Source organism: Chlorocebus sabaeus, chromosome 7 (assembly GCF_047675955.1).
Source record: "Chlorocebus sabaeus isolate Y175 chromosome 7, mChlSab1.0.hap1, whole genome shotgun sequence".
Taxonomy (NCBI): Eukaryota; Metazoa; Chordata; class Mammalia; order Primates; family Cercopithecidae; genus Chlorocebus; species Chlorocebus sabaeus.
The window spans coordinates 24,628,466-24,700,554 of record NC_132910.1 but is presented as its reverse complement, the minus strand read 5'-3'; the positions used below and the strand labels follow the sequence as shown (position 1 = coordinate 24,700,554).

General features: G+C 36.4%; 3 protein-coding genes across 3 annotated transcripts in view; all 3 read right to left on the bottom strand.

Annotated features, from left to right (window-relative positions):
* AFM (afamin) overlaps positions 1-3,422 on the bottom strand; it is a 22,002-nt gene extending 18,580 nt beyond the window's left edge. The window contains exon 1 of the mRNA XM_073017800.1: positions 3,290-3,422. Within this exon, the coding sequence (XP_072873901.1) occupies positions 3,290-3,422 (133 nt within the window). The remainder of the gene's footprint in view (positions 1-3,289) is intronic.
* Positions 3,423-25,424: 22,002 nt separating this feature from the next.
* AFP (alpha fetoprotein) lies at positions 25,425-44,808 on the bottom strand. The gene is made up of 15 exons (XM_007998863.3): positions 44,682-44,808; positions 43,812-43,863; positions 42,714-42,846; positions 40,207-40,418; positions 38,908-39,040; positions 37,885-37,982; positions 36,205-36,334; positions 34,018-34,232; positions 32,231-32,363; positions 31,558-31,655; positions 30,829-30,967; positions 28,964-29,187; positions 27,695-27,827; positions 26,306-26,360; positions 25,425-25,965 (listed from the first exon to the last, which is right to left on the bottom strand). Exons 1-14 carry the CDS (start codon positions 44,764-44,766, stop codon positions 26,316-26,318), a joined length of 1,830 nt encoding a protein of 609 aa, XP_007997054.3. The 5' UTR covers positions 44,767-44,808; the 3' UTR covers positions 25,425-25,965; positions 26,306-26,315.
* Positions 44,809-59,824: 15,016 nt separating this feature from the next.
* The window catches only part of ALB (albumin), an 18,064-nt gene continuing 5,799 nt past the window's right edge, over positions 59,825-72,089 (bottom strand). The window contains exons 6-15 of the mRNA XM_007998862.3: positions 72,033-72,089; positions 70,315-70,444; positions 68,810-69,024; positions 67,256-67,388; positions 66,066-66,163; positions 64,738-64,876; positions 63,752-63,975; positions 62,422-62,554; positions 61,740-61,807; positions 59,825-59,990 (exon numbers count right to left, since the gene is read on the bottom strand). The exon at positions 72,033-72,089 is cut by the window's right edge and continues 41 nt beyond it. Of these exons, the coding sequence (XP_007997053.1) occupies positions 61,766-61,807; positions 62,422-62,554; positions 63,752-63,975; positions 64,738-64,876; positions 66,066-66,163; positions 67,256-67,388; positions 68,810-69,024; positions 70,315-70,444; positions 72,033-72,089 (1,171 nt within the window). The 3' untranslated portion in view covers positions 59,825-59,990; positions 61,740-61,765. The remainder of the gene's footprint in view (positions 59,991-61,739; positions 61,808-62,421; positions 62,555-63,751; positions 63,976-64,737; positions 64,877-66,065; positions 66,164-67,255; positions 67,389-68,809; positions 69,025-70,314; positions 70,445-72,032) is intronic.

Below are 72,089 nucleotides of genomic sequence, written 5' to 3'. Positions count from 1 at the left end.
TGAGGCCAGGAGTTCAAGACCAAACTGGACCAACAAAGCAAAACTCGTCTCTACAAAAATTAGCTGGGAGTGGTGGCATGCACCTGTAATCCCAGCCACTCAGGTGGCTGAGGCACAAGAATCACTTAAACATGGGAGGCAGAGGTTGCAGTGAGCCAAGGTCGCACACTGCACTCCAGCCTGGAGGACAGAGCAAGACTCTATCTCAAAAATAAATAAATAAATAAAGTATGTCAAAAGATGGATATGTTGATTAGTTTGGCTGTAGTACTCAAGTCACTATGTATATATATTCGAAACATCATGTTGCATGCCTTAAATATACATTTTTTTTTTTTACTTTTTTTTTTTTTGAGACAGAGTCTCACTCTGTCACCCAGGCTGGAGTGCAGTGGTGTGATTGTGTCTCACTGCAACCTCTGCCTCCCAGGTCCAAGAGATTCTCCTACTTCAGCCTCCTGAGTAGCTGGGATTACAGGTGTGCACCACCACGCCAGGCTATTTTTTGTATTTTTAGTACAGATGGGGTTTGACCATGTCAGCCAGGATGGTCTTGATCTCCTGACCTTGTGATCCACCCACCTGGGCCTCCCAAAGTGCTGGGATTACAGCCATGAGCCACCACGCCCAGCCTTTAAAGTAAAAAGAGTTTTTTAAAAGCAATGGAAGCTTATGGGAACTTGATAATTAAAATAAATAATTACTGGAATATATTATAACACATTAATTTTTTTAAATTCATGAACTTATACCAATACAAAATTAAAATAAAAATGGGGAAAGGAAAGCTCTTCTCCACAGAAGAACACCAACTAATAAATGTAGTTAGAAACAACTCATAAACGTTTGTAACCCCCATAGTAATAGCTGATTTAGGCCAGTTTCATGAATGCATGATAAAGTCATAGGTGAAAAATTAATGAGGAATAGCATATTTATACTTTCAAAATATCACTTCACAGGTCACTTATTAATTTCAAAGTGCAAAAAACACCTTTGCAGGTGAATACATAAACAATGATATAGTCACTGTATGGATTATTATTTGTCTTTAAAACTAATGAATATTAAAAGTACGTAATATCAGAGGAAATATTTACTAAATGACTTTTGGTAAAACAGTAGAATATAAAATTTTATATGTTATGTGTAGAAAATGGCAGGGTGAACAGACTCACTAAACCAAAGAAATGGAGGGAGAGAGATAAGAGAGAGACAGGGAGATTGAGAGATAGATTTTGTTTCTAAACAGAATTATGCAACTATATGGTCAGCATCTTTGCTTGCGGGTGGTGAATAGTCCTAATTGTGCTGACCTCTCATTGTTGCCTCTGTTCTAATTGGCCTTTTGTCAGATGATTTAAAAGACCAAAACTGTTGCTAAGTATATTGAATTATTAGTCAGAGATTCATTCACATTTTATTTTCTTCTCAGATATGTTACTTTTTATTTCCAATTACTGGTTGACATCTGGCAAGTAGAAAATAGCTCTAATTCATCCATTCACAAATTTAGTCCTCCGTACCATTAATAAGCATGGGATATTTTTATGCCGTATGAAGTGAAATAGCAGTCTGTGCCTACTTAGAAACTTGATGTATCTAAGCTAATTTTCTTCCTGGTTATTTTGTATTTGTCTCAAATGATCTAATTACTGACTCCTTCATTAATGAGTAATATATTTTTAAATTTTCTTCAGTAAATATGTCAAATAAATTTTGCTTCAACAATATAGATATATACATATATATCCAGACACTGAAGAAAAAAAGAGAGGAAGCTAGCAGTATATGAAAAGCTTGAGAAAATCCTGGAAACTATAAAACAGATAGGATCGAATTAATGGAGAAAATAGATAAGAGGGAGCTTCAACTCAAATCTTGGGAGATGACATCCATTCTTCTCAAGAGCATTCCAGAACTATTTCAAGTCTAAAGAATATAAAGAACAGATACGGGCCATGGGGCAATAATCAGGAAACGAAGCTAAAACCTTATATTCTGAACAGCTAAATTAGGACAGGACATTACTTTCTCCTCTCTTTCTCAACCTCCACACACAAATATATAACATACTTGGGTAACAATGTTTGATATCTTTTACATCTAGGTCAAAATCCAAAAATGACTCTTTCTTAGTTTGGATTTCCCAAAAGCAGACCTCTAGGGAAAGATTTGTACTTTATTTGGAAGGCAACTGTAGGAGGCACAGTGAGGAAGTAGGACCAAAAAGGGAGAAAAGCAGCCAATAATTCAGGTGTTAATGAGAACAATAATAGCGTAGGCAACTGGGATGTAAGCCTGTTCAGAACTATCTGGGAAGTGGAAGATGCCCTAGAATCATCCTGACAGAGGACTGAGAGGCTGGGCCGTTATTCCATTAACTACAGACTACATGAGCAAGAATAATAATCAAGACTAATCAGATATACATGAGCGAGAAAAATAATAATTCATAATTATTCATACTTCAGGAAAAAAGAAAGCTATTGAGGTACACATTCTAAAAACATCATAATAGTTAAAACAGTGTGATGATATTGGTAATATGCAGATACAACAAAATGAAAGTCTAAAATTTGATCCAAATTTTAGCCTATCTGTACAGTAATATACTTCTAAAAAGATCAGAGATCCAAATGTAGAAAATTTTTTAAAAAAGAGAAATGATGAAAGTACTAGAAGAAACACAAGTGATGAGGGAAAAACTTTCCTAATTATAATGCAAAATAAATTCAACTACATAAACAAATTTTTAAAGACTGTGCATGAAGACTTCTCTGGGCAAGACATCCTACTAGACACAGCCAGGTGGAACAGCCTTCACTGCGGGACTGAGATGACCGGCACACTCCTAACAGATCTTCAGGGGGAAGGTACTGAGAGTGGACAGAAGAAAGACACAGAAGCCGGGCTGAAGTGGGAGGAAGCTGAGAACCCTGCACGGGATTGTCATGCACTGGGACTCACTCCCAGACCCCAACAACTCTGGGGTAATGGGTGAGTTGAACTGGCAAGGAGCAACCCGCTTTCACCATGGGCCTCAGGAATTCTGACAGAGGAGACCCCTCAACCACCATGGACACTCAAGTTGGCAGAAAGAGCTGCTTAGAGAAGTGGTAGGGGCCAGCACAACAGCTGATGTGTAGGCCAAAGGGATTGGTACGGAAGCATCTGTAACAGAACACAGCCAAGGACGCCCATTCCCCTAGGCTCGACTTGTTCCTACAGGAGATTTTAGCCCTAGGGGAACTATAGGACCTAAACTCTACAGGGTGGTCTTGCCCACCAAACAGAACTGGTCTGACTTGAGCACTCCTTGGTCTGCTGGGGAACCTCAGGTGCCCTGGGTCCCACATCATAGCTCCTGCACTGGCAAACTGTGCGTAACCGGCAGAAAGCCCCAGCGAGGCAGCCGCCATGGTCATGCACCAGCTGGCCTGCTCCCTCTTCACACTGCAGCATCCCTCAGATACACAGCAATCCCCCACCTCCCACCTGCATCACTTTGCAGGCACATGTCTGCACACGCAGGTTTTGCCTTCTTAGCCTCGCAAGTGTGCCTGTGCATGCGCCCTGCCTTGCCACTGCTTCAGTGGGGAAGTGCACTTTGTACCCCCTCCTCTCACTAGACGGGCATTGCAGTTGGAACCTTGGTGGGCACAGAGCCATACAACACTGCACCCTCCAGCACCCTTCCCCCGCACAAACACAGCCACAGGAGTGAAACTAGGCACGGAGAAGAGCAGACCCTCCTCTATGCTGAGCAACCGCCCCTGCCTGTGACTCACAGCACAAACAGACCTGCACCTACCAGTGCCCTGTCTCCCTACCAACATGGCCACCTGTGGGACCATGTGCACAGTAAGCATCCTCACCCTTCACCCTCCCCAAGCCATGCTGCCTCTGTCACTGTGGTGAATGCCACACCCTGCTACAGCCAACAAGTGTGCACCCCACCGTGCTGGCTTGCTGCTGCAGCCACATGTAAATTAAGACAGGCACAGTGGCTCATGCCTGTAATCCCAGCACTTTGGGAGGCCGAAGTGGGCAGATCACCTGAAGTCAGGAGTTCAAGATCAGCCTGACCAACATGACAAAATCCCATCTCTACTAAAAGCACAAAAATAGCCAGGTGTGGTGGTCCATGCCTATAATCACAGCTACTTGGAAGGGCAGGAGAATTGCTTGAACATGGGGGATGGAGTTTGCAGTGAGCCAAGATCATTCCATTACAATTACACTCCAGCCTGGGCAACAGAGAGAGACTCTGCCAAAAAAAAAAGAAAAAAAAAAACCTGACGCCACCACACTACAAAACAATTTATGCTACTGGCACATGTGAATTAAGACAGATGTTGATGCCACTACACTACGAAATGCTTTGGCTGACACCATTTGATCACTTGATATGGTTTGGTTCTGTGTCCCCACCCAAACCTTATCTAGAATTGTAATCCCCATAATCCTCACGTGTCAACAGGGTGAAGTATAGGGGACCAGGTGGAGGTAATTGGATCATGGGGGTGGTTTGCCCACGCTGTTATGATAATGAGTGAGTCTCTCACGAGATCCGAAGATTTTATAAACGTTTGGCATTTCACCTGCTTGCGCTCACCCTGTTCTGCTGCCCTGTGAAGAAGGTACCTGCTACTCCTTTGCCTTCCACCATGATTGTAAGATTCCTCCCCAGCCATGTGGAATCGTGAGTAAATTTAACCTCCTTCCTTTATTTACCCAGTCTCGGGTATTTCTTCATAGCAATGTGAGAATGGACTAATACAGTAAATTGTTACTGCAGAGAGTGGGGTGCTGCTATAAAGATACCCAAAAATGTGGAAGTGACTTTGGAACTCAGTAACAGGTAGTGGTTGGAACAGTTTGAAGGGCTCAGAAGAAGACAGGAAATGTGGGAGAGTTTGGAACTTCATTGAGACTTGTTGAATGGCTTTCACCAAAATGCTGATAGTGACGTGGAAAATGAAGTCTAGGCTGAGATAGTCTCAGAGGCAGATGAGAAACTTCCTGGGAACATAAACAAAAGTGACTCTTGTTATGCTTTAGCAAAGAGACTGGTGGCATTTTGCCCCTGCCTTAGAGATCTATGGAACTTTGAACCTGAGAGAGATAATTTAGGGTGTCTGGAAGAAGAAATTTCTAAGCAGCAAAGCATTCAAGAGGTGACAGAGCATAAAAGTTTGGAAATTTTGCAGCCTGATGATGTGGTAGAAAAGAAAAACCCATTTTCTGAGAAGAAATTTAAGCCAGCTGCAGAAATTTGCATAAGTAATGAAGGGATGAATGTTAATTGCCAAAAAAATGGGGGAAATGTCTCCAGGGCATGTCACAGACCTTCCTAGCAGTCCCTCCCATCACAGACCCAGAGGCCTAGGAAGGAAAAACGGTTTCATGGGCTGGGTCCAGGGTTCCCTTGCTGTGTGAAACCTCAGTATTTGGTACCCCACTTCCCAGTTACTCCAGCACTGGCTAAAGGGGGCCAAGGTACAGTGCATGCCATTGCTTCAGATGGTGTAAGTCCCAGGCCTCAGCACCTTCCATGTGGTGTTGGTCTTTGAGTGCACAGAAGACAAGAATTGAGGTTTGGGAACCTCCACCTAGATTTCAGAGGAGTATGAAATGCCTGGATGTCCAAGCAAAAGTTTGCTGCAGGGGTGGCACCCACATGAAGAATCTCTGTTAGGACAGCGCAGAAGGAAAATGTGGAGCGGGAGCTACCACACAGAGTCCCCACTGGGGCACTGTCTAGTGGAGCTGTGAGAAGAGGGCCACTGACCTCCAGATCCCAGAATGGTAGATCCACCAACAACTTGCACTGTGCACCTGGAAAAGCCACAGACACTCAATGCCAGCCCATGAAAGCAGCCAGGAGGGGTGCTATACCCTGCAAAGCCACAGAGGTGGAGCTTCTCAAGGCCATGGGAGCCCACCTCTTGCATCAGCATAACTTGGATGTGAGACATGGAGTCAAAGGAGATCATTTTGGAACTTTAGGGTTTAATGATTGCCCTATTGGATTTCAGACGCATGGGGCTTGTAGCCCCTTTGCTTTTGATTGCCCTATTGGATTTTGGATTTGCATGGGGGCTTGTAGCCCCTTTGTTTTGGCCAATTTCTCCCATTTGGAATGGCTGTATTTACAAAATGCCTGTACCCCCATTGTATCTAAGAAGTAATTAACTTGCTTTTGATTTTACAGGCTCATAAGTGGAAGGAACTTGCCTTGTCTCAGATGAGACTTTGGACTTGGACTTTTGCATTAATGCTGGAATGAGTTAAGACTTTGAGAGGCTGTTGGAAGGACATGGTTGTGTTTTAAAATATGAGGACATGAGATTTGGGAGGACACTGGGACAGAATTATATAGTTTGGCTTGGTGTTCCCACCCAAATTTCACTTTGAATTGTAATCCCCATAATCCCCACATGTCAAGGGCGGGAATAGAGGGAGGTCATTGAATCTTGGGGGCAGTTTTCTCCATACTGTTCTGGTGATAATGAGTGAGTCTTACAAAATCTGATGGTTTTATGTAAGCATCTGGCATTTCCCCTGCTTGCACTCACTCCATCCTGCCACCCTGTGAAGAAAGTGCTGCTTTTCCTTTGCCTCCTGCCATGACTGTGAGTTTCCTGAGGCCTCCACAGACATGCAGAACTGTGAATCAATTAAACCTCTTTCCTTTATAAATTACTCAGTCTTGGGTGTTTCTTCATAGCAGTGTGAGAATGGACTAAGACACCACCCATCTGAGTGTAGTGAACAGCGGTCCAGAAGCACCTCAGCCCTCCACAGTACAGTTAGATTCCTAACCTTGAGGAGCCAGAGAATGAAGTCAGAGCCTGATACAAATCCTCCAGAATTAGAGCACATAGTCCAGGAGTTGAGAGCTGCGTGTTGGTCCCCTAAAATCTTCCATAAATGAAGCAAGTCAGCTGAACCTACTTTATACCACAATCAAACCCTTTAGGTCATCAAACAGGATAGGAAAATGAAATCCAACCAATGGTCAGAATTTCAAAGACTGAAGAAACATCAGCCCACAAAGATAAGAAAGAACCTGCACAAGAACTCTAATAACTCAAAAAGCCAGAGTTCCTTCTTTCCTCAAAATGACTGCTCTACCTCTCTACTAAGTGTTCTGAACTGGGCAGAGATGGCAAAAATAACAGAAATAGAATTCAGAATATGAATAGAAAGAAAGATCATTGAGATGCAAGAGATGTTGAAACCCAATCCGAGAAAACTAAGAATCACAATAAAATGATACTGGAACCGACAGACAAAATAGCCAGTATAGAAAAGAATAACTCGCACAATAAACCTGAAAAACACACTACAAGAACTTCATAATGCATTCACAAGTATTAATAGCAGAAAAAAACAGCCACAGGAAAAAATTTCAGAGCTTAAAGACTGACTTCCTGAAATAAGACCGTCAGACAAGAAAAGAGAAAGAAGAATAAAAGGTAATGAACAAACCCCTAAGAAACATTGGATCATGTAAAAAGACCACATCTACAACTCATTAGTGTTCCTGAAAGAGATGGGGAGAGTATAAGCAACTTGGAAAACAAATTTCTGGATATCACCCAAGAGAACTTCCCCGCCCTAGCTAGAGAAGCCAGCCTTCAATTCAGGAAATGCAAAGAACCCCAGTAAGACACTCCCCAAAAAGATAATCCCCAAAACTAATAATCATCAGATTCTCTAAGATTGAAATGAAAGAAAAAATGTTAAAGGCAGCTAGAGAGAATGGGCAGGTCAACTACAAAGGGAAACTCATCAGACTAGTAGCTGATCTTTCAGCAGAAACTCTAAGCCAGAAAAGATTGGGAGCCAATATTCAGCATTCTTAAATAAAAGAAATTCCAACCCCAAATTTTATATCCAGCCAAATTAAGCTTCATAAGCAAAAGAGATATAAGATCCTTTTCAGACAAGCAAATGCTGTGAAAATTTGTTACCACCAAGTGCTTTACAAGAGCTCTTGAAGAAAGCACTAAATATGGAAAGGAAAGACCATTACCAGCCACTACAAAAAAACACACTTAAATACACAGACCAGTAACACTATAAAGCAATCACACAAACAAGTCTGCAAAATATCCAGCTAACATCATGATTACAGGATCAAATCTGCACATAGCAACACTTACCTTGAATGTAAACAGGCTACATGCCTCAATTAAAAGATACAGGGTGTCAAGCTGGATAAAGAACCAAGAATATTGGTATGCTGTCTTCAAGAAATCTACCTCACATGCAATGACACACATGGGCTCAAAAGAAAAGGATAAAGAAAAATGTACCAAGCAAATGGAAAACAGAAAATAAAAAAGCATAGGTTGCAATCCTAGTTTCAGACAAAATAGACTTTAAACCAACAAAGATGTTAAAAAGAGAGAGAGAAAGAAGGGCATTCCATAATGGCAAAGGTTCAGTTCAAGGAGAATACCCAACCATCCTAAATATATATAGGCACCCAACACAGGAGCACTTAGATTCATAAAGCAAGTTCTTAGAACCTTAAAAGAGACTCAGACTCCCACACAATGATAGTGGGACACTTTACCACCTCTCCAATGGCAATATTAGACAGATCATCAAGGCAGAAAACTAACAAAGATATTCAGGACCTGAAATCGGTCCTGGATCAAATGAACCTGATAGACATCTACAGAGCTCTCCACCATAAAAGAACAGAATATACATTCTTATCACCACATGGGACACGTACTCTAAAATCAGTCACATAATCTAACACAAAATACTGCTCAGCAACTGCAGAGAACTGAAATCATAACAACCACTCTCTCCGACCATGGCACTTACAAATTAGAAATCAAGACTAAGAAATTCAGCTAAAAACATACAGTTACACAGAAATTGAATAACCTGCTCCTGAATGACTTTTGGGTAAATAAAGAAATTAAAACAGAAATCAAGAAGTTATTTGAAACAAATGAGAACAAAAATACAACATACCTGAATCTCTGGAACAGAGCTAAGGTAGTATTAAGAAGAAAATTTATAGCACTAAGTGTCCACATTAAAAAGTTAGAAAGATCTCAATTTAACAACCTAACAGCACAACTAAAAGAACTAAAGAATCTAGAGCAAACCAACCCCAAAGCTAGCGAAGACAAGAAATAACCAAATTAAAGCCAAACTGAAGGAGATTGAAACATGAAAAACTGTTTAGAAGATCAATGATCCCATGAGTTTGTTTTATGAAAACTGTAATAAAATAGACCCCTAGCTAGACTAATAAAGGGAAAAAAGCAGAGAAGCTCCAAATAAACACAGTTAGAAAGGACAAAGGGGAGATTATCACTGACTCCACAGAAATATAAATAAATCTCAGAGAATATTATGAACACCTCTATGCACACAAACTAGGAAATCTAGAAAAAATGGATAAACTCCTGGAAGCACACAGCCTCCAAAGACTGAGTCAGGAAGAAATGGAATCCCTGAACAGAACAATAATGAGCTTCAAAATTGAATCAGTAATAAATAGCATACCAACCAAAAAGAGCCCAGGACCAGACAGACTCACAGCCAATTTCTACCAGATGTACAAAGAAGAGCTGTTACTCTTCCTACTGAAACTATTCCAAAAAATTAAGGAGGAGGGACTCCTACCTAACTCATTCTATGAGGTCAGCATCATCCTGCTACCAAAACCTGGCAGAGACACAACAACAACAACAACAACAAAAATTTCAGGCCAGTATCCTTGATGAACATCGATGCAAAATCCTCAACGAAGTACTGGCAAACTGAATCCAGTAGCATGTCAAAAAGCTTATTCAGCACAATCAAGTAGGATTTATCCCTGGGATGAAAGGTAAGTTCAACATACACAAATCAAAAAATGTGATTCATCATATAAACAGAACTAAAGACAAAAACGAAATAATTATCTCAATAGATGCAGAAAAGGCTTCTGATAAAAGTTAACACTACTTTATGTTAAAAACTCTCAATAAACTAGGTGTCAAAGGAACACACCTCAAGACAATAAGAGTCATCTGTGACAAACCCACAGTCAACATCATACTGAATGCACAACAGTTGGGCACATTCTCCTTGAAAACCTGCACAAGACAAGGATGCCCTCTTTCACCACTCCTATTCAACATACTCTTGGAAGTCCTGGCCAGAGCAATCAGGCAAGAGAAAGAAATAAATGTCATCTAAATAGAAAGAGAGGAAGTCAAACTATCCCTCTTTACAGATGACATGGCCCTCAATCTAGGAAACCCTGTAGTGTCAGCCCAAAATCTTCTTCAGTTGATAAACTAAGTTCAGCAAAGTCTCAGGATACAAAATCAACATGCAAAAGTCACTAGTATTTCTATACACCAACAACAGTCGAGCTGACAGACAAATCAGGAATGCAATCCCATTCACAAGTGCCAAAAATAAAGTAAAATACTTGAAAATACAGCTAACCAGAGATGTAAAAGATCTCTACTGAAAGTGTGGCCTGCCCCTCCACACCTGTGGGCGTTTCTCGTTAGGTGGAACGAGAGACTTGAGAAAAGAAATGAGACACAGAGACAAAGTATAGAGAAAGAAAAAGTGGGCCCAGGGGACCTGCGCTCAGCATACAGAGGACCCACGCCAGCACTGGTCTGAGTTCCTTTAGTATTTATTGATAATTATCTTTACCATCTTAAAGAAAAGGAAGTGGTAAGATAATAGGATCATTGTAGGGAGAAAGTCAGCAGTAAGACATATGAATAAAGATCTCTGTGACATGAATAAGTTTAAGGAAAAGTGCTGTGCCTTGATACGCATACGTAAACATCTCCATAAACCTTTTTAGTGCATAAAGAGCAGCATTGCGCTATCAAGTCTCGCCTTTCGCCCTAAGGCGGTTTTCTCCTTTCTCAGTAAACAGAACATACAATCGGGTTTTATGCCGAGATGTTCCATTGCCCAGGGACGGGCAGGAGACAGATGCTTTTCTCTATCTCAACTGCCAACAACCGCCAAGAGGCCTTCTTTCCTCTTGTACTAGTCCTCCTCAGCACAGACCCTTCACAGGTGTCAGGCTGGGGGACGATCAGGTCTTTCCCATCCCACGAGGCCATATTTCAGACTATCACATGGGGAGAAACCTTGGACAATACCTAGCTTTCCTAGGCAGAGGTCCCTGTGACCTTTGGCAGTGTGCATATCCCTGGGTACTTGAGATTAAGAGAATGGTGATGACTTTTAACCAGCAAACTGCCTTCAGGCACTTGTTTAACAAAGCACACCCTGCACAGCCCAAAATCCTTTAAACCTTGAGTCACCATAGCACATGTCTCTTGCAAGGACAAGGTTGGGGGTAGGGTCACAGATTAACAGCATCTCAAATACAGAACAAAATGGAGTCTCTTATGTCTACTTCTTTCTATATAGACACGGTAACAGTCTGATCTTTCTTTCTTTTCCCCACACTCTACAAGGAGAACTACAAAGCACTGCTCAAAGAAATTAGAGATGACACAAATAGAAAAACATCCCATGCTCATGGATAGGAAGAATCAATATTATTAAAATGGCTATCCTGTCCAAAGCAATTTATAGTTTCAATGCTATTTCTATCAAACTACCATTGAAATTCTTCATGGAACTAGAAAAAAACTCTTTTAAAATTAATGTGGAAACAAAAAGATCACAAATAGCCAAGGTAATCTTAAGCTAAAAGAACAAAGCTGGAATCGTCATGCCATCAGACTCCCAAATATACCACAGAGCAACAGTCACCAAAACATCATGGTACTGGTACAAAAACAGACACATAGACCAGTGGAACAAAGTAGAGAGCCAAGAAATAAGGCTGCACACCTACAACTATCTGATCTTTGACAAGGCTGACAAAAATAGGCAATGGAGAAAGGACTCTCTATTCAGTAAATGTTGCTGGGATAACTGGCTAGCCATATGCAGAAGATTGAAACTGGACCCCTTCCTTACAAAATACACAAAAATCAACTCAAAATAGATATAAAGACTTAAATGTAAAACCCAACACTATAAAAACCCTGAAAGACAATCTAGGCAGTACCATTTTGGACACAGGAATGGGTAAAGATTTTATGATGAAGACACCGAAAAGCAATGTCAACAAAAGAAAAGAATCGATAAATAGAATCTAATTAAACTAAAGAATTTCTGCATGAAAAAAGATTATCAACAGAGTAAATAGACAACCTACAGAATGGGACAAAAATATTTGCAAACTATGCATCTGACAAAGTTCTAATATCCAGCATCTGTAAGGAACTTAGGTAAATCTACGAGAAAAGAAACAAACCTATTCAAAAGTGGGCAAAGGACATGAACAAACACTTTTCAAAAGAAGACATACATGCAGCCGAAAAGCATATGAAAAAAAACTCAACATCACTGACTGAGCTCAACATCACTGATAACATCATCAGAGAAATGCAAATCAAAACCACAATGGGATACCATCTAACACTAGTCAGAGTAGCTATTATTAAAAATTTAAAAATAACAAGTGCTGACAAGGTTGCTGAGAAAAAGTAAAACTTATACACTGTTGGTGGGAGTGTAAATTAGTTCAATCATTGTGGAAAACAGTGCTGTGATTCCTCAAAGACCTAAAAACAAAACTACCATTTAACCCAGCAATGCCATTACTGGGTATATACTCAAAGAAATAGAATTGTTCTATCACCAAGACACATGCACGTGTATGTCTATTTCAGCACTATTCACAATAGCAAAGACATGGAATCAACCTAAATGCCCATTAGTGGTAGTCTGGATAAAGAAAATGTGCTACATATACCACACAATACTATGCAGCCATAAAAAACAACAAGATCATGTTCTTTGCAAAAATACAGATGGAGCTGGAGGCCATTATCCCTAGCAAATTCAGGAAAAGAAAATCAAATACCTCATGTCCTCACTTATAAGTGGAAGCTAAATGATGAGAACACATGGACACATGGAGGGGAACAACATACACTGGGGCCTGTCAGAGAAGGGAGGGTAGGAGAAGGGAGATCAGGAAAAATAACTAGTGGGTACTAGGTTTAATATCTGGGTGATGAAATAATCTGTACAACAAACCCTCATGACACAAGTTTACCTATATAGCAAACCTGTACACGTACCCCTGAATTTAAAATCATATATTTTACAAATATGAAAAATCAAATAAATCTAAAAAAACAAAGAAAGCAATCTGAAAACAAATCAAAACAAATGAAGCTAGGTAGCTATAAATTTAATTTGTGGCATAAGCACAAACAAAAAAAATTATTTTAAATTATTTTAGGGCACAGTGTTTTCACCGTAAATTCTTAGTTGCATATGCTCTCAGAGAAAACAGCTGCAAATAAATTTTGACCAATAATAATTATATATATTTATGGGATGCAATGTGATGTTTTGATGCATGTATACATTATGAAATGATTAAATCAAGCTAATTAAATCCATCCCCTTGCATACTTATCTATTTTTCTAGTGAGAACATTTGAAATTTACTATTAGAAATTTTGAAATAAACAATACATTATTATTAACTATAGTCACCATGCTGTGCAATAGACCTCAAAAACATTTCTCCCACCCCTAACCTCTGGTAACTACCATTCTACTCTCCACTTCTGTGGGTTCAGCTTATTTCAGATTTCACCTATGAGTGATATCACACAGTATTTGTCTCTTTGTACCTGGCTTACTTAGCATAATGCCTTTTAGATTTCTTCATGTTGTCTCAAATGAAAAATTTCCTTCTTTTTTTAAGGCTGATAGTATCCCATCCCACAATTTCTTTATTAATTTGTATATTGGCCAGCAGTAAGGTTGCTTCCATATCTTAGTTATTGTGAATAATGCTTCAGTGAATATAGGAGGGCAGACAACTCTTCAACATACTGATTTCATTTCCTTTGTATGTATAGCTAGAAGAGGGATCACTAGATCATATAGTAATTCTATTTTTGCTTTTCTGAGAAACCTCCATGCTATTCTTCATATCTCCATATCCTTTTGTCCCCAACCTTGCCAACACTTACTGTCTTTTGTCTTTTTGATAATCGTCATCCTAACAGTTGTGAGGTAATATCTCTCATTGTGATTTTAATTTTTGTTTTCCTGATGATTAGAGGTCTTGATCATTTTTAATATATCTGTTGGTCATATGTATATGCTGTTTTGAGAAATTCCTATTCAGGTATTTTGTCCATTTTAATTGGGTTATTTGGTTTTTTTTTCTATTGAGTGATTTGAGTTCCTTATGTATTTTGGATATTAACCCTTTATCAGATATATGGTTTACAAATATTTCCTCCTAAGTCCATAGGTTGTCTCTTCACTCTGTTAATTGTTCCTTTGCTGTGCAGATGTATAGTTTGATATAACCCCATTTATCTATTTTTGCTTTTATTGCCTGCGCTTTTTGGGAATCAAATCCAAAAAATCATTGCCCAAAGCAATATTATGAAGACTTTTCACTATGTATTTTTCCAGTAATTTTATAGTTTTACATCTCACATACAGTATTTAACCATTTTAAGTTTATTTTTGTGTGTTGTGTAAAGTAAGGGTCTAATTTCATTCTTTTCTGTGTGAACGAAGAGACTGTCCGTTTGCCATTGTGTGTTTCCAACATCTTTGTCAAATATCAACAGAGCATAATGCATGGGTTCATTTCTAAGTTCTCTATTCTGTTTCATTGGTTGATGTGTCTGTTTTATTGTTTTGATTTTGTTTTGGACAGTATCAAATGTTTTGATTACTATGGCCTTGAAATAAATTTTGTAGTCAGATAGTGCAATTCCTGCAGCTTTGTCCTTTGTATTTAACATTGTTTAAGCTATTCAGGTTCTTTTATAGTTTTATATAAATTGTAGGGAGTTCTTTTTCTATTTTTGTGAAAAAGATCATTTTAATATGGATCACATTTAATCTGTAGATTACTTTGTGAAGTATGAACATCTTAACGATATTAATTCTTCCAATTAATGAATGTGAAATATCTTCCCATTATCTGTGTTTTCTTCATGAATATTTTGTAGTTTTCAGTAAATATTGATTATATACGATTACATGTGACAATATAATCTTACATATAGAAATCCCCCAAACACTCCACTGAAAAATTGTTAGAAATAATAAATGAATTTGGTAAAGTGGCAGGATAGAAAAACAATTTCACTTATTTTCTACTTGAATGCATTTTATTTCTCTTTCTTGCCTAATTTCTACGTTAAATAGAAATGGTGAGAGTGGGCTTTCTTGTCTTGTTCCTGATATTACAGACAAAGCTTTCCATTTTTCACTATTAAGGTGATAGTATCTGTGGACTTTTCATATGTGGTCTTTATTGTTTTGAGGTACATTACTTCTATACCTATTTTGTTGGTTGAGAGTTTATATTATGAAGGATGTTAAATTTTATCAAATGCTTTTTCTGTATCTATTAAGATGGTAATATGGGTTTTGTCCTTTATTCTGTACTGTGTGGTGTATCACATTTAGTAATTTGCATATGTTGAAATATTCTTTCCTTCCAGAGATAAATTCTACTTGATCATAATGAATTATTCTTTTATTGTACTTTTGAATATGGTTCATTAGTGTTTTGTTGAGGATTTTTGCATCTATATTTATCAGGGATATTGAACTATAATTTTATTTTCTTGTAGTATCCTTATCTGGCTGTAGTATCTTTGTCTGGCTGTAGTATCAGGGTAATTCTGGCCTTTTAAAATGGAATTGGAAGTATTTCCTCCTCTTTTATATTTTGAAAGAGTTTGAGAAGGATTAACATGAGTTATTCCTTAAGTGTTTGGTAGAATTCAGCTATGAAGCTATTCAGTGCTGGAATTTTCTTTAATTGGAGACTTTTACATTACTGATTCAATATCCTTATTCATAATTGGTTTTTGCAGATATTATGTTTCTTCATGATTCCGTCTTGGTAGTTTATATGTTTTATGAATTTATACATTTCTCTATGTTATCCAATTGTTTGGCTTATAATTGTTCATAATAGTCTTTTATTGTTTGCATTTCTGTAGTCATCAGTTTGAATGTCTCCTGTTTACTTTTTGATTTTGTTTATTTGACTCTTTTTGTTAGTCTAGCTGCAGATTTGTTGATTTTATCTTTTCAAAAACTTATCTTTTAGTTTCATTATTCTTTTAATCATTTTTGTAGTCTCTATTCCTGTTATTTCTGCTCTGATGTTGATTTTCTTTCTTCTACTAACATTGGGCTTAACTTTTCCTTCTTTTTCTAGTTCCTTGACATGTAACATTATTTATTTGAGAGCTCTCTTTTGTCTCTGGATGTAAGAATTTACTGCTACAAACTTTCCTCTTAGAATTGCTTTTGCAGTAACCTATAAATATTGTATATTGTGTTTTCATTTTTGTCTCAAGACATGTTTTAATTTCTCTTTAATTTCATTCTTCACCCATTGGCTTTGTTCAGGAACACATTGTTTAATTTCCACACATTTGTTACTTTTTCAAGATTCCTCCTGCTATTGATATCTAGCTTTATACCATGGTCAGAAACAATACTATATATTATTTGTATAATTGTGATCAGAAAAAAATAGAGAAAAAAAAGCCATGATTGCAACTTAAATTTGTTAAGACTTGTTTCATGGTCTAAAGTATGATCTATCCTGGAGACTATTCCATGTGCATTTGAGAAGAATGTGTATTCTGTTGCTGCTGGATGGAATGTTCTATATATGTGTGTTAGGTCAATGTGCTCTGACATGTAGTTCAAATCCAGTGTTTTCTTAATTCTGTCCGGATGATCTGTCCATTGCAGAAAGTGCTAGTAGTGTTGTGTTGCAGCATATCTCTACTTTCAGATCTTTTAATTTTACTTTATTTATTCAGGTTCTCTTATGTTGGTAAATATATATTTATCATTTTGTATCTTCTTAATGAACTGACCCTTTTATCATTATATAATGATTTCTTTGTCCCTTTTTACAGTTTTTAATTTAAATTCTATTTTGTCTGAAATAAGTCTAGCTACCTCTGCTCTTTTGGTTTCCATTTGCATGAAGTATCTCTTCTACCCATTTACTTTCTGTCCATGTGTGTCCTTAAAAGGGAAGTCAGTCTTTCATAGGCAGCATGTAGTCTTATTGTTTCTTATCCATTCCAACACTACATTTTAAAAAGAATTTACTCTTTTTACATTCAAGGTAATTATTGATGGGTAAGGACTTTCTATTACCATTTTGTTCATTGGTTTCTGGTTGTTTTGTAGATCTATTGTTCTTTTTTTCCACTCTTGCTGTCTTCCTTTGTGGTTGGATGACTTTCTGTAATAATAGACTTTGCTTCTATTCTTTTTCTCTTCCATGTATTTACCATAGGTTGTTGTTTTGTGGTTATCATGAGGCTTATATAAACATAATACACTTTAAACAGGCTATTTGAAGTTAATAACAGCTTAATTTTTATTGCATGCCAAAACTCTACCCTTTCACTTCCACACACATATTTTTTTTTTTTTTTTTTTTTTTTTTGAGACGGAGTCTCGCTTTGTCGCCCAGGCTGGAGTGCAGTGGCCGGATCTCAGCTCACTGCAAGCTCCGCCTCCCAGGTTTTACGCCATTCTCCTGCCTCAGCCTCCCGAGTAGCTGGGACTACAGGTGCCCGCCACCTCGCCCTGCTAGTTTTTTGTATTTTTTAGTAGAGACGGGGTTTCACCATATTAGCCAGGATGGTCTCGATCTCCTGACCTCGTGATCCGCCCGTCTCGGCCTCCCAAAGTGCTGGGATTACAGGCTTGAGCCACCGCGCCCGGCCTCCACACACATATTTTATGTTTTTGATGTCATAATCTACATCTTTTCATAATGTATATCTCTTCCCCAATTATTGTAGTTGTAGATTTGTTTGTTTGTTTTGAGACAGAGTCTCGCTCTGCCACCCAGGCTGGAGTGCAGTGGCATAATCTTGGCTCACTGCAACTTCTGCCTTCCGGATTCAAGCAATTCTTCTGCCTCAGCCTACCCAGTAGCTGGGATTACAGGCACACACCACCATGCCCAGCACTTTTTTTTTTTTTTTTGTATTTTTAGTACAGTTGGGGTTTCATCATGTTGGCCAGTCTAGTCTCGAACTCCTGACCTTGTAATCCACCCACCTCGGCCTCCCTAAGTGCTGGGATTACAGACGTGAGCCACCGCATCCACCCTGTAGCTGTAGTTTTTTAACAGTTTTGACTTTTAACCTCCATGCTAAAAATATTATTGATTTACACACCATCATTATAGTATTAGAATATTCTAAATTTGACTCTTGCTTACTTTTATAGTGAATTTTACACTGGGCAGGTGTCCTCACAGAAGTATTTCTTGTGTACAATTGTGGTGGTCTTTGTGCAAGGTTGTAATTTTTGCAGAGTATTTTGTGATGTCTTGTTATTATACATTCATATATGAGAACCATCTCTTCATGGCCTTCTCAGCTCTATTTTTCAGAGTATTTAATGCATATGACTCTATTTTGATTCTGAAAATTTCCATAGAGCTTAATTAATTTCTTTTCATGGTGTTGAAATTCCTTGATACTTCATAATCCTGGTATGTTGGCATTATGTACATTTGAAAAAGCAGCCAGCTCTTTTGGACTTTACAGGTGTTCTTTGGCATGGAGAGAACTTCACTATTCAGTCTAGCCTGGGATTCTGAATGGGCAGGCGTAGTTTGCTGTTACTTCTCTATTTGGACTGGGCTTTTGTTCTGACATCAGATGGGGCTGCTAACTGGGCTGCACTTTCTGTGTAACTACCGGCTAGGCACTTCAGTTAGAGAGAACTGATGGAAAGGCATTGCTATTATCTATGACCAGGCAGGTTTGTAGACTGTATTTCCTGGCCAGGTAGTACTGCTGTTTGCGTTCTTCCATCAGACAGGGCTGTGCACTGGGCCCCGTGTTTAAGCAGAGTTGTTGCTTGGAACAGACATTAACAGAGCCTATGAGCCATAGAAGTGCATAGTTGAAATTTGCCTGACTTTCTGGGTAAAAGCTTAAGATGAGCTCTGAGGCTGGGTCAAGTTGCTGTTATGACTTCCAGATTGGGTAGGGCCAGGCCCTGTGCTCTGCAGAAATGTGCAAGTTTTTGTTTGCCTGGGCAAGTTTTTATTTCTCCTTTGTTTCTAAAGAATAGCTTTTATGGATAAGGTATTCTTGGTTAAATTTTTTTCCTTTCAGCACTTTCAATATATCATCCCACTCCCTCCTGGCCTGGAAGGTTTCCATGGAGATGTCAGCTGCCAGGTATATTGCAGCTCTCTTAAGTTATTTGCTTATTTTCTCTTGCTGCTTTCAGGATGCTCTCTTTGTCCTTGACCTTTGAGAGTTTGATTATAAATATGTCTTAGGTTAGTGTTAGCCTTTCAATTTTCTCTGTATGTTTCAAGGCTGTCTTGGTTATCCTAGATCCTTTACATTTCCATATGACTTTTAGAATCAGTTTATTAATTTCTAAAAAGAAATTAGGTGATTCCAATTGAGCTTGCATTAAATCTACAGATCAACTTAAAAAGAATTGATATTTTAACATTATTAAGTTTTTCAACCTGTGAATAAGATATAACTCACCCTTTCTAAATGTCTTCTTTAATCTTCCTCAGCAATATTTTGTAGTACATAAGTTATTCACATCTTTTATAGCACTTATCTCTAAGCAGAACATATTTTGATGTCATTATAATATTTTTAAAATTAAATTTCCAACTTTTTGTTGCTAGCATATAATATGCAAATGATTTTTGTATAGTATTCTGCACCTTTCTAAACTCACTAATTAGTTCTATTAGTTTTTTGTAGATTCCATTGGATTTTCTACACCAAAAATTATGCTATCTTCAAATGAAGACAATTTTAGTTCTTTATTTCCATTCTAGATGCCTTTTGTTCCTTTTTCTTGCATGATTTATTGTTAAAGCCTCTAGTACAATGTTCAATAGAAGTAATGAAAGCAGATGACCTTATCTCTTTTCCTTTCCTTAGGAAAAAGAATTCAGTCTTTCACAACTAAATATAAACTTAGCTATAGTTTTTCATTTATGCCCTTTATCAGGTTTAGGAAGTTCCATTCCGCTTTTAGTTTGCTGACAGTTTTTATCAGGAATGAATACTGGATTTTGTCAAATGTGTTATCTGTATCTATTAAGATCATTATGAATTTTTTAAAACAATAAACATACTGAATTACATTCATTGATTTTTTTCAATGTTAAAGCAATCCTGTATTTCTGAAATAAATCTCACTTAGTCATAATATATTATCTTTTTGGTATTTTGCTAGATTTAATTTTATCTATGTTCATGTGCAGGGGTCAACATACCATGGCCCACATGCTAAATTAAGCTTGTAGTTCATTTTTGTATGGCTTATGAGCTTAAAAAGGTTTTTACATTCTAAAGTATTCAAGAAGAAGAGAATGAAAGAGGAGGAGAAAGACCATGAGAAAGAGAAGAGGGGAAGAAGGAGGAAAAGAAAGAGAAGAGAAAGAGGCAAAAGAAGATGAAGATGAAGAAAAAGAGGAAGAGGAAGAGGAGGAGGAGGAAGAAGAAGAAGAAGAAGAAGAAGACGACGACGATGAAGAGGAGGAGGAGGAGGAAGGGGAAGAGGGAGGGATGGGGAGGGGAAGGGGGAAAGGGAGGGGGAGGGGGATAGAGGAAGATGATGACTGTAAATAGCCTGCAAAGCCTAAAATACTTATCAAACCTTTTATAGAAAATATTTGCTGACCCTTGTTCATAAGGACTATTGGTCCATAATTTTATTGGTATGCATTATCATTGTCTTATTTTAGTATCAGGGTAATGCTGGCCTCATAGAATGAATCAAAAAGTATTTCCATCTCTTCGATTTTTTTGGAAGAGTTAGTATAGAATTAATATTATTTTTCCTTAAATGTTTAATAGAATTCACCATGAAGCCGGGAGTTTTCTTTGTGGGAATGATTTTAATTAAAATTTCAATTTCCTTAATACATAAATAACCATGTTAACTATTTGTTCTTTCATGAGCTTTGGTAGGTGTGTCTTTCAAGGAATCTGCCCTTTTCATGTCATTGAATTTATTGACATAATGTTTTCTTCACAACATTTTCTTCTCGTTATTTTAATGCTTGTAATACTATCAGCTCTCTCATTCCCAACATTGGTAACATTTTTCCCTGAGAAATTTGGATAGAGGTTTATTAATAGTATTGATCTCAAAGAACCAGCATTTGGTTGCAGTGATTGTATCTATTGATTTCTTCTGTTCTCTATTTTATTGACTCTCCTTTGATCTTTATTATCTTCTTTCTCATGACTAGTTTGTTTTTAATTTCCTCTTTCATCTCTAGATTCATAAGGAAGAAGCTAATGTCATGATTTGAGATCTTCCTTCTTTTCTATAACACATAGGCTTTTAGCGTTATAAATTTCCTTTAATTTAAATGTCACTGTTCTAGTGACATTCTATAAATTCTGCCATGTTTTTCATTTTCATTCGGGCAAAATGTTTTTTAAATATGCTTTTGATTTCTTTTTTGATTCATGAATGTTTACAAGCATGTTACTTAGTTAATGGATGTTTGGGGACTTTCTAGAGATATTACTGTTATTGATTATTAACTTAATTCCATACTATGGAGCAATTCTCCGGACCCTTCCTTAACTCTTTGTTTTGTTTTTTTGGTTTTTTGGGGGGCCGGGGGACGGAGTCTCGCTCTGTCGCCCAGGCTGGAGTGCAGTGACGCGATCTCGGCTCACTGCAAGCTCCGCCTCCTGGGTTCACACCATTCTGGCTAATTTTTTGTATTTTTAGTAGAGACGGGGTTTCACCGTGTTAGCCAGGGTGGTCTCGATCTCCTGACCTCGTGATCCGCCTGCCTCGGTCTCCCAAAGTGCTGGGATTATAGGCGTGAGCCACCGCGCCCAGCCTTTCCTTAACTCTTTGAAAGCAGCATCATTGGAGAAGGCAAATTCCTTATACAGTAGTCCACAAGTTCTGGGAAAGTAGGCATAAAAGAGATCGGAAGAGTTAATTTTTAACAGTAGCTGTTCTGCACCCACCTATTTTCACCAGCCTTTTGCCCCAGCTGGAGTTTAGCCTTATCCCAATAATATGCTGTGGGCACCAAGCAATTTGAGCTACTGCTTCTGATTTATGTTTCACAGTGGCAGTGAAGCAAGTGGCAGTCTTCTTTGTAACTTAGTGTATAGACAAAAGCGCAAGTTAAAATCTGTCCCCCAAACCTATCCATCCTCTTTCAAGCCAGCTATTCTAGAATGCCACCACTCCCTAATTCTCACTCTACACAACACACACACACACACACGCATACACACACACACACGTGCGCACACGCGCGCGCGCACACACACACACCAGTCTTTAACATCCTCAGTGGTATATTATGGTTTTTATATTAATTTCTTAGGCCTGTGCTTTTTTCTTTCTCTAGTGTGGATTTTATTAGAGGGAGCTAGCAATCCCTCTAGTTTCACCACCTTATAAGGAAATATAGCCCATGGCATGTAGTATTCCTCCACATATTCCAATAAATATTTATAGAATGGCTATTATGTTTCAGGCACTGTTCTATATGCTGAAGATAGCAGAAGTGAACAAAGCAGACAAAAGTTACTGTTCTCATGGAGCTTACACTCTAGTGAGGCAGACAGATAATAAGCAAGTAAAATCTAGTGTTTGTCAGATGGTAATAAGCATTGTGGGGTTGGGAATGGCGCTTCTGAATTAAAATAAGGTAGTTGAGGAAAACATCATCATTTAGCAGATGACTATGAGTAGAAGCTTGAAGTTGGTGATGAAGGGAGCCTCACACGTATCTGAGGGTCTTCCACACCAGAAGGGTCATGAGGGCAAAACCTTCAGCAGGATATTGATTGGTAATTGAAGAACAGCAGGGAGACCTCTGTGTCTGAGCAGAGGAGTAACAGAAAAGGTCAGAAAGATATTATCATGTAGGGTCATTGGACAGACTTTGCCTCTTACTCTGAGAGAGGTGGGAAGCCACTAGAGGATTTTGAGTGGAAAAGTGACATAATGTTCACTTTTGAGAATAGGGTTGAGGGTGGAGCAAGGGCACTTGTAAAAAGACCAATTAGGAATCTATTGCAGTAACCCCAGTGAGGCATATGACTGTGACTGGTACCAAAGTATTGAGAAATAGTCAAACTCTGGATACTTTTTAAAGGTAGAGCTGACAAGCTTTGCTCATAGATTGAATGTGTGGGTAGTGTGCAAGAGAGGGGTCATCAATATATCCAAAATGTCTGACTCATAAAAACAGACAGATGCACAAGATGGTGGTACAAGTTTTGGACAAGGAGTAGATTCACATTCAATTTGTAATGTGCTAAGTTTGTATTGTCTATACATTATCAGCATGGAGATGTGAGGGAGCAAGCTGACATAAGAGCCTGGAAGTCGAGGAAGAAATCCAGGCTGGAGCTATAAACATGTGTTGTCAACACCTAGATGGCATTTAATGCATTGAGTCTGGATGAGTGAATTTAGGTCAAGGAAGAACTCTTCTGGAACACTCCAACATTTAGAGGTCAAAGAGTTAGGAAGACATAGCAAAGAAGATTGAGGTGAAACAGCCAATGAAGTTGGAAGAAAGTCTGAACACCAAGTGAGGAAAATGTTTCAAGGAAAAGAGAGTGATCAATTGTGTCAAATGCTACCGAGAGAACTCAGATAAGCTGTAGACTAAGAATCCACTATTGGATTTTGCAGTGTGAAAGTTGTTGGTAATCTTGACTACAGCAGTTTAACCCCCTGAGTCTTTATTTGTTATTTGCCTAACTTGTTCTGTTAATGAGGTAAAGATGTTTTAAAATCTCCAGTTTGGCTGAGCGTGGTGACTCACACCTGTAATCCCAACACTTTGGGAGGCAGAAGTGAGCGGATCACGAGGTCAGGAGTTTGAAGCCAACCTGGCCAACGTGGTGAAACCCCGTCTCTACTAAAAATACAAAAATTAGCTGGGCGTCGTGGCATGTGCCTGTAATCCCAGCTACTCAGGAGGCTGAGGCAGGAGAATCACTTGAACCAGGGAGTCGGAGCTTGCAGTGAGCCGAGATCACACCACTGCACTCCAGTCTGACGACAGAGCGAGACTCTGTCTCAAAAAAAAAAAAAAAAAAAAAAAATCACAATTGTACTTGTGTTAATTTGTCCTTGTGCCTCCAATCATTTTTTCTTTATATATTTTAACAAAATATCATTTGATTCATAAATCTTAACAGTTTTACCTTCATTGTGCTTTTCCCTTAAAAATATTTTCCTGTTTAATGCTTTTATACTGAATGTGATATTATTTTATTGTGATCTTTAAATTAATACCTTTTAGAATTACACCAAAATCAGACAAAGTTCATAGATGTTGTAGTACAATTGAAAGTAAAATGTCAAGTAGAAAGTGATCTAGTTATAACCAAAAGAGCTAGGTGTAGTGGTTCGTGGCTATAGTCCCAGCTACTCAGGAGGCCAAGATAGGAGGATCTTTTGAGCCCAGGATTTTGAGACCAGCTGGGCAACATAGTGAGACTCCAACTCAAAAAGAAAGAAAGAACTGAAAGCACATTTTATTGCTCTGAAGCCATTTGCTCTGAAGCCATTGTTTTTTCCCAGAGCACAGGCCAAGCATGCATGTAATATTTAGATTTCTATTCAAAGCTAATAAGATAAACAGCTTCCCTACTGGTGGACTGGTCTTTTTGTCACCTCTTGCTGACTTTGCCCCTCTCTACCCTTTTCCCTGCCCCATTTTCCATTCTCCATATCTCATAGATTATCTTCCTCAAAGCTAATTATTAACAGCACATCTCTCCTTAGATATCGCTTTGGTCCTCTGTTACTCATAAGATATTGTCCAACCTCTTTAGAATGGAGCCATGAGAGTCTGGCTTAGCCCTTCATAGCTTCCACATCCTGCCTGACATTCTACATCTCTACCCTTCCCACCTACCCTGTACTCCTCTAAAACTATTCATCATGCTTTGTCATACCCAGTACCTCTGATACTGTCATACCCAGTACCATTTCATAAAATGGACTTCTCTTTTACTTGAACTGATGAATGCTCATTCATTTTCTAAGACTCTTCTTAAATGTTTATGGTACCTTCTCTAGTCAGAACCGATGTCACCCACCCTTTGGTTCCCTCAACAATTTGTTGTCAACTCCTTGTGGTCATAATCTGAGGCGTTCTTACTGTGCTGCTTCCTTCTCTACTGAAGTGACTGGAGAACAGTGACTGTACCCAGCACAGTCTGCACAGCCCAGCACTGAGTACCCTGGTACTCAGTGAGGGCTTAGTAAACATTTGTGGAATAAAAATTTAATTTATGAAAATATTAATTATATTCAATCAAAGCTACAATGTATTTATTTTTTAAAATGTCTGTAAATACTGAACTGTGTAAGATAGAGAAAAAAAGTAGTTGTAAAATTTTCATAGATCCCATAGAAGAATAATAATTTCTTTTCTTATCTCCAGATTATCTGTTAGAATACTTCAGTGATGGCCATTTAATGAACAAAATGCCCTGGCAGCATCAAATAGTGTTTAACTTGGGAACATGTTTTCAGTTCACCAAGTGATCTAGTACTGTAAATCCATCCTTGGATGGCTTTAATCTCCTATAATAACCAGTACTTAATGCTATTTTAACAGAATCTGCTTCAGACAATGGTATACAAAACTAAAGAAATTACCTATAACTTTTCATAAATAAACAGACTCGGAAAAGGAAACATTTGGAGATATTTTATTTCTATGATAAGGAAATCTCACATAAAAGTATCATTTCATTAATTCACAAAAAGTGTTAAATCAGTTAAAATTAAAGAGAAAAGTTCACACCAAATGAAAGACTCCTTTTGTCTTCTCCTCCCCTGCAATATGAGCAAAAATATATTAAATATTAATTAAACTAATAGGTGCAGTCAGTAACTGGTTCTATTATTTTATATCAGAGAAACATCGGATACGTAGGAAAGTCTTCTGATAGCATTTGTTGAAGCCTTTTAAATAACCTAAAAGGATTTTGCATAGTTGAGCCACTAATTTAACATTGTGTGCATAATTTTGTTCAAGTGCTTTTAAAATAAACTTTTTCTTGAATTCCATTTATTTTTAAGAGAATTAATGGCAATCCTCATGATCTGTCTCATTATGGATTGATACTTCTGGAGAATCAACATTATATTCAATCTTGTCTGAATGTTTTGTTACCTGAAGTAATTTAAACTCCCAAAGCAGCACGAGTTTTTGAAATCAGTTTTTGTCCCTGAAAATTAAGAATAAACATAATCAGATAAAGAAATGGATTATTATACCAATCATACAGTTAACACTCTACAATCTGGGGTGAATTTACAGGTTTGTAGATTAACTAAGTTAAAAATGAAGAAATACATCTCTGATGCCAACAATCTAGGACAGTAAAAGCCAGGGAGAAAACAATATTCATTCATATTAATAGTTTGTTTCTATAACAATCTCCAAATCTGTGCCTATTCTGACTCAATCTTTCCCTTCCTCTACAAATTACAAGTTATTAGAAATTAAAAGGTTTGCAGATAAAGTACTGCTACTATTTGTTCATGTTCTCTATATCTAAATAAATGTCTTCTCAGATTATAGAACATTAATCTTCTTGTGTCATGTTTTTCAGAAATGCTTTACATCAAATCTGCTTTACCAGTTTTATCTGATTTGATTATATATGTCCCACCCCACCTGATCCCACCAAAAACACACACATATACTGAGAAGTGCACATACTCAAATGCATCTAATTATATTATTTATAGAAAAACTCTACATTTCTAAATACATCTGTCTTTGGATTTTACATGGCAAGAAAGGTAAAATTGACAAAAAGACTAAGTTATAGAATATCTGTTTAAAGTATAGTGTTGCTATATTCAAATATATGTAGCAATACAACTAAAAATTTGTAAAATTTAGCCAATTGTCTTGATTGTGATAATCATTTCACAATGTATAAATATATCAAAACATCACATGTATACCCTAAACAGATATAATTTGTATTTGTCAATCATGCCTCAATAAAGCTGAAAAAAGGTAATTTTTTTAAATGTTAGGTAGAATTCCCTAGTTTAAAAAAATCTAGCTAATTATCCATCTGAAATTACTATGTAATTAAAATAACTCCTAAGTACTACTCTGTTGATGTACAAAAGCAAGCTTCTAAATGAGTTCAAAAACATTTTCTACAAATATTCTCCTAATACTCTGTTTGCATAATTAATTTGCTATTAAATCCTTTTATCCATTTAGCTGAATTGATCAATTTTAGGCCAGAAACAATCTAAATTACCATCAATTATTTATACATTCACTTTATGGGTTTCTCTACTAGGAAATAAATTAAAATTACTAATGCTATCAATATATTTTAATATTATAATTCTTCCTAATATTAAGAAAATGTGATTTTTTTTAATCTTCTAAAATCCTTCAATCTGTTTCTCAATGAAATTTAAATCTCTCTGAAAATATTTTAAAGTTATAAATTTGTAGGGTCTTCCTTTCATTATCCACTACAGAAAATTCCATAGCAAGTATTTTGAGTAAGAAATGAGCTGCATGTACCTCTTCAGCAAAGCAGACTTCCTGTTCCTGACCTTGGCAGCACTTCTCCAACAGGCCTGAGAAATCTGCAATGACAGCCTCAAGTTGTTCCTCTGTTATTTGTGGCTTTTGCTTCACAAGGTTAATGAGAAACCTGTGATTTAAAACAAAACAAAATACAAGAGAAGTCTGTTATGCACTGCTATTTTTCTACAGCCTTGCTGGGAGAGAATTCTCAGAGCCTAAACCCTTACTCCATCAACCTATCACCAGACTGACCACACACACCTCATCTAGTACTTTCAGTAGAAAGACAGAGGGTGAAAAAACGCCATATGTTCCACCGGCCTGGAGTTGCGCAGGTTATGGATGGAACACTATTTCATACTTGACCATACTTATGTGTAGTGGAAGGCAATCTCCTCCCACCCCCTAAGAATATTCTTTCCTGTCCTCTCTTCTTAACTGTGTCTTATCCACACTCAAAGACCCAGATCTCTGCATCCTGCCCATGCAGTTATCCCACCCTTATCTAGGCACTGGCAGCACTAATTGCCTGCGCCACTTATTTAGCAAGCCTTTCATGTTGGACTTAGACCAGAGCAATAGGGAGTAGATCAGAGCAATAGGAAAAGCTTGCCAGAAGAGGCAACATTCTTATCATACCTTGAAACATACCTCAGACTGTGATAAAGGAAAAAAGAGAAGAATGGGTTTTCCAATGAAGGAAGACTATTTACAAAACAAGTGAGGATTAAAATGCATGTGAGTTTGAAGAACATAAGCTCCATTGACTTGCATGACCATCACCATTACAAAAGAGCTCCCACAATGAACTGAAATGTACATGTCATTTCTTAACACCCAAACGGCATGGTTGAATTAAATAAGATAGTTATTCTCTTCAAAGCGTAAATAATGTGAAAAAAAAAAAAAAAAGATTCCTGTGCTTGGAATGGAAGTACCCAAATTTGCTGCAAAGATACACTCTAATTCCTCAGAATAGATTGCCCACTTTTCCTCAAACCCCAAATACATATCACGATAATAGTTACAACAGAGATTATTTTTACAAACAGGAAATTGTCTGCCCTCATTAATTTTTCTAGACCTGCTTCCCCAATGAGGCTGGGAAGACACTGAGACAAAACTATTTTCAAAGACATTTTAAGTGCTTTGGGAGTCATGCTCTGTTAGTGAGCCCAGTAGTGTTAGGTGAGAGAGGTAGAAGTCTCAGTTGCTCTTTGGGGTTGTCATTATTTTCCATGCTAGCAAGTAACAGTTTCTTACTCTTGTTTCATCGTTTGCAGTGCTACACCCTGAGCTTGACACAGATCCTTATGGAAAATGAACTTGGCATCTGAGAATGCAGGAGGGACATATGTTTCATCCACCACCAAGCTGCTGAAGCATGGCCTCCTGTTGGCATATGAAGAAGTGCAGCACTGGCCAACACCAGGGTTTACTGGAGTCGTTTCATGTCTGATACATAAATGTCCAATAATAATGTCAGCCTGGTTAGGAGAATGAGAAAAAAAAGCCAGGAGATTGGGCATTAGTCACGAAGTTGGTCCAGTTTTTCAGAAAACTGCTGCAATAATTTCAATGTCCAGCAATTTGCAATTAATATTACAGGAACATTTGCTATATAGGATCATGTGACACTATATTGTAAATTCCAGCATTTACTCATTTGTTTGGGCTAAGCCTTAGCATGTAGCAGCAGGTAGTCTATATGTGATGTTGAGGATAGTCATTTAGCTATTTGTGTCTGCTATTCAAAACATGCTTCCAGTTACATACACACTTCTAAAGGACGAAAATATCTCTACCTTTATGTTTCCCATGTGTATTTAGTAGAACTTTTCATTTTTCTTTTGAGAATCACTATCTGAAGGTGAGAATAGCACAAACTTACCCCTTTTATTCATATACATATACACATATATACTTGCAGCTAATATATCATCCTAACTGAAAAGAAATAGGACCAATTTTGCAGGTTTTTAAGACTTTTCTAATGTAGAATCTTGCTATCTTGCCTACTTCAGAGATATTTCTTAATCACCTATTAATAACTTGTATTAAGAAATAATATGTTTTGTGTTCACTTTATATATCAGACTAGTGCTGTGTGAGTTACGCAGATTATCTTGTTTAAAACAGCTGTCGTGTGAGGGTGGTATACTTTTTATTCTCAAATGTCAGATGAAAAATCTCAAACTTAATGACATAAGTAGCTTTCCCACTGTGATACAACTAAAAAGTAGTGAAAGTAGAATGCCGCTGTAGGCTGGTGGCCTCTGGAACATACACTCCTGAACCATTACACCATCCTGCATTCCTTCAGCCTCCCAACAGGGGGAATTCAACAAACAATTGAGGTGACGTTTAATCACAGGCAATTCTCCTTTTACTGTTAACCTTTGAGGAAAAATTTTACTACATGAAGACTAAGTAGCAAATAACTCCCCATTACGAACAAGAGGAAAAGGGATAAAATAGACAATTTCATTTGCAATTATGACTTTATGGGAAAAATATTTTTAATTCATCCTGTAATCTTATGTATGACACTAGTGACATTAGGAAGTAAAGAATATTGGCATTACTGACTAGAAAGTCATTTTACTATTCAGAACATGATACCCTGTGCTGTACCCTATACCCTGTCAAAGGGAACAAATTATTCTTAATGTCACAATAATAACATTATACTACAAAAGGTAAAAATGTAAGTATGGCTAAAATAGCATGACTAATCTTAATCATTCAAAGATAAAGTTTTTTAAAACATCAAAGTAAATATATGAACAAAAAGCAGAAATTGTGAGTTGACGTTACAAATTATGAATTAAGTTATGAATTATGGGCTACATGTTAGTCATTCTGTCTTTCCGATATATAAAGTTGGCTCAGATGTTGTTGACCAAACTGGCTGCACTTCCACCAGCCATCCTGGAAGAACAGGAAGCCTGGCCACATGCCTGCCATCCAGAGCTGAGTCTTACACCTTCTAACTGTGACTAATCAAATAAGCCTCCTAAAGCCATCTCTACATTGGTTTTTACCATCTTCCCTAGAGGGGAATTATGAGGCTATTTCAAGTCAAACAGGGCAGAAATGAGATGGGACTAAACCAAGCAGACACTCACCGCTCCCTCACCACAGGCCAATAGTTTGTCCTCACTGAGTTGGCAACAAGTGGCTGCTGTGGCTGCCATTTTTCTGGTGATGGCCATCAGCTCCGATGAGGTCAGCTGAGGGGCTTTCTTTGTGTAAGCAACGAGAAATCTGAAAGAAGCATTTTTTTCTACTAAGTCCTGCTGAGCCATTCACGAGTTTTCAGCCACCTTGCTTCTTCTCACAGACTCTCTTCTCTCATGTCAGAAGACATGAGGTCAGCTCATTTGTTTCATCTACATCGTATTTGAACCAACTTTTGAGATGCATTTACTCTAACAACCACTCCCTGTACTCCTATTATAAAAGCACATCACAATGAAAAAGCGAACTCCAGGCAGAAGGCTGACTCGTATTCCAAACCTCAGAGCTTCATTGATTTTTAACTGTGATCTTTTGGTGCTTTAACTAGGACAGACTGTGACAGAATGGATATCTTTACTGCAAAAATTTGCACAGTATGGGGAACTTAAAGTCAATACCACAGATCAGACCTCACAAGTCATCCTTGTTGCTTCCAAAGGAGGAGAATGGGGAAGGCTACATTCTCTTCCAGAATATTGGATAATCAGATTACACTGACTTCCACTCTGAAATAGGAACTGAAATTAGAGTAGCTATGGAGTTGCTAATTTGAATTTATATTTCCCTTGTCTGTTAATAATTTTAATCCACTAAAAATACTATTTACAAAAACATACGCATTTTGTAAGTAATATTCTCCTAGTTTCTGGAAGAGGCCGCAGCTTCGCTTTGCCAATGCTTGGCTCTCCTGGATATATTTCTGTAATTCTTCTTCCTGAAAATGAAGAATTATTACATATACATTTTTCTCTTCTTGGATGCATAACTTCGTATATAAAAGTTGATCAGTATTATATACTATTATAAAACCAATCAGAGATTTGTTATTATTAAAGATGGTAAAGTGTAAATTTTGATAATTAAAGAAAATGGATTTGGGGAGATTAAATTTAAAACTTTATGAATCACAAAATCATTTAGTGGCAAAACTCAATCTTTGGATAAATGATCACAGTTCTTTCTGTACCAAATTCTTGCCTTTCTAAAGTTATCCAAAAATGAATAATGAATACTACCTTTATTTGTGGATCATAGAACTTTTGGTTAACATTTTTATTTATACACTTGATCTTAGCCAAAAGGCCGAGAAGCGATTAACATTTTTATTTCTAAAGCAAACCACTAGCTGCTGACTGCTAGTTAATAACAGTTTAATATCTAGACAACTAGTTAATAGATACAACTGGCTAACAACTAGTTAACAACTAGAGACTTTCAAACCAACAGCATTTTTAACAGATGACATCAATCCAGTTTTTCACACTCCCCTAAAATTCTAGAGAAACTTACCCCTTTATCTTGGCATTCAAGAGGGTTTTCTGTCTGGAAACACTTCTCCAATAACTCCTGGTATCCTTTAGCAACTCTTAGAATTACTGAGACAGCAAGCTGAGGATGTCTTCTTGAATATTCATGAACAAAACTGAAATATGTGGAGAAAAATATTTCAAGTTATTGGAACTAAGAGACAAAAGGAGCCCTCACTTCTCTAGTTATTCCTGTATAATATGGCATATGGAAGTTAAATTCAAATAAATAAACCTGAAAATCAAATATGATTTGAATTATATGAATGGCAAAACTGTTAATGAAGACTGTGATCCTTCAAATTGTCCTGTAAAATGGTTTTTTGTTTTCTCTTGCATCTCTCAATTTGACTTTTCAATTATGGACTTTATATTCATTTATTCAACAGATATTTTTCCAGTGTTTACTCTCTGCTAGCATTGCTTTAAGCAGATGGACTCAATGATGTGTAAGATAAATACCTGCCCTCTGAAAAGCACACATTATAGGGAGGCAGAACAACCAAACAAAAAATAGGCCATCTCATTTCAGTTAGTGATAAATCAATGAAAATAAATAAAGATGAAAAAGAGGAAAAGGGTTGATACCCAAGGTGGAGAGGCCACTAACTTTGTGTGTGGTCAAGGAAAGTCTCTCTAGGCAGCTGATATCAGAACAGAGATCAGCTGAGTGAAGGAAGCCATACAGGTATCTGGGGAAAGATCATTCCTGGCTGAGAAAATTCTACTGCAAAGAACCTTTGCAACTGAAGAACTGCTTCTATTATACAATTAGCTTTAGATGTGCATGGATGTGTAAACTTCAAGATAATTCTTGACTTTACTAATGGTATTCCCAGCTTATAGGATTAGTTCTGTCACCAATAAGTTGTCACTATGTGCCTCTTAAATCTGAACTTTATTCTAGCTTACATAATTTTATTTAGCAGTGCAAACAATGTGTGAATGTTTAATTTTAATGCAACAGTAGACTAATATCTTCAGGCAATAGTAAAATGAAAATTGGGCCATTACTTTTATTACTACATTAGAATCAGACTCTTAAATCTAGAAAGACCCTGGGAAATTATCAAGTGTAATGTCCTAAGTGCTGCACAAATCCCTCCTCTAGTAGTGTCCATAGTTACATACTATACAACAAAAGAAAACATTAACTTGATTGCTTGCTTCCCTTAAAGGCAAATAGAGTGAGAACGTGACCTATCATTTGTATTAAAACAAACTGATGTACTGCAAATGACTCTAAACATGTTTTGATTTTCTTAAAAAATGTAAAACATGTATTTAATACATAGCCAATAAACTGTTCCTATAAAAGGTCTTCTATCTAGCATTATCTATTGTGTTATCTTTTGGAGAAAAGTTTTTCTTTAACATGCGTAGCAAGAGTACATTCTTAATCATGAACTCTTCCTATTACGAAAATATCCATATCCTATTTGAAAGTTCAATGGCAGCCTTGATATGAGTAATCTTTACAGGATGACAATGCTTCTGGTTCCAGAGAAATTGACGTGAAATAAAATCCAGCTTCATAAGCAAAGCAGTTAATGAGTCACAATGGTGAAAGCTTCACCATTATACACCAAATTCCATTACTTATTCCCTAGTTATCTACTTAAATCTATTTTGGCTCAGAACATTCTAGCCAAATATCTTCACATATTGAACTCAAAAACCATAACCATCACTCTCCATTTCAACAACACAAATCTGTCAGCCACATAATCATTTTTACTTGTATGAACATACATTTACAGAGTGTGTTACCTTGCCAAGAAGATATTTTTTTCCCCTGAAGAAAATTGGTTAAAATCTCTATCTCCTAAAAACCTGTTTAGATTTGGAGATAGACCTTCAGGTTTTTCATCATTTTCTGCATGAATTATACATTGACCACGTTCCAGTGTGGTCAGTTTGCAGCATTCTGTTATTTTGTTTGACAGAGTGTCTTGTTGAGAACATATGTAGGACATAATTTTTTCCTGCAACAGGGAAAATAAAGTATAAGTTTTAAAGGTTTATTCTTTAATAAAGGATCTCAAAGTCAGCTTCAGAAAAAGGAAGAAAGGGAAGAGAGGGAGGGAGAAGGGAACAAGGAAAGAAGGAAAAAAGTCCAGGAAAGAAGGAAGGGGAAAGGGAAGTAGAGAGGGAGGGGGGAAGGAGGAAGGAAAGAAGAAGAAAAAAGACATTTTAACTTGTCTCCCGTTTTACTGCTTTCTCCCCACTTTTGGGTTTTCTCATTCCTTTCCACTTACCTGTTTGTTCAATTCTTCTTTCCATAGTTATAAGCTAAACCCTATGTTATTTTAATTAAAAACTTTTACAAATAAGAGGGAAATGTACTCAAATAAAATGGGATGCATATAGCTGTATATATTTCTATTAGCATTCAAATTTGCCACTAAACAACGCTTGCAACTGATGTCATAACATGGAGAGCAAACTTTCTGCTCCATGAGAAATTCCGTAAGAATGATAATCATCATCAGAACATACTGCAGTGACTGACTATGACCTTCAGAGGGCAGTCTATAGATAAAACGGCAGTGCAAGTAAGTGGCCAGAGAGAGGCAGAGCTTATATATACCTATCATGGGACTGACAATTCTGCACATTCTCAGCAAAGACAATTAGAACCCATTGTTCAGCTATCAAAATCCACCCTATATATTATACTGAAATTAATGTTTCCACTTTAAAGGAAAAGGGTGGTTATGAGCTCCAAAAATTGAAAAAACTAACTTTTAAAAAATGACTATGAGAAACAGTAACATGGTCAGTTCAAAATGGGAAAACAGAGCTCAAAGAAAAACAAAGTATTTCTTGTTGGTTTTCCTAGTATGCAGGTAGATACCTCTAGAAGAAAAACAAGTAAAGTAGTACAGTTGCCTGTCAGACTGCCTCCTCCCACTTCTTCCCCAACTCCTCAGGGACTGTCACTCTCAGGTCTCCCCTGCAGCCTCAGCTTCTTGCTGACTTCAAGCATCTCAGCTGAATTGTCATCGGAGTAGGCTGAAATGAGCATTTTATCTTCACTTTCAGCCTTCTGGAAACCATAGTCCTGTGCTGGTTATCAAGCCATTTGAGTACCTATGAGCAGTAATTTTTAAGCCCCTTGGATTTTAATCTCTTTGGTGTGTCCTGGGGCCCATAGAGAGAGAGTAATCTGGGGGTCAACAAGCTTCTCTTGTAATATCTAGAAAGTCTAGGGTTAGCCAAAATAAGCCAATGCCACACTGCTTAAGTCACCACTGACTAGAGCACACTCAGGAAACTGTTACTGGGTTTTTTAAACGTTGTTTTCTAATTCGCTGAGACCCCTTTATTCACACTTCTCTTTGGCATGGCTAGCTTTTTATCTTGTAGAACAGTTTCTTGTGCTATTTTTATTGTATTTGTTCATTTAATGAACTATTATAGAATGCCTTCCATGTGCCAGGCATTGTGCTATGGAGACAACAGTAAACCAAGGCAGTCCCTAACTCCAAGGAGGTCACTGTCTTATCTCTCCTATCAGACTGTGAATTCCTCGAGGTCAGCCTGTGCTTGTATAGCAAGTGTCTGTCACAGTGGCAATCAGATAGAAAGTATTTAACATATATTTATTCATCAAATGAAAGAATAAATGAATGAAAAAACAAATACATTAAAACTTAGTTTCCTCCTGTCCTCTAAGACACTGTGTAGAATCCTTCTGAGAAGTTCTCATAGTTTTTTAGAAGTAAGAAACAGATGGTCCTTGGTTTCACAAAAGGGGGTATAGCTAAAATGAAAACCAGGATCAACAAAAGATGGCTTAAGTTTTACTACCAACAAGTCTACAAATTTACGGAGTCACCTAGCTTCCATACCCTGTAACCAATTCAAGTCAGACAACCTTCTCCCTTTTAGAATGAGACAAAAAGAAAGAAAAGGGAGTGAAAATTATCTTTTTTAAGAAGTAAGACTCTTCACCCCATCCTGCAGACAATCCAGCACGTCTCCTCTGCAGCAGTGCTCATGCACGTGGGCCACATCCAGGACTAATTTCTGGATTTCAGTAAAATTAACTTTGGTAAACTTCTGACTCAGTTTAGTAACAGTTCTAGGAAAAAAACAAAGAAATTAGAAATTAATTTCTTCGTTATCTGTCAAAACAAAATAGAATTTACAGAGTATTACTACAGTAGAAGTTTCAAAGAGAAACAAGTGAAATTCCCTTGTTGTTTAAAAAGAAGAGGAAACATGTTGTAAGGCTTGATTCCAGCTGTGTCTTTCAAGGTGGTAGCTCTGTAAACTGTGACCTGGCCTCACAAATGGTTTAGAAGTAATTTATCTCTTCCTAAAACATGTCTTAAAAATTAAGGTAAATTCTTTTTGCCATTCTACTCAGATGCTGAGCATTTGTATTGAGTGGACAGAAAACTTTAAAAGAATAAACAATTAAGAAATGGAAAACTCCATGGAAATGAGAACCATTTTTTACTGGGGTAAAAAATACTTCTGAGAATCCAGGAAAGGAGGCGTATGTGCAAATCAATGAAATGGGACAAGAAAGTGGAGCAGATTAAACATTTCAGGCATACCATTGTGCCAAGAGAGTAATGTGGCCAAAAAAGAAGTAAGAAATAAAAATTCTGGTTTCCTCTGCATATTTCATTAAATTTTAAGAGTTGTCTTTGTAAAACCACTGTTCCTAGAGAAGATAGTGTTATTCCTGCTTCTGATAAAGATGGATCTACTCTATGAATTTACACCACTTAGCTTTCACTATGGATAGCAAATGATAAGGTTATTATAATACTATCTCAATTTCTATTTTATTACTAAGATAAATTTAAATGAAGTAGGTAATAAATTAATCTTTCAATTTCTAATTGAGTTGGAGGGTAGTTAAGGCATAAATCTGACTTCTTACAGGAAGAAATTTCAGTCTTTAGAATTAATTCCATTAATAAAAACTTCATTATAGATTTCCATTGTCTACAATACGTTTTAAAGTGTTATTTAACCAAACAGCAATCAACTAAACTCTGAATATATATACTTACTACTATTCGATTAGCAGCTCAGATATTTTCATATACTAGAAATGTTTCATCATAAAAGAGTTGATGAGTACTTTAAATCAGTTATATAATTTAAAATGTTCTTTTCTCCTGACACTAGATTCTAATATTATTGCCTCAAGGGAATATTTTTATGGGAAGCAATAAATGCTATAAAGACCCTTATAGAAAGTTAAGAAACACAATTAATGTAAAGAATTTCTTGTTAAGGCAAAAGTTTTAAATGATACTCAGTGAAGGCTGACTTATTTTGTAGAAGGGCTAGAAAAATATGGTCTAGTAATGAAGTATAATTTGATTGCAGACCAGAACTTAAAGTGTCTTAAAGAGCAGGTAAATAACACAAACTATAAAAGTCTTTTTCATTTATTATCTCAGCTAGGCTTTAGTAAGTGTTAAATTGACTTATCCATTGGCTTCCTTCTGATCCTACGAGTTCATGGTTCTAATCCCATTGGCCCTCATCAAAGGGGTCTCAAAGGGGTCTTCATTCTCTAAAACAGCAACAATTAGAAAAACGAACCCAAATTGCAAAAGGGTAGTTCTATAGCTCTCACCCTCTTCCCTAGATAAAGCTTGAACTTACATGGCGTGGAAAGTTCGGGTCCCAAAATTTTTCATTACTGCACATGCATGTTGATTCAACAAGCTGCTTTCTCTTAATTCTTTTGTAATTGATGCTGCCTAGATGTAGAAGAAACAAGATGTCATGAAAGCATATACTAATATTTTCTTTACGAGCTCTAATATTTAGAAAAACAACTAGTATAGGTAAAATGCAATTCCATAAAATATGTTTTTTACTAAAAATTATAAATGTCATACATTATGTCAGAATATTATTGACTCATTTATTCTTTAAGGTTAGTTTATATGCATCTGTGCCAGACAAATTTACTCAAAATACCTTGAAACAAAAACATAACTTTTATATTGGGGATCAACAATGAAAAACTGTACTTTTAAACAGCTTAAAGACAAATTGAAGCCTGCTAATTTCTTAAATGTCTTCTCAGTTACAAAAAATATGATTGTATCACAGCTTGACACTAAGAGTAGTCACAGTTCTCAAGAAATTTTTGTTGTAGGACTGCTGGAGGCAAGTAGTTAATGGTGGATATTATTCTACCTCTCTAAACCTAAAAAAATATTTTCTTCTCTAAACTTCTTTCCTAGTTTGTTAAAGGACAAAAATACTTAAACCTCAAATTTGTTCTAAGGATTAAAAAAACAGTGAGTATAAAGCATTTATCATACTTGTCCTTTATTTTTTCTCTCTCCTCTGCTTCTCCTTTTCTCTGTTTTCTTTCACTTACTCGCTCCCACTTATAGCAGCCTCTCTTTCCCTTTCTCTCTTTCTGTCTTTCCTTCTTTATCCCATCAAACTCACTTCCCTAATAATAAAATTATTGTTGACTTAATGAATAGATAATAAAAACCAGCAAATCCAGTTTTGTTCACACGAAGAATATCAGATTGCTGAACTATTTCTCTATTCCAAAAATGATACTCTCCACATTAAGCACATTTTCATTTTTAACTTTGTTTTTTTTTAATGAGTCATAGTCAGACTACAGTACTGGTTCAGATATCCACACAAATATGATACCTTTGTTTGGAAGCATTCAACTGCATTTTCAGCTTTGCAGCAAGATGGAATTATTTTGTCATAGCGAGCAGCCAAAAGAAGAATTGTAGGTGAATACAGGAAGGGATGCCTTCTTGCTATCTCATAAATGAATCTGTGAAATAAAATAGAGCTGGAAGTTTCATAAACACCTAAAAATAGGACTACTACCGCTTGGAACTGGACTCTAGGATTTACTTAAAGCTTCAAATAACAACAACAAAAGCATTTGACTTTGTCTTTAATGTGTTTCTAAGGGGAAAATCGTCATATTTTTTCCACATGTTGTCAAAAGTTTCCTCACTAAAGATGCTGGGGGGAAAAATATCTGACAGATGGTACCAGATTCTATTATGAGGAGAAAATAGGCAGGCATGCTAACTATGATTCTTATTAAAAGGTCCTTTTCGATAAGCCTACTCAGATATGTTTCAGGGAACAGCAAAGCCAGACTTCTGCTAAGTACAACAGAAAGATGCACATTGTATCCCTTGTCAGTGCAGATTGAGATTATGCACCTGGATAGTCACCATAGCACAGATGTTCTAAGGGCAGTCTCACTATTTATCTGGTTTAGGAAGTAACATGGAAGGCAGAAGTGCTGAAGAGTTACATACAGGCTTCTCCAACAGAGAACATGGGCTCAAATGTACTAGCTGTGTGCCCTTCGCCAGTTGTTTTAGCCTTCCTACCTTCAATTTCCTATCAACAAAATGGGGGAAAGAAGAAGAATGAAGAGGAAGAGGAGAAGGAGGCTTCAAAGGTTGTTTGTGATTGTTAATCCCATCCTCTGTGCAAGCAGACATGTTTCCACAACATCCTAAGTGTTCAGTAAACCTTTGCCATGTCTATGTATCTTGACCATGCTTGGATCTCTAACTTTCATTTCTAGGCAATTAGGTGAATACAAAACACCAATATATGGCTCTGGAAAGCATCAATTTTGTGCAATACTAATATATTCTTGAACAAGGTAAAATTGAGAGTAGAAGGGGTAAAAAGAAAAAAGAAGAAGAAAACAAGGTGTATATCTCTCAAGGGACTAATGGAACCTCTGGTAGGTCTGTCCTGTGGTCTGTACTACATCTAGCATGCTATGGAAACAAAGTTACACTAAATATTGCTCTCCTAATTACCTTGCCTGGGACCTCAGCAGACACAACACCAAACAAACATTATATCTCTTACTGGGAGTACATGAGTACATTGCAAAAATACCAAATTAGGCTTGCCATTGCTGTGTTTCTGAGGTTTGCATCTACCTTTAAACTGGATCCTTACCTGTTCATGAATGCCTCCCTGTCTTCTTCATGTGCTTCACAACTCGTGACAGGTTCTGGAACTTGGAAAAGTGGGATGGATGCTGGAGTGGGCTTTTTATGTGCAAGAAAACAGTTATGTCTTCCCTCTTCGCTTTGGCTGCAGCAGTCTGAAAGTCCGTACTTTTCCAAAATGTCTTTCTCATGGCAGAGTTCTTCCAGAAAGGCAGGTAGCTATGAGAAATATTTTATGTTTAGCGAAAGACACTAACTTTGCTTTAAAAATCTGTAAGACACAAACATTTTCTAATGTCTAAAACCAGAACTATAGATTCTGAAAATTTTTCCGTACACATTCTAATGTATTTTGTTTTAGCCTGATGAAATAGATTTCTTTGCTGCCTTATGGAAAATGAAACTTTAATCTCCAAACAACGAAACGAAAAAAGCCATGCAATATTTTGTTTCTCTTTCTCAATTTTGAATTATTTTGTTTTTCCTTTTTGTGTTATCAAAAATTTGGGCTAAGATATATAAGATTTTATAAATATATAAACCATGTTTCACAGACACAGGAAGGGAAACAACACACACTGGGGCCTGTCAGGGGGTGGGGTGCACGGGGGGAGAGCATTAGGAAAAATAGGTAATGCATGCTGGGCGTAATACCCAGGTGATGGGTTGGTAGGTGCAGCAAACCACCATGACACGTGTTTACCTATGTAACGAACCTGCACATCCTGCACATGTACAACAGAACTTTAAATTTAAATATAAATAAAAAAGAAACTGAGCAAAATAATATTTTCATTATTCTCATTAAAGATGTAACTTTTGGAATTGCAAATACATATGTATATATTATGGTATATACATATATATTCATATACACATACCACATTTCAAACATCAATGCTCATTTTACATGCCATCCTTACAAGGCAATAAAAAACTACATATTATTTTTAATTAGAAATAAAAACGATTTTGAAATGAAATAATGGTTGGATTTTAAACTGGAAAAATGATTTTTTAAAAAAACACTTTTCTTGGTCATAATTACAGATTTAGCTAAAATGTGTTAAAATGTATGTGTTTCCTTGTCTGTGACTTACTCTTACCAAACTCAGATGACAGCACCAATATTCCACAGAAAGTCTCGAGGAATGCATGTGTTTCGTGAATCTGAGGAAACTTTTATGTAGCTTTTATAGCTGCTACAGTAATATTTAGAGAATCCTGGAAAGCTTACATAAGATTTCTAATTCCCAATCCTCATTTAAAAGGTAGACCTTTAAATTTACAAGAATAAATCTGCAATCTGTAACATTACCTTGAACCTCTAATTAGATGTAAAGTTGCAATAGATAATGTATTTTGTGTTTTTATGCACATTTTGAGAAGATTATCACAACAAGACAAAAATAGAGATGCAAAACAGAAATTTTTGTCAAATCATAAATTTCAAAATTGGAAAGTACTTAAACCATATATTTAAAAGGGTATCTCTTCTATGATATTCCAAGTACATTGTCTTTCGGCCACCTAATTAATCCCACCATAATAGAGTATTCTCTGGGCATGTTGGTTTATAATTGGAGAGTTCTAATCACTATAAAGTTTGTTTCTTTGTTAAGATAAAATAAATAATAATAAATATTATTGTTGAGTTTCTACATTGAAATATCCTTATACTAAGAAAAGTATTTAGTGTTTATCTAAAATTCAAATTGAACTGGGTATTATGTTTTGTTGTTGTTTGCTGACCCTGGCAACCCTAACGATGTGCTATGCATCTTATATTCACTATACTTATAGTGTAACGAAGCTACTAAGACTGTCAATTTCAAGCCAGATGGTCTAGTTCAAATCCTGGCTCTGCCATTTGGTGGTTCCCTTAAGAAAGTCATTTAAATTCTCTGCACCTCAACTTCCTCAACTGGAAGATTAGCATCTATCTTCAAGGATTATTTTAAATGTTTAATAAATGAATATAGGTAAGCAAAGCTGATATCCTGCCCAGAAGCCCCAGCCAGCATCTCTTGACTCCTGGACAACCATTCTGATTCGTCAGTGCAATCTATCCCCTATGTCGTAAAATATTTTTATTATCAATGTACACATTATGCTTCCTAGAATAATGCCAGTCACATTGTGTGTATAATAAAAGTTAGTTACTATTATTGTTATATCAATTTCCATGCTAACTCTGAAATGGGAGCTATTGTCATCCCTTGTTTTATAGATAAGAAAACCAAAGCTCAAAAAAGTTAATACGCCCATAGTCATCAAGATAATTTTATTTCAGAACCTTAGCTCTTAGTCATCATATTTATATGGTCTCTTTACAATAGCTACCTATTGTTCTCTTCCGCTCTCTTTAGCAATTCAGAATTAACCTAATCCCTCTTTCATACAATAGCTCTTCAAATATTTAAATGCATTTTTCATTGCTATTTTTGTATCTTCTCTTCAGCATGCTAAATTTTAGTCAAATATCACAATGCTTTTTTGAAATTATTCACTCACCTGGTTTTCTAAACACCCTGCAGACTGTTCATCTCCAGTGGGTTTCTCAACTGCAGTCAATACATCTTTCACCATTTTGCTTACTTCCTTGTAAGTAGCTTCTTGAACAAACTGAGCAAAAAATATGGTAGCCCTGAAACAAAAATACACGTGAATCCTTAAGGAACGGACGTGTAGCAAGCTTATTTTTCTCAAGTATAGTTTTTTGCTTGTTTGGTTTGTTTTCTTTTCTATTTATGTTGTACTCTGTTTAGACATTTCATTTGTAAAATTAGCTTCTAGTCATCCGAGAAGAAACTTCAGTCTTTTTCTTGTTTTCTTTTCCCATAAATATACATATAGATGTTAAAGGCTAAAATAAGTGGATTTCCCATAAGAGTGGTTCCTCCTTCTGTGACCATCCATCTACTGCAATGCACCCATAATTGAGGGTATCTATATTCCTTACGGTTACTTTTAAATTTAAGCAAAAAAAAAAAAAAAAAAAAGGTAATTAGACAGACCTCTAACAGTATCTACTCCCAGTATGAGCAAGGTCTAAAACTCAAGACTACAGTGCTCATGGATTGACTCAAAGCAGTCCTTATGCAGGTTTGGATGTCCAAGGAGTAACAGCAACACACTACTTTAAATTCTTTGTTAGAAATTTTTAAAATGTGGGATGGAAAGACATCCAAGAGACTAACATACTCTCCACAAATAACAGAAAATAGAATATTTTATCACCTATGGTTTGCTGCTAAGATTTAAATAGTATACAGAAAAGAAAACGTTATAATATCACCCTGTTGATACTGATGAGAAAAATTCCTGAATTAGTATGTGGCTGTCACTGATCAGACACTAATCTTCAGTTTCTGAAATCTGATTTTGTTTGCCTTATGGGATTTCAAGGAATCGAGAAGTTAATGTCTAAGACATTAGTCAACAGTTTAACATCTTCAACATCAAGTTGATGTTCAGTATGAGTAACTTTTCTTGAAATTGTCCAAATTGCTTTTGTGCTTTTAAGAACTCACAGGGCTACCCAATTTTGTTTAAGTATTTACTTATCCTTGCTTTACACATTTAAAGTAGATTTATATAAGCAAAACTTACAGGTCAGGTAAATTTATCTCTGCAGTACATTGGTAAGAATCCAATATGGAAGCTGGAAAGTAAAATAAACTTTATGAAACGTGTTTTCAACTGCAACCAGGAAAGTAATCATTGTTACATATGAAGGTTTGTATTTCAGTTAGAACTGTACAGTTTCAGAACTAAAAGAAACATTAGGGATAACCTAAGCATCTTAATTTTATACTTGAGAAAACTGGGAAACTAAGGAATGAAGTTAACAGGCATAATTTATAGTAGACCTATCACTAAAATCCAGATTTTGTCTTCCAGTTGTTTGGTTTTTCCCTGTACTCTAGTGCTGTAATTGTCCTGAAAGTTAAATGGTTAAAAATATATTTCAGGCATTCTTTTGAACATAGTTATATTACAGTTTGCCATTCACATCCCAGTCACAGTGTTTCTTCTTCAGACTATCAAATAGTGACCTATTTTCTGTATTAAAAATAAAGATGTTACTTATTTTACTAGTCTGAGGGAGTTTTCTATGTGAAGGAGCACAATTCTGGCTTCTTCACATATAAAATTTTATTTACATTCACATATAGGTACCTATAGGTATATATATAATTTTTCAAAGTTAATATGCATACCAATTAAATAAATGTGTAAAAATTAATTCAACATGAGACATACAAACCATTCATTTGTCACATTAAACACTGCTATAATTTTGTAAACCTCTTGTAAAGTTACAAGTTTATCTTTCATTTAACTGTATCCACCAGTTAAATATTTTTTCTCCATGTGGAATAATAAACATGATAAATAAATCAAGGCAAATGAATAAATGCAAATTTTATAATTTTAAAAATTTTGGTATAAAGACAAGAGAAACACAAAATATCTCACCTATTCCATATTCATTTCTATGCAGAGTTCTGGATTCAGTAAAATTTAGTAGGAAAATTAAAAAAATTGATTCCACCCACTTCATGGTTGCTAGTTATTTTGTTATTGGCAGTGGTGGAAGCAGAATATGGAAAATCATGCTGAAATTCTTTTATACTATTTTCAGGCAATGCCTGTTAACTAGTAACTTTTTGTTGGTATATCTGTTACTTTATGGTATTTCCTTAGGTTGAAAATGGGACATTTGCCAATAATTAACAGCATAGCACTTATTTGTATTTTATGTTCAAGGACACAGACCTCTTTGGGGCAGAAAAAAAAAATTGCAAGCTTATTTTATTTTGCAAATATAACAAATATTCTTCTCAAAGTACAGAATATTCAAAGAGATGACTTGTCCCTAAGTTGCAGATTAATTAATTCCTCTCAAATTAAGAAGTTAATGAAGCCATAAAGAAAAGACATCAGATTTGGTATGCAATTCATCTAATACATTAATTCTTTAAAACTATCAAATGTCTATTATATGCCAGGCACACAAGACATGGTCTGACCAATTCAGACTCTTCATTTTGCAAATATAACAAATATTCTCAAGCTACAGATAATTCAAAGAGATGATTTGTCCCTAAGTTGCAGAATAATAAATTCATTTCAAATTATCATTGCTTGATAATTATGCTGTCATTGTTTAGCTCAAAAACACTTTTCACTTAATATGTATGTCAATAAGGTACATTTTAAAGTATTTAGTATGTGATGTATGACTTAACATAGAAAACTTAGAGCACAAGCCCTAATAAACCAAGTCCTATAACAATTTTATTTGCACATGTGTCTTTATGAAGTGGGTCAGCTGCACCATTCACTTAGCAACTCAAGATGATGATGTTAATACTAAATGATGGATGCTAATAGTGGTTCACCTCCTATCATCCATGTCTATGAGGGTTCCCAATCTTGGTTACACATTAGAATCACTGGGGGAACTTTTTGAATTCCCAGTGCCTAGTCTGTAACCCAGACCAGTTAAATCAGAATCTGTGGAGTTGGGACCCAGGCACCAGTATTTTCTAAAGCTTCACAGGTGTTTCATTATTCTAAAGGTAAGATTATAAAACCAAATGACCCACACCAGGAAATAAATTACTATGGTACATCCATAAAGTAAGATGATATACAGCCATCAAAATAACTTTGTGGAAGAATATTTAATGAAATGGAAATGTGCTCATAATATATTGCTAACTGAAAAACAGGACAAAACAATATATAGAGAGGGGTCTCATTTGTGTATCTTTGTACCTCCTCTTTACTCCTCCCACCCTCTAAAAAAAGTGTTGAATAAAAGAAATAACGGACAGCAAAGTTTTAACATTGGGTTTCTCTAGATGGTAAGGTAAGTGAATTTAATTCTATCTCTCTCTCAAAACTTCTTCAGTGAAAGAGCAGTATGCAATTTTAAACATAAATTTTTAAATAAGGTAAGTACAGTACTCAAAAGATAGATCATACTGCAAGCTACTAGGGCACACATTTAAACAAAAAGGGTTTACCACCAGTAGCACTTCCAGCAAATACAAACATTTATCATAGTATAAACAAGGTCTTCCATGCTAATCGAGTAAAATTCCCATTCATTTCTTAGGTTTTTCTCATTTTCTGTTATGTGTGGCTCTCCTAGGTTTTGTCCCCTAAGGAACAAGTTAACAAAACAGGCCTTGCTCACGTACTCTCCAGGAAGAGGTAGCACCATCCTTGTCTATCCCTTTGGATTCCAGGATAGTATTTACAAAGTGCAGTTCTTCTACTCCTCCTCAAGGGGGACTTTACTCAAATACATGAAAGCCAAAGTATTTATTAGGAAGGAATACCTGAAAAACAATAGTCACAAAGTGTTAGTTATGAAGAACTGAAATGGAGTTTTATGAAGCAAACTACATAAGCTTGCCCAAGCATGGGCAAAATCTCCTAAAGCCTTTCACAGTGCCTGGTTCATAGTCAGGACTCAGCAACATTTGCTGAATGAATAATATGAGAATTTGCTCCAACCATGGGTTTAACATAGAGCAAGGGGTTACATTTGGCAAATCCCAGATTCCATAACATCTGAAACCTTTATAACTTTACAAAACATATTTCAGGTTTTCTGATATATATAGATATAGATATAGATATAGATATAGATATAGATATAGATATATAATCTTCAAGGCCAAGTAATCCAATCTGATCATCTCATCAAAAGATTAGAGGGGACAAATGTAAAAATGCCTGGCAAACTGTAGGCGTTTACTAAATTATGACTATTTCAATATTACAAATATATATATATATATAAAAATAGACACATAACTACAAATAATATGTACACATCAAGCCAATGTGTGTTGTGTCAGCCACCAGTTCATCAAGATGTCGATGAGACTACACCAGGAGTAACAACTTTTCTATCAGTCCAGGTCCTATTTGGACTTTTCCTCTGATATTATGCTGCATTTGTGTCGTCCTCCAATCTCCTTCCATATTCTGCCTTACGGAGCAGATGTCTGCCATTCCATGCCATATGATCAGAGAGGCAGTATAGCACAGTATTAATCATGTAAAGTTGGGGAACAGTTTGAATTTTTGCCCTGTCACTTAGTTACATGACTTTGGGCGAGTTAATTAATTTCTCTGGGCTTTATCTTTATCATCTATAAAATGAGGATGTGATAGTACCTCCTTCGTGGTTAAATGAGAATTAAATACATCAATAAATATAATTGCCTCAGAACCGGGTCTTGCACAAAGTAGCACTCGATAGATGGGGTTTTATTTATTCGTCCAACAAAATGTTAAGTCTGCATTCCAGGCACTGTTTTTGGATGGGAATAATGAGCAACAAGAGACAGGCACCATCTAGCTCTTGTTGAGCTTACTGCCTAATCAGAGAAACAGACGATTATATCAGTAATCACAACATGGTGTGATGGATGCTGTGATAAGTAGAATGAAAAGAGGAACTCCGGGCCTCTTTAGAGGGGTCAGGTCAGGCTTTCTAGAGGAAGTAACATCTTAGTGGAGATCTGAAAGAAAATTAGAGGTGAGTCAAATAAAGAGGGAGGATATAGTGTTCCAGGAAAATGTAAAAGGCAGTGGAAAAGCCAACTGGTAAGGGAGAACAATGCACACTTAAAGAATGAGAGAAAATGCAGTTTCAAAGAGGCACAAAGTTTAATAGTAGAACATACTAGATATTGGGAATTCCTGGCAAAGTTGGCAAGGGCCACCTCTCAAAGACTTTTTAAATGGACTTTATTCCTCCTTCTGGGGCTATTATGGACAAGAAAAGGGAGCTAATAAAAATCATATTTGTATTTTGAAACTGTCTCTTTTGTTTCAAAAGGGGATAAGACTATGATAAGGAGACCAGTTAGGAAGTTTTCGCAATAATACTGTCAAATAAGTGGGCTGGATAAAGCTGAGCGGTATGAATGAGATAAAGTCAAAGACTTAGTAACTAAGTACATGTTCAGTTTTGGATATATTGAGTTTAAGATAAAGTGACCAGTTTACCCAAACAGTGCTGGCTCTATGCCTATTGACTTAGTGTAATTATTAATCAGGCTCCCTTTTCACTCTCATCTCCCCATAGGTGGGATGAGCACTGGGCTCAATGTAATTAAATTTTAAGGAACAGGAGGACCCTATGTGCTACAGGACACATTTTAGGAAGCATTCTAGGCAAAACTCCTGGGTTTGCATTTTGAAACGTCTTTAAGCCCTACAAGTGGAGAGGATGATGTGCATTTGAATGCTACTTTTTATCTTCTGGAACAAGATTGAGGCTAGAGATAGACATTTCGGAATCATAAGTTCGTAGACAGTTATTGTAGCCCTGTGAGTGGTTGAGAAAAAAAGATAGTAGTGAAAAGAGAAACCATGAAGAATAGCAAATTTTCCAAAACAAGCAATAAAGAGGAGCTTTGTACCAGAGTTTGTATACTAATGGCAAACAATCCTCAATCTATATGTGTTATTGCTGAAAGTCCTAAGTACAGAGTTCACGGCAACGCTTTTGCATTGATGTAATTCTGATTCCGCTTACTTTTTCATACGTCTGTGAAAAGACTCAGAAGCAACATGGAACAGTAAACTGAACTTTGGTATCAGAAAGATGCAAAACTAATTCAAATCTAATTGTCTTATGGTCAATTACTAGCTATATGACATTAGGCAAATAATTTAACCTGATTTTTAATTTTTCTTATATATCATGAAAATGATCTATCCCCTGAAGTTTATTTTGATAATAAATGGAATAATATCTTCTAACTGCCTGGTACCTACAGACATTAAAAAATGAAAGTAATTATTGTCATTGTTAGCATGATGTTAGTGTTAAATATTAGATATATTCTTCTTCAGAGCAGTTGAAGAAGTGGATTGTGAGAAAATTCCTTCTCTTTCCTCACTGTTTCTAAGATCCTTTTCATTTTTTGTTTGTTGGATTGGGTGGTTGGTTGGTTGAAAATGTTTTCAAATCTCCACTCTCCTTCTCCATCAATGCTTGAAAAAAGTACCCAACCCTTAAAGTCTATTCAAATAATTATCCATGAATGTATTTCTGATTAGTCCCTAGTTAGAGAAGAACCTTCTCACCTTTGACAACTTATTAAACCTTTCAGATTATTTTTTCATGAAACCTCTTGTTGATGGTATATCATAGTCATTTGTAAGCTATGTAATTATTCCTGGGCCATTAACTTCTTAAATTCAAAAACTCGTCTTTGTGATTCCTGTGGTCCTAAACAAAACATTTGTCACAAGCATAAATAAATAGAAATAAATAGCTTTATAAATAGAAATTGAATGGTACCACCCCTACCCCCAGATTGTTGTACTCGGGATTTATGCACTAATTGTCCTCATTCATTCATTGATACAAATCAATGACACATCTCTCATACTCGTCTCACCACAGAAAATTATTGAAATGTCTATATTTATATTTTCTCAGATATTCAAGACCCAGAGGCACCAAAACAGATTTGAAAAGAGGACAGTACCTAAGGTCTTGGGAGAAAGTCAGTGAACCCTGTTGCAAGTGGCAGAGCTTAAAATAAGCCCTATAGAACAGATATAACCCAAATGTCATGAGATGGACATCCTCAAAGTCCTCCAGCTCATAGTCTGTCCCTTAATTCTTAAGAAAGGAGAGGGAGAGAGAGAACGCACATTTAGCCCAATGCTCTTCCTACCTATGGGGAGAAAACAGAATTACCATCACCACCCCACCCCCATATTTCCAAGAATTCAGTGATACGGGAGTAAGGACTGCATTTATCCTTGGCATCATTGGTTCTTATTTCCTATTGCTGTTAAATTCTCTTTACCAAATACTCTGTCTTTTCTCCTTTACATGCTGTTTCTTCCCTGCCCTAAACCCCAGGTCAGATAGCCCCCAATCACTTTTTCAAAAAACCCCCACCACAAGTTTGTATCAAGGAACTAGACATAAAACGTAAAAGGATCTTTTCCACTCATGTCAACACCACCTGACTCTCTTCTTGTAGAGCCCTGACCGACCTCCTTCTTGCTTGCTCTCTTGCCCTCTTCTTTCTTAATATCTTCCCATCCAGCCCCAGTTTCTATATTCCCCTCTTATTACTGTTTTTAGGCAGAACAAACTATCCCTCCCTTGTTTAATTTGTGCCTATCTATCTGAATCATGCTCTAGAGTACGAGACTTCACCTTTCCCATTTGCTGCCCCCCAAAATTTATTTTACTTATAAATAAAAAAGTATTTGCTTAAAAAAGAAGACTACTTCCCTGTATCAAAGTGATCTTGCCCCTGGTTTGTAAAGGGAAAAAAACACATTTTTTTCTCCCTCCCACACAGGAACAAACTCAAAGGAGTCAGTCAGATTAGGCAACCGATCTTGACTCCTTAAAGTTTAACTTTAACTCCTTAAACTTAAATGGATAGAAGTGCCTCAAGTTCAGCAAGGTGAATTAAGACATCAATACGGGTCTTGCAGAGATAGAGCAAAGTAAGTCAAGGGCCAACTGAAAATACATTTTACAAAAATCTATGTTCCATTAACAGCATTTCTTCTTCTGTATGTTGGTTGCCTATGCTAGGCTGGGCATAGCTCCTTAAAACAGCCAAACTGCTCCACATGCTCAAATAGACTGTCAACTACTTGAGAGAAACACACTTTTAAATCATCTCCTAGAACAATAATTTGGACAGAAAATAAAACTTCTAAATCTTCATTTTGTAATGACTTTTTCATATGGACTCCTTCTCTTCCCAGCTTCTATAGTAATGACAGGGTATGAGAAATAACAAAGGGGGTCCATGGCCATCTGCCATCAACAGCATCATTGCTGAATATGAATACTCCCTTTTCTTAATGTCTTAGTCTATTAGATCATTTGCGATGCCATAACAAAACACTTGAAACTGGGTAAGTTGAAAACAACAGAAATGTATTTCTCACAGTTCCAGAGACCAGGAAGTCTAAGATTCAGGCACCAATAGGTTCTGTGCCTGGTGAGGACTGTTTCTCATCTAGGTGTCCCCACAAGGCACAGAAGGAAGGGAATGCCAAAAGGGCACTAGGGCACCCTTCAGCTTCTTTCATAAAAGCATTAATGCAACCATGAGGGTGGATTAATCACATCCCAAAAGGCCCCACCTCTTACTACTATCACACTGGATATTATGTTCCGACTTGTGAATTCTGGAGTGACACATACATTCAAACTATAGCATTTCACAAGGTTGAGTGATGGCTCGTTGTTATAGAAGTTTCAGAAAAAATCCCTTACTTGGTCAAGAGATTTCACTGTCTGCTATGGACTAGATGTTTGTGTCTCTCACTTCCCCTTACCAAATTCATATGTTGAAGCCCTAACCCCCAATGTGATGATACTTGGAGATGGAGTCATTAGGAGGTAATTAGGTCCGATGAGATCATGAGAGCAGGAGCCTCATGATGAGATTGCTACCCCTATAATATCAAAGAGCTTGCTTGCTTTCTCTGCTATATGAAGACATAGCAAGAAGGCGCTCAACTATAGGCCTGGAATAGAGTCCTCACCAGAAACTAAATTTTGCCAGAATCTTGATGATAAACTTTCCAGCCTCCAGAACTATGAGAAAATAAATGATGTTGTTTAAGTCACCCACGCTGTGGTATTTTGTTTTGACAGCTTGAGAAGACTAAGACAGACAGACAAACACACACACACACACACACACACACACAGAGAGAGAGAGAGAGAGAGAGAGAGAGAGAAAGAGAGACAGAGAACTGTCAATATATATTCTTATGATAGAAAATATATAGAATAAAAACTAGAATTATTATTTATTATTCTTAAGCAAGTCATGCCACTTCCCAGAAGATAGACTATCTATTTCTAAACAAGCTCTGTTTTATTTAGAGAAATGTTCTTATTTTTGACGTTCCTAAAAAAGAATAAGAACATATGTGCTCTCTTGTATTCTGTGGGATGTAAGAAATTTGTGAGTGGATTTTACTGTGGTCTCACAATTTCTGTCATTAAAAAAGTCAGAAGCTAGGTCAGAAGAAATCTCCACTGCCATTCTCAATGCCTCCTGGTCATCTTTGCATTGAGTCAGTATTGTCCAAACAAGGCATCTGTTGTCTGCCCCATCACAAAGTTAGGTAGGCCAGCTGTATCATCCAAGACTGCTCTGAGTATAGAAGAGCCAATCCTTCAGGCAATGGAAAGAATAAGTAGAGCTAGTATTTGGGTGTTGTTTGTGGTGTCCTACAATTTTTTTTTTCTATTACAGTTTTTAAAACCAAGAGATCATCTTTCCTATAGTGCAAAGCATCCTTATTTTGGCACATATTTTTCATGGCAGCCATTGGAGCTAAACTCTGCACTCTGCTCCTTTGTAGCCTCTGCTCTACTGTCCCAGTGCCAAGCCCAAAGACATGGGCTAACTTCACTGGAAGCTTGGAAGCATGTGTGTGCCTCGCAGGTGTCCTCTTCCATCACTTGAAGATATTTGTGACTCCTAATACTCAACTGGATGGCTCTTCAAGTCACCAACCAAACTACTCCACCTAAGGTCAATGAGGACCTCTCCCCACACAAACAGGATGGACTCCCTCTCTTTGGTATTTACAACACCGCTTATTTCAATTCTGATTTCAAGTAGCTCCTTACTTCAATTCTTCCCTTGAGACTCTTAGCTGGGGTTTTAAGAAACCAGTCTCCAGAGCACATATATCAATTGACCGAATGAATAAAGATTTTTGCAACAAAAAGAACTGAGTGAGACCTGAGTGGAGATAGTAAATATGGAAAAGTAATTTGTTCATTTGTATGCAGTATTTTTCAGATATTGTCCAAGTAACTGCTTCATACTCTAGTGTTGAAGACATTACACAGCATACACATGAATTAAGTAAAATGGGCAAATGACTATTACTCTCCCTGTATATCAACCATCACACATAACATTTAATTAACATAAAATATTTCATTGGTCAGAAGATTCTACCTTTCCCAAACGATAAATCTCAAAATGTCAAAGTTCTTTTTTGGTGCCACCCATGTATTCATATATTTATTCATCAGTTACTCACAAGAGAGAGATAATTTGGATAATTCTAAACCAATTAAAGTGATACAAAAGCGACACCACCATATGAGACATTGCTAAGTCTGCCACTTTTGGATGTGCAGTTCTTGATGCTTCATAATTTGGGAAAATTTTTATTATTCACATTTTAAATAAAATTTAAAAATAAAATGAATCATGGTTATTTTCTTAAAGTGCAAATATTCATGATTCAAATATTTATAAAATTCGATATACTATATATGCTATTTTGGAAGTCCAGGAAATTACTGTAAGTCAGGATTCTGTGATTTGTAGTTTTGAATATTTAAAGCCCACGGTATAAATTAATTTATTCATCTAATTTAACTGCATACTCACTATGTACCAGGTTACACTAAGTACCAGGGAAGATACATGGACTTCTAATTCCTTCTGATGAGAAACACTATCTAGTTGGAGAGAGAGATATGTAATGAACAGATACCATTAAATGAGTCAGCTTTCAGGGGTCAGAACCTTGTGTGTTCAAATTCAAGCCCTAGGACCCAGATTGTTTATATTTAAAGTAGCTATAAAATCTACAATAATTATAATAAAATATAAATGTGGATATTAGTATGAATTTTTAAAAAAGAATGTGAGTGCTATAATAAGTCAGGTTCAAAGAGTGAAGGACCATCAGGAAAGAAATGACCAACTCTATTCAGAAAAGTTTCCTCAAAGAAGGTAACCTTTCAGCTGGATAAACAGATAAAAAAGAGAAAGAAAGACATTCCAGATAATAGGAACCCATGTAGGGAGTCATGAAAAGCATGGTGTGCTAATGAATACTATGAAGTCCAAACTGATTAGGGCATTGAAGGCAGGAAGAAAAAAGAGATTGGAAGGGTAGTCAGGTCTGGACTTTGTAAAGTAATTAAGAAGAGCAAAGAGACTTGTTAGGTCAGAAGGGAAGGGTAGGAATGATGGGCTTCCACGTGTAGTTTCCATGTATCCAGCACATCTGTCACAAAGTAGCTGTCTTATCACAATCTCAGCTGCCCTTTCATAAACCAAATCCCTCAAATGCTAATAATAGTAATAAAAATAGCCCATGTTGCTATATTCCAGGAGGCACCCTTCACATTTTATTTTACATTAATAGTGCCCTCTGATTTATGCAACACCAGCATGCACTCATGTAAAGTATATTAATTTAATCTATTAAAATTTAGAATAATGAGTGTAGAAGCCAGACTGACATAGTCGCTTATTGTTCAATCGGTGCGCATGAAGATCCTTCTTAATGTTCACGCACCATCTGTTCCTGTGCAGGTCCAGGTATCATACCCTGTTGGTACTATCTTCTTTATTGTTAAATGCATTTCATTCCTGGCTAACTCTCTATCTCCCATCTCAAGAAAAAAGTAGCAATGCTGTTATTACTCAAGACACAATGTCTCTTTGGAGGTTACTTACTGAAACAAATAAATCTTCTTGCCTCTACAGTTCTCTATTACCATTTATTTAATTTAAAACTGGTTACATCATTACTTATGATGCTGCATCATCCATCACGTCATCCTCAATTCTGGCTTCCAGTAACTCTTGTGTTTTACTGATAACAAGCACAAATGCAAATCTCTGTCATGTTAAATTTACTACTCAGACTTTCTTAACATAAACAGAACAAAACATCTTTTGACCACATTTTCTCCTAAACTCTTAAGATGTGATCACAGCATTTCTACAATGTGACCTATTTTAATGTCACTTAACACCCCTGCCTTCCACACACAACCACCAACAGAAAGAATAAGTGAGGGGCCTAAGGTGAAACAAAAAGAGTGTTCACATTCCCCCAAGAAATGTTCGGCAGGACTTTAAAACCAACCCAGGGAAGCATAATGTAAGCACGTCGATAGAGGTAAGGGAGGACATCCACTGGAAGGGTCCACTGGCATTGCAGACCCATGATCTTCAAAGTCCTTGGAAGAGATAGGTATGGTCACCCTCAAAGACTGCATGACAATTGATGTGGAGTCTGTAGAGAAATGGAATGACCACCCTGGGTACCTGTGGCAGAGAACGCACTGGGTAAAGGATACCCGTCACCACTGCTGCTACCTTTACAAATTGTAGGCAAAGGTTACTTAGGTGGAAAGAGCTGCTGGGTGGCCCACACATACAGCTCAAGACCAAAGGCAAGTCAAAGGCCAGAGCCCTAAACTTATCTTGTGTTCAGTGTGAATGAGCCACCTAAAGTCACCTGTCATAACTTCACAGAATATGGTAGGGCAAAAATGGAGCTGACCTACATGACTTTGGAGAATCATGTTTTGACTGGAAATGGTATGGCTAAAGACAAAAGGAACAGTACATAAATACTGCACTCTAGTTAGTAAATTTGACTTTCATGGAGAAATGGGTTTATAACTCTGAAACTCCTTTACATGCATCCTGAGGTGGAACAAATGGGTAGGTGGAGGCTAGACAGTGGAAGAGAAGTTTTTTGCTGTCATAGAGGCAAGGGGGAAGCCTAGAATAAGTCCTGTGGTTCTGGATTAGAGTCAGAGACATCAGTACGCACTCATCATTAACCAGAAAGGTAGCTACATAGACACAGAAATAATTACAGTTATGTATGTGTGTGTATTCAAATGAAGATATGAATATTAGTATTCATACCTACCTTTCTTAGCTCCGTTCCCTGAAATAGTCTAGAAGCAGTGATATCCCATGAGCAATGAAAATACCCAGCACTCAGATCTTTGTAAAACCATTCTCTAATGAAGAGAAGCAGGCTTTCCTTAAGAAATGGCCATTTCTAGGGCTGGGACAGTGAAATATAAGATGAGCCTGAGGCAGCTTGCAGTGCCAGAAAGAAAACAAAGTATAGAGACATGTCAAAGGGATAGGGGAGCCAACCAAAAAGGAGCCCCAAAGGCCAAAGCTGGGATAATTTGAGCAACTAAATAATGTGGGATTGAATTATAACCCGAAGTATATAATATATATATATATGAATTTATACTGGCATAAATGAACAATTAAATAACAAATCTTTCTTACAAAAATATAAATAAGACATGTCACTACTCCCCCTTTCAGGAACTTATCCTTCTCCCTGTCTTTCAGTGTGGGCTGGATTTCATGACTCACTTCCAAAAAATAGAGTGTGAAAAGAGAAAAGTGATAACTTTACAGTAGAGAAACCTGGCAAACACCACCTTAACCAAGTGATCAATCTTAATATCCCCATGATAAATCATGTTGATATCATATCATGTACCTTCCAATATTATATGAAAACAACATTTTACACACACACACACCTGTACGCACAACACATCGATGTGCCTGCACCATTGGTACATTCTGGTGTATCAATCTTCCACACCATGCAGGAAACAAACAAACAAACAAGTCAGCTAGCCAGAGTGGTGTGCTTGCCAGACCACTCTCTGAAACTAGAGCAGTGGGTCTGGCTCTATAGGCTTAACTGTTGAGTTCCTCCGGGATTCTGGTCAACTCCATAGGAAGCGGGGAAGCTGGAGCTCAGGGTTACCATATTTGGGGGAATCTTTTTCCAAAAGTTTTAAGTTCCTTTTTGGTGCCTGAGACTGGCCAGGGTGGCATTGCTATCGATACAGGGAGCCCAGATCCTGTCCTGTGTGGGTCCAGTTCAGTGACAATGCTTTATTGAACATTTTCTAGGTCCATCTCTGGGGCCTTTGACCAGCCAGGGCACACTATCTCTGTTTCTCTTTTTCTGAGCACTCTCTGACTTTTTTGATGGTTGCAACAAATGTGAAAAAAAAAAAATGTTTGATACATTCAATATGGACCAAAGTGGGGGCTGCTTAGGGACAGGAGAGTGGAATGGTGGGGAGTGCAGAACAGAACATTCCAGGAATAGAAAGAAACTCTTTGTAATTTGGTACTAGAACCTTTTGTAAGCACCACACTTAAAATGAAACTATTAAGCAGTGTTACTAAGAACAAGTTGTGGAATGGCATGTACAGTTTGAAACCAATTTGATATAAACTTTAAAAACACAAATTAATAAGGCTAAAATGACTAAGTATGTGGATTAATAGACAAAGATCTAATAGGCCCGTAAATTCATAGACAAAGGTTTGATAGACTTGTACATTTATAGACAAAGGTATGATATGAGTTACCTCTGGGAACAGGAAAAAGAGGCCCAGAATGATATTTTAGTGTTTTACAAGAAACGTTCACCCTCCAACTCCTCCAGCTCATCATTTCAGTAGACCTTCATCACTCCTCACTGTATGTTTCTCCAGGTGTTCTAATTCCCTCTTCAATAAGGCTTCTCCAAACTTCTTACACTCTTTGTGTGTTGTTATTCTAAACTGTATTAAATTTCTTCTAAGATCACTTTTTTCCCCCAATTCTGTCAACCTCACTTATCATCATCTCTATCTTCTTTGTTCCTCAAAATTTATTATAGTGTCTGAATAGTAAAGAAAAGCCATGTTTTACTTTTTTGGCATATAAGTATTTAATAAATTTAACACCTACAGGACAAATGGCCCTGAAAATGCTATTGAGTGATGGTATAACATTGCACCATATGGGTGTTTTGTAATATTACTAGCTATTTTTTTTTTAATTTTTTAAATTTACATAGGTTATTGGGGAAGAGGTGGTGTTTAGTTACATGAGTAAGTTCTTTAGTGGTGATTTGTGAGATTTTGGTGCACCCATCACCCGAGCAGTACATACTGTACCATGTTTGTAGTCTTTTATCTCTCATACCCTTTCCACCCTTTCCCCCTGAGTCCCCAGAGTCCATTGTGTCATTCTTATGCCTTTGCATCGCATAGCTTAGCTCCCACTTATGAGTGAGAACATATAATGTTTGGTTTTCCATTCATGAGTTACTTCACTTAGAATAATAGTCTCCAGTCTCATCCAGGTCGCTGCAAATGTCATTAATTCATTCCTTTTTATGGCTGAGTAGTATTCCATTGTGTGTATGGAGATATATATATATATATACACACACACACACACACTATATATAGATATAGATATATAGATATAGATATAACATGTTATATATATCACAGATATATATATCTATATCACATATACACATGTGATATATATATAACTGTGATATATATATGTGTGTGTGTATATATATATCACAGTTTCTTTATCCACTCGTTGATTGATGGGCATTTGGGTTGGTTCCACATTTTTGCAATTACAAATTGTGCTGCTATAAACATCTGTGTGCAAGTATCTTTTTTGTATAATGACTTAATTTCCTCTGGGTAGATACCCAGTAGTGGGATTATTGAATCAAATGGTAGTTTTATTTCAGTTCTTTGAGGAATCTTCACACTATTTTCCATAGTAATTGTATCAGTTTACATTCCCACCATCAGACTAGAAGTGTTCCCTGTTCATTGCATCCATGCCAACATCTACTATTTTTTTATTTTTTTTTATTATGGCCATTCTTGCAGAGGTAAGGTGGTATCACATTGTGGTTTTGATTTGCATTTCTCTGATTATTAGTGATGATGAGTATTTTTTCATGTTTGTTTTCAATTTGTATATCTTCTTTTGAGAATTGTCTATTCAAGTCCTTAGCCCACTTTTTGATGGGATTTTTTTTTCTTGTTGATTTGTTTGAGTTCATTGTAGAGTCTGGATATTAGTCCTTTGTCAGAAGTATAGATTGTGAAGATTTTTTTTTCTCACTCTGTGGGTTGTCTGTTTACTCAGCTGACTGTTTCTTTTGCCATGCAAAAGCTCTTTAATTTAATGAAGTCCAGGCAATTTATCTTTGTTTTTATTGCATTTGCTTTGGGTTCTTGGCCATGAAATCCTTGCTTAAGCCCATATCTAGAAGTGTTTTTCCAATATTATCTTCTAGAATTTTTATAGTTTTAGGTCTTAGATTTAAGTTCCTTGTCCATCTTGAGTTGATTTTTGTATAAGGTGAGAGATGAGGATCTAGCTTCAGTCTCCTACATGTGCTTGCCAATCATCCTGGCACCATTTGTTGAAAAGGTTGTCCTTTCCCCACTTTATGTTTTTGTTTGCTTTGTCTAAGATCAGTTGGCTGTAAGTATGTGGATTTATTTCTGGGTTCTCTATTCTGTTCCATTGGTCTATGTGCCTATTTTTATACCAGTACCTTGCTGTTTTGGTGACTGTGGCCTTATAGTGTAGTTTGAAATCAGGTAATTTGTTCTTTTTGCTTGGTCTTACTTTGGTTCTGCAGGCTCTTTTTTGATTCTGTATGAATTTTAGAATTGTTTTTTCTAAGGTAAAAGTCATGTTTTATATTCCTTACTTATACTTTTTGTTCTTTTATTCAGAATTATCATAATGTCAAAATATTATTTTGAATGTTCATAATCCATAACTTAGAAGAGTATTAATGTTTTATTGAATTAGCCCACAAGAAACTAGAAATCCTCTACTGAAGTGGAATAAGAGAGAGCACTGGAACTTCCACAGAACCTACAGAATTTTCAGGATAGCAATACACCTTTGAAAAATAACAGTGCTGGACCACTGTATTAGATTCTTTCCATTTTTTATTAATTGAAGCACAGAGAAAAGAGGCAAAATGATTAAAGAAATTTATGGTTTTTTAGACAGGGTGTTGGCTTTATACCAATGAAAAAGAAAAACAGATGAATAAGCTTTTGATCTTCATTTTATTTCTCTTGTTCTCATGGTAGGCTGGAAAACAAAAGGACAAATATGTCTTATTTGTAAAATGGCATGTGTTTTTCAAATCTATTAAAATAAATGCCAAATTACTTAGATCATCTTTCTGCAATAAGTGAAAACAAGTTAAGCCTGCCTTAGACTTATGGCTGCTGAATTTTCCTTCTGTGGGGGTAGGCAAGGGGACACACCAATAAATGTTAAGTTCCTTTTTCACCATTGGTGAAAGGGAACACTATTGGTGCCATCAGACTCCTCAAGCTTCAAAGTCAGAGGCTTTTCATCATCACTCCTTGGAGTTATTTACTCAACCCCTACTTCTCATCTAAGTTAGTACAAGCAAAAAGGTGTCTTCTCTATTTTTTTTTTTTTTTTTTTTTTTTTTTTTTTGAGACAGAGTCTCGCTTTGTCTTCAGGCTAGAGTGCAGTGGTGCAATCTCGGCTCAATGCAACCTCTGCCTCCCGGGTTCAATCGATTCTCCTCCTTCAGCCTCCTGAGTAGCTGGGACTACAGGTGTGTGCCACCACAGCCGGCTAATTTTTGTATTTTTAGTAGAGACGGGGTTTCACCACGTGGCCAGGATGGTCTAGATCTCTTCATCTCGTGATCCACCTGCCTCGGCCTCCCCAAGTGCTGGGATTATAGGCGTGAGCCACCGCGCCTGGCCAAAAACGTATCTTCTCAAAGTTAGAACCCTATGAAGAATATCTTTCCACTGAGCACCAGAACAAGTCACATTTTCACACGACCAAATTTGTGGAGATTCAAAGTTTCTTTCTTGCCTGAATGCATAATATGCAGGTATCATCACATGGGCAAAGAGGAAGTTAAATCATAGTAGTGGAATAGACATCACAGTCAAATTGGAAAATATGAAAATAATTCATGTTTAAAAAGTAGTTGAAGCCAAGCGTGGTGGCTCACACCTGTAATCCCAGAACTTTTTGGGTGGGGCTGAGGTGGAAGGATTGCCTGAGCCCAGGAGTTTGAGACCAGCCTGGGGCCCATAGAGATACCACCCCACCCCCGATCTCTATTTTTTTTAAAGTAGTTGAATAACATATTTTTAACAAAAACATGTTTTGTTGTTATTCTGTTTTTCAATTCTCCCAAAATATTATAAATAAAGTGGGTGAAACATGTTTATGTTCAAAGATCTACATTTTAAAGTGGGCCCTTTTGTCATAAGAAAATAAGTCCTATTAAAATTCAGCATGTTGACAAATTGGAAATGTAATAGCAGATTGTTCACTATAAAGTTCACAGAAGGTAGATCCATCATATTCTCCAACGGAAAGGATGAGTTGAACTATTAGGTTGAGCCATGTGAAATCATTGATATTCAACTGTTTTTGCCCTATAAAGCGCTCTTTCACATGGTTCAGTCTAATTCCTAGAGTATTCTCCTGCTGAGCCATCACTTACTTGGATGGCTCTGTATGCCACATCATATAAGTCAAAATAGGACAATGGGCAACACTGAAACTTTGGTTTGAATTTTGAATTTTGACCCTTTGGAAAATTATTTAACCTATGCTTTGATGTTTATCTTCATTTTCTCATTTACAAAATACAAATAATAGTGGTTCCCAACTCAGCAACTATTTTGAGAATTTTAAAAGCTAATATGTACATATATAAATAGTTTAGAATAGTGGTTGGTGCTGGTCTGTATGGCTCTTGGAAATGGTCAGTCAATTTTTGCTATTTTAATAATAACTATTATAGTTACTTTTTTAAAAATTTCAAAATATAGTTACCTGAGATGTTCTTAATTGTGACGTTTTTAGGCTAAGGCAGCTTGACTTGCAGCAACAAATTTTGGACCCTGAATACAAAGACATGACAGATGTTAGGAAAATACTAGCATTACTATTAGGATACAAAATTAACATTTGTGAAGCTATTGATGATTGCAAAGTGATTTCACGTGCATCATATCCTTTAATTCCAATTTACTACTATAATCTCTGGACGGAAGCTCACAGACATAGTTGTCGCCAAAGGAATTAAAAAAAGATACTGTCAGGCCATAAGGGGCAATTTTAAGTGATTTAGACATTTGAATGTAAATTCTCCCACTAACCTATAAAATCAACTAAACCACAAACCACCACTTTTCATGAAAATGTTTAAATAAATTAATGTTTTGATTTCATAATCAAAATATTTTAGGCCTTACAAACACTCCTATTAATATTCATAAGCATCACAAATTTGGAAACAGAACAGGCATTATAAACGTTTAATAGTATGGCACAATAGAGCTGGAGATAAAAACAAAGTGTTATTTTATTCATTTTGTAAGACAATTGTTTGTAAAATAAGATCCCTGTACCACATGTACAAAGTCTCCTTTGATATATAAATCCCTAAGCCGTAGCCTAACCAAACATGCAAAAATGAATACTGGACATATTAAAATGAAGAGAACTGTAGTACCTCCTCGGCAAAGCAGGCCTCCTTATCGTCAGCCTTGCAGCACTTCTCTACAAAAGCTGCGAAATTCTCCATAACACCTTTCAGTTGCTCTTTTGTTGCCTTAGGCTTGTGTTTCACGAGCTCAACAAGTGCACTGAGTTTGAATGGAAAAAAGAAAAAAAAAAAACAGAAAAAACATTACTCACATATAAGAAAAATGGAGATAGTAAGGATGGTAGTCCCATCATTTAAGATTACAAATTTTGGAGCCACGTAACTCTGAATAGTTTGGGGCTCAGGCATACCACTGCAAGTCTCAATATTCTCATCTGCCTGATGAGGATAATAAAATCCACCTTCATGGAGTTGGTAGGAAGATCAACTGAAACAATCAGTATAAACCACTCATCACGTTATGTAGTGTCAACAAATCTCTTTTCAGTAAATCTCTGGAAAGAGTATGTCATTGCGATTATATATTATTCAGATTTTGGAAGTGCCACATTATGTCATATTGAGTTTTATAGCTACTTAAGAGCTAAAAATGATCCTTAAAAGTTTAATTATCCTGGATTTTATTTAAAATTTTTCTCATCTATAAAGATGAGAATCTTTATAGTTGGTCCTTAAACTTCGCTCCATTCAAAGCTAGTAGTGGGGAGGCTATAGAAAATAAGGCTATCCAAACTCATGGGAGCTGCCAGTTCTCTTTCATTGACATCTGCAAAGACAACAATGCCAGGGAGAGATTTGTGTGGGCATGACAGGTTTTGCAGTATTACTCTTAAGCCTAGACCATGATTACAGCCCACAAGAGATAACAGCAACTTTCTATAGCTAAATTTCACGCAATTATAACCCCTGTGATAGCAATAGGGAGTTGAGCTTCAGGGTTTGCATTTCTAGATGCTTTTTTATCCGAGTCTCATTCTCAAAAGTCACAGCTTGGGGGTTTGTTTCATGTGTGGGTCCACCATAGCGCAAACTTAAAATAATTATTTACATCTAGAAATAAATTATCCTATGATTCCTACTAACTAATTTGCCATGTGCACAGTTTTATCAGTTAATTGTTCATCTTTTTCTACTGAACATAGCCTAAGATGTTATTCTGCTGTGGCTTTAATCCACAATATTACTCTGAATAATTTTAGCAATATTATAACAGAGGATTTTGTCTTTAAAAAGTTATTCATTTCATTCTGGGTACTTTTATCAGCATAATAAGGGCAACATTCCAATACTTTCCTCTAAGAAATATAATCACTACTTCAGGAAAATGTTGCTAATTTGAACTGACAGTTCTTGCTATCAAGACTACAAACCCGTGTAGTAATGAAATACTCCTCACGTTTGTTTCTTGACTTGTTTCTCCTTCTCAGAAAGTGTGCACATATCTGCATGGAAGGTGAATGTTTCAGCATTAAACGCTTTGGGAACATATGCTTCATCGAGTTCCAGAGCAGAAAAGCATGGTCGCCTGTTCACCAAGGATTCCGTGCAGCATTTGGTGACTTTCTCACTTACTGGCGTTTTCTCATGCAACACACATAACCGGTTCAGGACCACGGACAGCTAAAGAACAGGCAGGAGAGCAGAAATTCAAAAGATGTGAAGCTGAAAATTTTCTACTAAAAATAAAAAAAATTAGCTGGGTATGGTGACACATGCCTGTAGTCCCAGCTACTCGGGAGGCTGAGGCAGGAGAATCGCTTGAACCCAGGAGGCAGAGGTTGCAGTGAGCCGAGATGGCACTACTGCACTCCAGCCTGGGCAACAGAGCCAGACTCCATCTCAAAATATATATACATATATGTATTTATATATAATAAATATGCATATTTATTATATATAATATATTATTTGTATATTGTATATTATTAATATATTATTAATACATATTATTAATTAGTTTATATAATAATGCATTGCCTTCACATATTAATATATAATTAATTATATACTTAATATATAATATTAATAATATATTAATATATAATATTAATTATATTAAAAATAATATAGTATGCAATATTATATATTATTAATAACTAATTAATATATAAATATATAATGTATTGGTATATATAATTAATATATAATATATATTTATATATAATAAATATATAAAATATATATAATATTAAAAATATATATATATATAAAATCTTTGGGACCCTGGCTGCCAATATCACAAATACACATGCATACATGCACACACACGCACACAAATATGCACACACACATCACTCCCTTCTGCTTATGAAAGCTAGCATTATCAATATCTAAAGGTAAAATTTTTTCATTATTAATTTATTATATTTTTTAAAGACTCACATAGTCTTCTGCACAGGGCATTCTTTTTGCTTCAGCAAGTTTACAACATTTGGCGCCCACTTTTCCTAGGTTTCTTGAGACCTCTACAAGAGTTGGAGTTGACACTTGGGGTACTTTCTTGGTGTAACGAACTAATAGCCTGAAGAAAAGAAGTCCATGTGTTTTCAGCAAGGCAAGAAACTGTCTAGCATAGTAGATAAAACAGAGAACACTTGGCCGGAATCAACTAAGATGTTCCTATATTCCATTCATCATATTATCTCCATCTGCAGAGTAGTGGGTTAGTGGAGGGGAGAAAACTTTCTCCTGAACAACTAGTCAAACCTGGCTTTGAGTTCCACCTGTACTACTTGTATAATCTTGGGAAAGTGAGTTACCTACTTCAGTGACATTAATAAATTTATTAATTTCTTCTTTCAATAAAACCTGGAGAGAGCTTCATATATATCAGCATGTGCTAAACTTGAAAGATACAAGTAGAAAATGGAAGAAAATATATCTGACTCAATAGGGATAGTTCAAGGGTTAAATTAAAAGTAGTAAAGTATTATAATTAATCTGACATGGTACCTAATATATAATAATCATGTATTAAGAATGCCAGTCACCATTAAAAGTCAATGTATGATTGTAGTCTACTTGAGGAAAGAAACTATGTCTTGTTCACTGTTATTATCCCTAAAATCAATAATCAGAAGAGCACTATGTGTATGAGCCACACAATAAATATCTACTGTATAACATCTCTCTTCTTGTTCTTAACCTTCATAGATAAGGTTCTATTGAATTGGGACATTAGTCCACAAGCCATTCTGTCTCTGTCTCTTCCATGGAGGGAAATTCCACAGAAACACAAGGTTTAACCATCAGACACTAGGTGCATCTCCCAAACAACCTGAATTTAATATTCAAACATGAATCTAAATTCATTTGTTACATTTTGTGTTCAGCTCACATATTACTTTTTGAGCGACTGCTATTCAAGGCCTACTACTTCCTGCTCTACAAAATATTGCCATGTTCTATTTGCCCATTAACTATTTCTTAACCTTCAAGGGACATCCTCAGTTCGATATACCAAGATTTCGTATTTACCCTCCCAGTCTACATACTTCCAGTCTTAAGAGAACAATGTTTAGACTACATTCAAATATAGGCCTCTCCACCCCATCAACTATTTTATCTCTCCTCTCCTATCTTTCTTGACAAAGAGTGATTAGAAATATGTAATGTATTCTCATTCTTAGAAGTTTTATGCTAGGTGGCTCATATATTAAGTCTTAAATAATTACAAATTGATCAAAAATCAATCAATAAAAATTACTTACGCATTCTGGAATTTGTATTCTCCAAGCTGCTCAAAAAGTTCACAATTTTGTTTGACTAAATTCTGAGGCTCTTCCACAAGAGGTTGAAATTCATCAAACTGAAACATAGAAGAATTGTGTTGAGAGTATTATGCCTGAGGATCAGATGCAGGTTGTTTTTCACCCCTCTGCTCAGAATGATATCCTTTCTCCTTTCTACTCAAAGCCACACAAACAGATGAATATCAATGCCACGCTGTCACATTACATTCAAACGATTTATTTGGTGAGCTTGCATCATGTAAGTGGCTAAGAATATTCAGGCTCTGAAGTTCAATGGCCAGTGTTTGAGCCAAGTTATCTAACTCATTCTTCAATTGTGCAATTTTACTTACAATCTCCACATTTCAGAATCCTTATCCCTAAAAGAGGGCAAAGATGGTACTCAACTCATAGAGCTGCTTTGTAAACCAGTTAAGCTAATGAAATTAAACAGTGCCTTGCATGTAATAAAAGTTTAGTAAGTTATGGCTATGATTATACATATTATTATTATTAGTTCACCTTTCTAGTTAGATTCTGGGCTCTCCAAAATGAGAGATTTTACCTTGGTCATTGGTCGTGCATGGTGCCTGGCATCTAGTAGCTTCTTGACAGAGGAAAAAATGAGTTTTATCTGATTCTGAATAGTTTGGAAACCATTACATATGCTAGTGGGAACCCTAAAAGTCCTCCAGAACAGATTTCTTCTCCTAACTTAATTTCCTGTACAACTACTCCTAAACATTCTCAAAAAGATTTGAAAATCTTCTAAAGGGACAGGTTCTATAATTTGCCTGAAGATACTAATTCTAGTACTTGATTAGTCCTGGGATCAGGTTAACTCACTTTACATCTAAGTTAAATATCTTCTAATTAACAGTTAAATTTACTTTAAGTTATTTTGTTCTCAGGATTGTGAAAAAGAGAAAAAAAGATCAAAATTTCACAGAGATTGCTCTACTCAGATCATTCTATTCTAGACTAGTCTAAATTTTGTTAATCATTCTAAGGCTACTTTTTCTATCATGTTTAAGATTGCAGAATTGAAACCATCTCAAGAAAAGATCTAAATTGCACTGTATATCATTTTACATTCTTGCATTATTTTTCTTTCTCATTATTGGAATCATCAGTCAAAGAACAACATTTTTTTCCAACAATAAACCTACCACTTTAGCATAGCATTCATGAGGATCTGCAGCGGCACAGCACTTCTCTAGAGTGGCTTCGTATGCCTTGGCAAGTCTCAGCAGCAGCATGACAGAGTAATCAGGATGCCTTCTTGCATATTCATACAAAAACCTAATTAAGATGAAAATAAAATAGACTTTGTTGGATAAATGAGCACCAAAAAAAAAATCACAAAGCTAACCTCAAAAGTAACTCATATTCCAAAAGTCTTAATTTGACTAAACCCCATGCAGTAAAGCTTAGTAGCTAAGGACTTGGGGTCCAGAGTTAAAGTTACCAAGGCTCAATTCCTAGCTCTGCCACCTATATTACTGCATCACCTTAGGCAACTTATTTAAATGATCAGAGCCTTTGTCTCCTTCTTGGTAGAATGGAGATAACAAGATAACAATAGTATTTGTCGGCTGGGCACCGTGGCTCATGCTTGTAGTCTCAGTACTCCAGGAGGCTGAGGCAGGCAAATCACCTGATGTCAGGAGTTTTAGACTAGCCTTACCAGCATGGTGAAACCCTGTCTCTACTAAAAATACAAAATTAGCCAGGCATGGTGGTGCGTGCCTGTAATCCTAGCTACTCGGGAGGCTGAGGCAGCAGAATCGTTTGAACCTGGGAGGTAGAGGTTGTGGTGAGCCAAGATGGTGCCATTGCACTCCAGCCTGGGCAACAAGAGGAAAACTCTGCCTCAAAAAAAAAAAAAAAAATGTTATCTGTCCCAGAAGGTGGATTATGATAACTACATGACATAATCTACACAAAGCACACACTGCTTGGCACATATGAAGTCTTTGATGAATGACACCTGTTATTTTTATTAATATTTTGTTTGATTTAAACTACATCTCAAAAGGATTTTGATAGATGGGTAGAGATATGTTCTTAAAATACTCTGTTTCTTCTCTGTATGAGTGAAATCTTGTAAGGTACATAATTTTATGAAATATTATTTAGTGCATAGCATGTTATCATAATCCAACAACAAAAATGCAAACTTTATCACCACACTTTCTGATAATATATAAACATTTATTTTGTAATTGAATTTCATACCATATTGCCATTATACTGAACTTCCAGTCTTTTCACCAAATATAAAGCACCTGATGTCAGACTCTATATTTCTTTTTATACTTCTTTGCTACCATTGTATAGATTAGATAGATAGACTAGATTAGATTAGATTAGTCAGACAGACAGGCAATACGTAGTCACACACATAAATGTTCAAGAACTACACCTGGAATGAATGAATGAAGTATACATTATATATACACAAAATGTTTCTAGAGGTATTTTCAGAAATATCCCTAAGGAGTAAGGAATGTTGAGTTTTTGCCATGAGCATATATTATTTTACGATAATGTATTTGACTAATGAACTATTTCAAAAATTGTTAAAGGCTGGGAAAGGGAAGGATGAAGAAACATTCTGGGCAGCAGGGAAATTGTAGCAATTCCACAGAAAAGCCTAGACCATCCTCCTAAGTTGTGAAGTCATACCAAAGCTATAAAAGAATAATTTCTTATCTACTTACATGCCCAGGAAGACATCCTTTGCCTCAGCATAGTTTTTGCAAACATCCTTACTCTCAACATAATCAGCAGCTAATGAAGGCAAGTCAGCAGGCATCTCATCATTTTCCACTTCGGCAAGGCAGTGGGATTTTTCCAACAGAGGTTTATCACAGCATTCCTTCAGTTTACTGGAGATTGAATCTTGATTTTCACACATATACTTGGCAAGGTCCGCCTATAAGTAAGTTGGTGGAAATTGTTCAACATGAATTGACATTGCTATACATTCTCCTCAGACCTTTATTAAATTGGTAGAACATATTCATTGTATTCTAAGACCATACACATGTGCCTTCTATGAACATACTCTGCTCCTAAACCTGGAGATGTAGATAGGACTACAAAAACATTCCCACTTGATTAAAATAGACTAATCAGTAGCAGGTGCTCAGCTCAGTTATTTATTAATTTTATGTTTCTACTGTTAGGTCATTTAAGTTTTTTTCATTAAAACTCAATGCTGTTTTTCCAAATAATCTCCCCAAAATTAAGTGCAGGCCTTTTGAAACCAAATAACCAAATAAAATATGGAAGATTTTTGAAAAATGAGTCAAGATCATAGCCATAGACCCTGCTTACATACATAAAATAGCTGCCTTAAATTTTCCAGAAAGTGCCACGAGAGATTAGGATTCTAGTATTTGCCCATAAGTTTAATCTTGAAGAAAGGGAGAAAGAAAATATTATAAGTTTGGAGAAAAGAGATATCATTCCAAATATTTGCACATCTAACAAAGACAGTTAATTAAGGGAAGGAATATAGAGAAGAAAAATACGTCATTTCCAAAAATCTCTTCAAGTAGTGATCTTCTCCAAGTCCACCTACCTCCCTCAAAAAATCTTCTTAGGCCGAGTACGATGGCTCATGCCTGTAATCCCAGCACTTTGGGACGCCGAGGCGGTGGATCACCTGAGGTCAGGAGTTCGAGACCAGCCTGGACAACATGGTGAAATCCCGCCTCTACTAAAAATACAAAATTAGCCAGGCATGGTGGCGCATGCATGTAATCCCAGCTACTTGGGAGGCTGAGGCATGAGAATCACTTGAACCCAGGAGGCAGAGGTTGCGCTGAGCCACGATCACACCATTGCACTCCAGCCTGGGCAACAAGAGTGAAACTCTGTCTCAAGAAAAGAAAAAAAAAATCTTCTTAGACCTCTACCTTGCAGATGTTCTGCCAAGTAGAACCTTGTAACTGTTCTACTTCAGTTTAAGCCTTTATTTACAGTTAGAGCATGAGTGAAAGGAGTTACAAATCAGTGAATGGGTTTATCAGGTAATTTATAGCCAGGTTAAAAACAGAAAGGTATCACCACCATAGGCACGGAAAGATTGAAGATAGGGCAGACAAAAGCACAGAAGACAATCTCAACCCACTGTCAGCTATCACTAATGATACCAAACGCATCCATTCTACCAACTTGAGTTTGCAAGCTACCAAAGAGCATGTCGATGACTCTTTACCCTGTCATCAGCACATTCAAGCAGATCTCCATGGCAGCATTCCGTGTGGACTTTGGTAAGATCTGTCACTAACTTGGAAACTTCTGCAAAATCAGCTTTGGGAAATTTCTGGCTCAAGCGAGCTACTGCCCTAAAAAGAAAATCGCCAATCAAAATGGTATTATCATGCAATATTTTATATGAAAGCACTAGGCAAATACTATTTCTCAAAAGAAAATTCAAAATGGACATACAGAAATATTTTTTAAAATTCATTAATTCTAGTTCTGAACCAAACGGTAATCATTTTTCCTTAGGGCAGAATCATCCATTTAAGAGTGTGTGTGTGGTGGGTAGAAATCTAGTAAGTCATAAAAGCAGAAATAAAAAAGGAACTCTAAAAGGGGTAACAGGCTGAGAAGCATCAGGTTTGGTGTCCAGATGTGACTTCCAGCTCTGGCTTTATCACTTGTTAGCAGCAGGACTTGTTAGCAGAGGGCTCAGCCTCTCTGAGCTTTAACCTCTGCAGTGCCATGACAACATGCTAAATTGAAGAATTCTTTTGAGGATTAAATTAGATAATACATACAAAAGCATTTTATAATCTAGGAAGTACTACACAAACTCCAATTATCTTTTTTCTCAATTGAAACACATTCTTTCTGACTTCTAAAGGTCTCTTAGAAAAGAAATCTTATAACTTCCACAGAATGAGGGAGTTTTTATTGATCATACTTATAAAAAGAAAGATCCAGCACTAGCTTCAAACTCTATGACAAGATGTAAACGTCTAATTTTCTTCATTCTCTAGTCATTTCACAGTTGCCAAAATCGGGTAAAGAAGACGTCTTTCCCAAAAATCAATCATAGCCTGTTTATCTGTGTATAATTTTATGTTGAGGTTGTTTTGTTTATAAACTTGGTTGATTTTGGTGGTGTAGATGGTAGGAATGATGAGCAAATACAGTTCAATTGACAGTTTCTAGAGAGCATGCATAACATCCGTTATTTTCATTTTATCTCCTGTTGTGTTGATTTGCTGTTGACTAACAGGTAAGGAGTGAGGGTGAGGGGGCAGCTAGTATTTTTCTTGACATGGCTATTAAAGTATGCTCCCAGAACCAACTAAGTGATATGAAAACAGAGGCTCAGGCAAAAACATGAGATAAAGATCAGAGCTGGAGTTATGCAAAAATAAGAAGTAACTTCAGCTTAGTTGGTGACTGAACTTAACTATAAGACATAAAAGGGCAAGCAAATAGTTTTAGATCATTGGGGGAAAGATAAAATTAAATAAAGGGATTATATATGTTGTATACTTGTATCAAAATATCTCATAAACCCCGTAAATATGTATACCTACTATGTATCCACAAAAATTAAAAATAACTTTAAAAAAATTAAATAAAGAAGCATGCTTACAGCTCTATAAAAATAACAAACCATTAGAATAAGAGTCCAAGTTTTCATAAATAAATAGAATTTAAATATCTGTCCCCTTTTTTAGGACAAAAAGGACAGTATCCTCTAAATTATTTGACTATTTAGAAAAGATTAAAAATAATGTCAAATTGACATTGATATTTGATTTTTACCTCTATTAGAGTTTTACCTTTTAGACAACCAAAGAAATGTATTTGACAGCACTTTGCAAAATGCATAAAAATGTACAATTTTGTCACTGAAGCATTATCATTTACATCATTATAAAGATGCTAACTATGTTCAAAAATATTTACCATGCTTTGAAAGCTCTGTCTCCGAATTTTTGGAGACTGGCACACTTGAGCCTCTGT

Bases quoted from the DNA above. Each gene is read 5' to 3' on its own strand.
- AFP (XM_007998863.3), bottom strand. From the start codon at position 44,766: ATGAAGTGGGTGGAATCAATTTTTTTAATTTTCCTACTAAATTTTACT. The intron at 30,968-31,557 runs GTATGTTTTTGT...TGCTTCTTTCAG, and splicing joins GAATATTACTTACAAAATGC to ATTTCTCGTTGCTTACACAA. The intron at 26,361-27,694 runs GTACATGCAGCT...CTTAATTTTCAG, and splicing joins AAGTCTGCTTTGCTGAAGAG to GGACAAAAACTGATTTCAAA.